Source organism: Panthera uncia, chromosome E1 (genome assembly GCF_023721935.1).
Source record: "Panthera uncia isolate 11264 chromosome E1, Puncia_PCG_1.0, whole genome shotgun sequence".
In the NCBI taxonomy this organism is placed as follows: domain Eukaryota; kingdom Metazoa; phylum Chordata; class Mammalia; order Carnivora; family Felidae; genus Panthera; species Panthera uncia.
The window spans coordinates 60,726,865-60,796,048 of NC_064814.1; the positions used below are offsets into that span (position 1 = coordinate 60,726,865).

A 69,184-nucleotide genomic window follows, 5' to 3' on the forward strand; every position below is an offset into this window, starting at 1 on the left:
CAGGAGTGGGGCTCCTGGGGTTAAGCCAAGGACCTTCCCTGCAGACTTCCCCAGGAGACCAGGATGAGCATTCTTGTCCAAGAATTGACACAAGCAGGGCCTGACCACATAGGAGCCCAAGTGGCAGCTGGCTCACAGCCGTGTCCTCGGGGCATGGGGGCTTCTGGAGCCCTGGCTCTAGCGGGGAGCAGAGCAAGGTTTGGCAAGGGTGTCCTCACCCTGGTGGGGATGTCCTCACCGGGGTGGGCAGGGCCATGCAGAGTTCAGACCTGTGGAAAGCCAGCTGCCTCTTGCCCTTCCCACCCCCATCCCCACTCCCCACCAGAAGCCTGAACATCTGTGGGGCCTTTGGCTCATGTCTGGAGACCAGCTTAGCTCTTCAGACTCCTTTCTACATCTTCTTTTCTCCTAACTCCAAGAACTGTTTTCCTGTCCTAATTCTAAAGGCTTCCGAAGAGCAAGCTTCCTCCCCATCACCTTCACTGCATGCTTCTTAGAAGGGGTCATGGGTCTTACATAACTGAAGGGCTTGACATGAAAGGCTGACTGTCCTTCTGTTCACTCATCAACTTTTCATTGAACGCCCACCGTGCCCCGCTCCAGGCCCCCGGAAGCACGCCGACCTGCCCACGTTCTTTGGTGTCCTAGCAACCAGAAGCTCTCACCTGAGCTCCGGCCAGCACAGAGGCCATTTTCTCTCTGACCGCCATGACCTGCAGCCTCCCTGGGCCTCTGAGGACCTGTCTGCACAGCTCGTGTGTCCCCTGAAAGCCACCACTTGTCCCCATGGACACCCAGAAGCCCAGCCCAGCCTCCCCTCCTTGCAGAATGAGCTTCTCGCTCACATTCTCTGAGCTGGTCAACATCGCCATCCCGCAGTGCGGGGTGGTGAACTTCAAGGCCCTGCACCTCCTGCTCCAGGGCATCCTGGAGCACATCCACCTGGCTGAGCTCAAGAAGGTCCTCTCGGGAGACGAGGACTTTCTCCAAACCCCGCTGGCCGCGTTCATGCCCCGGGAAGCAGACGCCCAGCCCATCCTGCACCCCATGAAGAGGCTCAGCAATGTCTTTGACCACGTGGTGAGCCGCATCGACAAGATGGAGAGCCAGCTGGCCATGCTGCAGGACCTGCCATCCACTTCCCAGCTGCTGGAGGGCAGCCGGGGCAAGGGCAAGCCCGCCCAGGATCTGTGGCACCTGATAAAGCTCCGGAAGATGGTGGAAAGCAATGAAGAAGCCATCGCAAAGGTAAACCACCTGGCCTCCGGAAGCTTCCTGCCCTTCCTGCTCTCCACCCAGGTGCCTTCTCCCTCTCCCTTTGTGCCCCTTGTGATGGGCTCTCCCCCACCAAACAGGGGGGATGGGGCTTTGGAGTCAGGCAGAACCAAAGCTCCAAGCTTGCACCCTTTGTCAAGTGTTGAGGAGAGAAGCCAGACACAGAAGGCCACCTGTGGTCTGAAACAGGCAGATCCATAGAGAAAGGAATCCAACAGGTGGTTGGCAGGGGCTGGAGGAAGGGGGAAAGGGGAAAGATAGCCCAGCGGCTATGGGGTCTCCTTTTCGGGTGATGAAGAGAGTTCAGAAACACAGACCAGATTCTGCCATTCCCTCATCTCCTCACTGTCCCCTTTACCCTTGAGGCTCTGTTTGGCTCCCTGCCCAGGGAGATGACCAGTAGAAGGAGCACTCCCCTGCTCCGGGTGAGCTAGAGGCTTACGTCTGTTAACCCCTTTCATTTTCATAGCACCCACAGGAGACAGGCGCGATGATCACCCCCAGCTTAGGTGAGGCATTGAGGCACTGAGAAGTTTAACCCACTTGGGGCCACACAGTGTTAGCAAATGTCCTCATTTGCCGGCGCAAACCAGAGCTGGGAGGGGTAGGTGAGGGGCATAAGAATGTGGGGGTGCTCAGCATGGTGCTGCTTACCCACTGGACCAGGGGGTGGGGGATGATCATGGTTTCCTCCTCCCAGGATTGCCTCAAGATTGGTACGAGACAAGGTAATGCGTCGGAAGTGCTTAGACAGAACTCGAGGTATTCTGGGCGCCCAGGCAGCAGTCACTAGGAGCGTTATCCAGAGACTTGAACTGAGCAGGGAAACTGGGGTCACCGTGACCTCAGCGAAGTCAGGCACCGGGAGACCTGAGGGACAGGGAGAGGGTGAAGTCTGGCCAAGGTGGGCTGAGAGGCAAGGCAATGTGGACCAATGTTAAATCTCATGCTAAGTAAAGCAGCCAGATGCAAAGACCACATAGTGCATGATTCTGTGTCTCTTTTCTTTCATCTTTTCTTTTCTTCTCTTTTCTTTTCTTTCCTTTTCTTTTCTCTTTTTTCTTTCTTTCTTTCTTTCTTTCTTCCTTTCTTTCCTTTCCTTTCCTTTCCTTTCCTTTCCTTTCCTTTCCTTTCTTATCCAGGTTAGTTAACATATAGTGTAGTGTTGGTTTCAGGAGTAGAATTTAGTGATTCATCACTTACATATGACACCCAGTGCTCATTCCAACAAGTGGCCTCCTTAATGCCCATCACCCATTTAGCCCCTCCCCCTCCCCACCTCCCCTCCAGCAACCCTCAGTTTGTTCTCTGTATTTAAGAGTCTCTTACGGTTTGCCTCCCTGTTACTTTTCCCTTCTCTTCTCCTACGTTCATCTGTTTTGTTTCTCTAAAAAAATTTTTTTTAATGTTTGTTTATTTTTGAGAGAGAGAGAGAGAGAGAGAGAGAGAGAGACAGACAGACAGAATGTGAGGGGGCGGGGCAGAGAGAGAGGTAGACACAGAATCTGAAGCAGGCTCCAGGCTCTGATCTCTCAGCACAGAGCCTGCTGGTGCGGGGCTCAAACTTGGGAATGGCGAGATCATGACCTGAGCTGAAGTTAGATACTTAACCGACTGAGCCACCCAGGTGCCCCCATCTGTTTTGTTTCTTAAATTCCACCTATGAGTGAAACCATGAAACATCCAGAAAAGGCAAGTCCGTTGAGACAGAAAGTAGATTAGTGGTTGCCAGGGGCTGGGAGGTGGTGACTATGGGAAGCGACTGCTGATGGGTATTGGGTTTCTCTTCGGGGTGATGAAAATGTTCTAGAAGTAGGTCATGGTGACAGTTGCCAACCTTGTGAATGTACCAAATGCCCCACTGAATTAATTTTGTTTCGGTATCCTGTGCATTTTACCACACACACACACACACACACACACACACACACACACACACAGCAGAGGTTGGCAGAATCACTTAAAAGAAAAAAGGCGTGATCTAACTATGCCCTGTCTACAGGAGACACATTTTAGATTCCAAGACAAATAGGTTGAAAATAAAAGTTTGGAAAAAGGTACTCCATGCAAGCAGTTATCAGAAGAGCTAGAGTGGTCATACTGCTCCTATCAGACAAGACAGACTTTAAGACGAGAATTGTTGCCAGAGACAAAGAAGGCTGAATGGGTGCCCCAGTGTAGATTACAGAGGCCTCGGAGTCCGGAGAGGTGGACACAGTGTCCAAGCAGCCTGTCCATGGCTTGCCCTAGTGGGTGGAGGTTTCTAGAATGCACAATACCCAGAGTGACCCAGCCAGCACATGAAGGGCGCTGCTGGACAGGCTCCAACATGGCTTCAGAGGACTATTTGTGCATCTAGGATTAGAGAACGTCCCCCTGGCCTGGCCTTGGCTGAGGTTGCTTGGGGTTACCGCAGCGACGGTCCCCACCCTACTCCCTCAAGGGGGTTGCTATGGTAACTGGTTCTAGGATGGTGCAAGCTGCTTACCTAAGTATCTGCACCACCAGCCAGTCAGGCCCGCAGACCAAACACCATGTGGATGTCCAGGTCACGTCCCCTGCCCCTGCCTCCCCCCCCCTTTCTCTGGGGCTGGCCGGATTGGTGTCCTCTGCTGTCCTCTATGAGCGCCTATCAAGGTGCAAAGGCCCAAAGTGTGGAAAGAGAAGCCTGCTGGACCTGGCACCCACCCCGGACAGAGTGAATGATGCCCAGAAAACTAGGGTCGGCACCAAGGAGGCTTCTTGAGAGAAGGTTTGAGGGGCTCTGCAGGCATGGTTAGCGCACGCCAGATTTGGGGCTCGGGCACTGCAGGCTGAGACTGCAGCGGCCGTCACCCTCACAGATAATTCTTCCTCGCGAGGGTCAGCCTGTGCGCTGTGGGATGTTAAGCAGTGTCCTCGGCTTCCACCCTCCAGGTGCCAGAGGTGCCCCCTCGTGGTGACAACCAAAACTGCCTGCAGACTCTGCCAAATGCCCGCTGGGAGCCAACTCGCTCCCCGCCCCGCTCCTCCCGCCCCGCACCTTGAGGACTGCCGAGTTAGGAAAACTGTGCTCCCCTTGCTCGCCCTGCGTATTGTCCCCGCAGCCCCCCCAGGAGGCTCTTACCCGGGGCCTCCTGCGCCTGCTGGAGCGCCAGCCCCACCTGCGGAGCTTTCCCAGAATTGCAGGCTCCAAGGCCCTGCCCGCGTCTCCCCGGCCGCCGGCCCTGAACGTGAGTTTTAGAAAGTGAACGCGGGAATGAGCCAATGAGCCCAGCCAGATTCTAAAAAGCTGAGTCTGGAGGTCCTTGACTGTGTCCTTGAGACCTCGGTTATCACAGTTGTGATGATAACCCCTGGCCATTAGCCTCACAGGAGAGAAGGAGAGACCGCATCAGCTGTTTATTTAGACTATTCTGGGGGCGCATGGCTGCCTCCAGTCAGTAAGTAGCGCAGGCCACTCTGGATCTCTTGGGTCATGACTTCAAGCCCCATGTTGCAGGTGGAGCCTGCTGAAAAACAACAACAACAACAACAAAATACCGTTCTGGCTGACCCTGTTTCCATAAATAAAGTCGAGGTCCCTGTGGGGATTGCTACAACCTGTTATTGCTTTTTCTGATTTCAAAACTCCCTTCCCATTTGACTCGCTGAAAAACTCCTGATGCAGATCCCACAAATTGAAATGATTTTAAATTTATTTATTTATTTATTTATTTATTTTAAAATTTTTTTTTTAACGTTTATTTATTTTTGAGACAGAGAGAGACAGAGCATGAACGGGGGAGGGGTAGAGAGAGAGGGAGACACAGAATCGGAAACAGGCTCCAGGCTCTGAGCCATCAGCCCAGAGCCCGACGTGGGGCTCGAACTCACGGACCGTGAGATCGTGACCTGAGCTGAAGTCAGACGCTTAACCGACTAAGCCACTCAGGCGCCCCTAAATTTATTTATTTTTAAAAATAAAGTTGATTTATTTATTTTGAGAGAGGTAGAGACAGCGCCAGTGGGGGAGAGGCAGAGAGAGAAAGAATCCCAAACAGGCTCCGCACAGCCAGTGCAGAGCCTGATGCAGGGCTCAAACTCACAACACTGTGACATCATGATCTGAGCCAAAACCAAGAGTCAGATGCTTAGCCCATTGAGCCAGCCAGGTGCCCCTAAAATGATTTTAAATTTAAGTTAATGTTTGAAAATTTCATAACAAAGCTGAAAGGTGTGAAAACACTCTGGGGTTTTAGAGAATAGGGTCAAGGTTACTGCAATAACAGTAATGAACTTTCTATGTGGCCAGCACCTCTTCAGGGTGCTGGCAAGTACCTTTGTATTGCTGTTCCCTGGGAAGGAAAGGCAGGGAAGGAAAGGCAGGGAAGGCAGGTGTTAGCCTGCCTTCCCATTTCCCAAAGCTCTGGGGTTTGCCACCTTTTCTGGGTTTGCCCTGGACTACGCGCGTGTGTGTGTGTGTGTGTGTGTGTGTGTGTGTGTGATGGGGGTTGGGGGGGGGATGACTCCTGCTCAGGTAACTTATAACTTAGGCCCCTGGTTGCCTCCAGGGAGACGGGGGAGAGGGAAGCATTCCTGCACTGGTGTAAGATCTAGACTTCAGAGATTTCCCTGAAAAATGTTTTCCATCTACAGCAGATAAAGACTTGTGAAACCCTTCCTATAATACCATTACCACTCCTGACAAAATTAACAACTCCCAAATACCATCCAATAGACTGTATTGAAATTTCCCCCAGTTTTTTCTAAAAAATGCTATTTTTTGCATTTTTATTGAGATATACATATGTTCATGTGCATACCAAAATATTCATCCATTTAGAGTGTATGGTTCATGGAGTGCCTGGCTGGCTCAGTTGGTAGAGCATGTGACTCTTGATCTCGGGGTTGCAAGTTTGAGCCCCAAGTTAGGATCACTTAAAAATAAAAATCTTTAAAAAGTAAAGTGTACAGGGGCGCCTGGGTGGCTTGGTCGGTTAAGCGTCCGACTTCGGCTCAGGTCATGATCTCGCGGTCCGTGAGTTCGAGCCCCGCGTCGGGCTCTGTGCTGACAGCTCAGAGCCTGGAGCCTGTTTCAGATTCTGTGTCTCCCTCTCTCTCTGCCCCTCCCCTGTTCATGCTCTGTCTCTCTCTGTCTCAAAAATAAATAAACGTTAAAAAAAATTAAAAAAAAAAAGTAAAGTGTACAGTTCAGGGATTTTAGTATGCTCAACACTGTGAGTGTTCTGCAACAATTACAATCAATTTTAGGACATTTCCTACAACCTCCCCCCAAAACCCCCTTAACCATTAGCTATCATTCTTCTTCCTGCTCCTTTTTGAGCCCCACTCTTGCACTTACCATGATGTCTTCAAGGTTGATCCATGCTGTCACATGTATCAGTATTTTTTTTTATTGCCGAATGATATTCCACTGAGTGGATAGACCACACTTTTTTCTCAATTGGTGGACATTTGGTTTTTTCCACCTGTAGGTTGTTAGGAGTAGTGGTCACTATGAACAATGGTGTATACATTGTCCTGTGAATATGTTTTCATTTGGGCATATACCTTGTGGTTTTGATTTGCATTTTTCTGGTGACTGTGCTGAGCATCTTTTTCAGGTGTCTAGCGGCCATTTATAACTCCTCCTGGGAGAAATGTCTATTCAGATTACTTGACCAATTTTAATTGGATTGTCTTTTTGTTGAGTTTAAGAGTTCTTTATATATTCTGCATATATGATGCCATGTGTGTGATTTATAAATGTTGTCTATCATTCTGTGAGTTGTCTTCACTTTCTTGACAGTGTCCTTTGCTAGGCAAAGTTTTAAATTTTTCTGGAGTACAATTTATGTATCTCTTTTGTCACACTTTTTGATGGATTGTCGCTTATGCTTTTGGTGGCATATCTAAGAAACCATGGCCTGGCCAAGGTCTTGAAGATTTACTGCTATTGTTTATCTCTTAAATTGAGACATAGGAGCCATTTTCAGTTAATGTTTGTATACAGTGTGAGGTAAGAGTCGTTCATTCTTTTGTATGTGGATATCCATCTGTTCAGTACTGTTTGTTGAAGACAGCTCTTCCCCTATTGATTTGTTTTGGCATTCTTATTGTAAACGTGACTATTTCTGGACTGTCATTTCTCTTCTACTGACCTGTGTATCTTTTCTTATGCCAATACCACACTGTCTTGATTACTATAGCTTTGCAGAAAGTTTTGAAATCAGGAAGTGTGAGTCTTCCAGCTTTGCTTTTTTTTTTTTTTTTTTTTTTTTTTTTTTTTTTTGAGATTGTTTGGCTATTCTGAGTCCCTTGCACTATCATAAGAATTTTAGGATCCAGCTGTCAGTTTCTATGAAAGAGAACAAACTGGCATTTTTATAAGGATTAAGCTTAATCTATAGATCAGTTTGGGAATTAAGCCTTCTAATCCAAGAACATGGGGTGCTATTTATTTATCAGTCAGCTTTATTGTGATAAAATTCACATACCAGGGGCCCCTGGGTGTCTCAGTCAGTTAAGCGTCCCACTCTTGGTTTCAGCTCAGGTCATGATCTCATGGTTCATGAGTCGAGCCCTGCATCGGTCTCTGTGCTGCCAGTGCAGAGGCTGCTTGGGACTCTCTCTGTCTCCCTCTCTCTGCCCCTCCCTCCCTCTCTCTCTCTCTCTCTCTCAAAATAAATAAATAAACTTAAAAAAAATCACATACCATACAGTTCACCCCTTTAAGAGTGTATAATTCAGTGGTTCTAGTCTATTCATAGAATTGTACACCCATCACCACAGTCAATTTTAGAATATTTTCATCCCCCTAAAAGAAACCCTGTACCCTTTGTCACCGCTCTATCCCCTCAGGCTCCGCTGCAAACCACCCCCCCAACCCTAAGCAACCACTAATCTGCTCTCTGTCTTGTAAATTTTTCTATTCTATATGCTTCATATAAACGGAATGATGCAACGTGTTGTCTTTTGTGTTTGGATTGTTTTAGTTAGCGTCTTGTTTCTGAGGTTCATTTTCCTTGGAATCAGTACTAGGTTCCTTTTTATGGCTGAATGATATTCCATATTGTGAATATATCATGTTTTTTGTGTCTGCCAGTTGATTGACATTGGGATTGTTTCTACTTGGAGCTGTTATGAATAATGCTGCTATAAACACTCATCTACAGGTTTCCATTTCTATTAGATATATACCTAGGAGTAGACCTGCTGGGTCATTTGTAACTCTGTGTTCTATCTTATGAGGAACTGCCACACTGTTTCCTAAAGTGGCTGCACCATATCGCATTCCCACCAACAGTATGTGAAGGTTCCAATTTTTGTACATCTTCACCAACACTTACTATTAGCTGACTTTTGATTGTAACCATCCTAGTGGGTATGAAGTGGTATCTCATTGTGGTTTTGATTTGTTTTTCCCTGATGACTGATGATGTTGAACATCTTTTCTCATGTGCTTAGTGGCCATTTGTATATCATCTTTGGAGAAATGCCTATTGAGATTCTTGAATAATATTGGCCTCATAGAATAAGTCTGGAATTCTTTGATTTTTTTGGAAAAGACTATAAAGAAGTGGTATTAATTCTCCTTTAAATGTTTGATAGAAGTGAGTGGTGAATGGTGAAGCCATCTCAGCCTGGGTCTCTTTTTTTTTAAGTTGTTTTTTTTTTGTTTTTGTTTTTGTTTTTGTTTTTTAGAGAGAGAGAGGGCACAGGAGGGGCAGAGAGGAGAGAGAGAGAAAAAATCTCAAGCAGACTTTGCACTGCCAATGCAGAACCTGATGAGGGGCTCGAACTCATAAACTGTGAGATCATGACCTGAGCTGAAACCAAGAGCCGATGCTTAACTGACTGAGCCACCCAGGTGTCTCTCTCTCTCATTTTTTTAAATCAGTGTTTCAAATCTGTTCCCTTGTCTTAGATCTATTCAAATTTTCTCTTCTTTCTTTCTTTCTTTTTTTTTTTTATTGAGAGAGAGAGGGCTCAACTGAGTAAGGGCAGAAAAGAGAGAGGGAGAATCCCACGAGAGGGATGGAGGGAGGGAGGGAGGGAGAGAGAGAGAGAGAGAGAGAGAGAGACAGAAATAGGACTCAACTGAAGCAGGGCTCATGTTCCCTTGAAGTAGGGCTTGAGCTCACCTGATGTGGGACTTGAACTCATGAACCATGAGATCACGACCTGAGCCAAAGTCAACTGAGCCACCCAGGTAACTAACTTGTAGGCCTACAGTTGTTCACAGTAGTCCTTCATAATTCTTTTTATTTCTTTTAAGTTTATTTATTTATTTTGAGAGAGAAAGAGAAAGCATGAGCAAAGGAGGGGTAGAGAGAGAGGAATGCGAGAGAATCCCAAGCAGTGGGATTCTGCACTGTCTGTGCGGAGCCTGACACGGGGCTCAAACTCAAGAACCACGAGACCACGACCTGAGCTGAAATCAAGAGTCAGATGCTTAACTGACTGAGCCACGCAGGTGCCTCTCTTTTTATTTCTGTAGGGTAATGTTCCCTCCTGCATTTCTGATTTCTTCTCCTTTTTTCTTGGTCAGTCTCGCTTAAGATCTGCTAACTTTGTTGATGTTTTCAAAGAACCAGTGTTTAGTTTCATTGATTTCCTCTCTTATTTTTCTATTCTCTATCTCATTAGTTCCCACTTTACTCTTTATTGCTTCGCTTTTTCTACTTGCTTCCGGTTTTTTTGCGTTGCTTTTTTCCAGTGTCTAAAGGCTGGCTTCAGCTGCATCCCATAAGTTCTAGTGTGTTCTGTGTTTATTTTAATTCATCTCAAACTGGATTTTGATTTCCCTGGTGATCTCTTCTTTGACCCATTGCTTATTCAGAAGAGTGTTGTTTGGTTTCCATTTATTCGCAAATTTCTAATACTTTCTTCTATTATTGATGTATTTGAATCCATTGCAGTCAGAGTACACATTTTGCATGATTTCAGTCCTTTAAAAAATGTGTTGACACTTGTGTTATGGACTAGCATATGGTCTCTCCTATAGAATGTTCTGTGTATGCTTGGGAAGAATGTGTATTCTGCCATTGTTGACTGGAGTGCCCTATAGGTGTCTGTTATGTCTAGTTGGTTTATAGTGTTGTGCAAATCTAATTCCTTGCTGATCCTCTTTAGTTTTATTCATTATTGAAAATGGGGTATTGATGGGGCACCTGGGTGGCTCAGTCGGTTAAGCGTCCGACTTCGGCTCAGGTCATGATCTCGCGGTATGTGAGTTCGAGCCCCACATCGGGCTCTGTGTTGACTGCTCAGAGCCTGGAGCCTGTTTCAGATTCTGTGTCTCCCTCTCTCTCTGACCCTCCCCTGTTCATGCTCTATCTATCTCTGTCTCAAAAATAAATAAACGTTAAAAAAAATTAAAAAAAAAGAAAAAAGAAAATGGGGTATTGAAAGCTCAACTATTCTTTTTTTATGTTTATTTATTTATTTTTGAGAGAGAGAGAGAGAGAGAGAGAGAGAGAGAGAGAGGTGGTGAGCAGGGGAGAGGCGGAGAGAGAGAAGGAGAGAGAGAATTCCAAGCAGGCTCCACACTGTCAGCACAGATCCTGATGCAGGCTTGAATTCACAAAGCATGAGATCATGACCTGAGTAGAAATCAAGAGTTGGTACTCAACCAATTGAACTGCCCAAGTGCCCCTATTTTTTTTTTCAAGTTTATTCATTTATTTTGAGAGAGAGAATCCCAAGCAGGCTTCTCTCTGTTAGTGCAGAGCCTAACATGGGGCTCATCCCACTACCATGAGAGGCTGAGCTGATACCAAGAGTCAGCACTTAAGCAACTAAGCCACCCAGATGCCCCTAATGTCTGCCTTTAATTTTTTTTAATGTTTTATTTTGGTTTTTTTGAGAGACAGAGTGCGAACAGGAAAGGGGCAGAGAGAGAGGGAGACACAGAATCCAAAGCAGACTCCAGGCTCTGAGCTGTCAGCACAGAGCCCGATGCAGGGCTTGAACCCACAGATGCAAGATCATGACCTGAACCAAAGTTGAACCCTCAACTGACTGAGCCACCCAGGTGCCCCTAATATCTGCCTTTTAAATGGGAGTTTAATCCATTTACATTTAATGTAATTACTGATAAGAAGGATTTCTGCCATTTTTCTGTTTGTTATTTTTGTTAGCTGAATGCCTAACTATGCACTGGGCCCTTTAAATACATCATCACATTTTTGTTTCATCATCATATTTTTTATATTCATTTTATGATTGAGGATCCTAAAACCTGGAAGGATGCAGTAACAGCCCCACTGAGTGATGGAGCTGAGCTATGATCCCAGCACTCACTGTTCCCATCAGCTCTTGCCTGGAAGTTTCCTCACTGGTCCTCTGGCTTTCTCCCTTACCCTCCGGGAGCCAATCTACACATGCAGCCAGAGGGACCCTTTTAAAATGTAAATCCAATCATAACTCCCTTGCTGATGTCCCACCAAAGGGCATGAGATGCTTCCTAATGAGGGACTCCTGGTTACTGAATACATTGAAATGTAGAGTTGCCTCCTTCCCACCCAGACCACCTGGGAGCTCAGCACTGTTGACTTTGGTGTCATATGCTAGCCTCTGAGTATGTTCCAGCCTGGGCCTTGGTAGAGCCAAGAGGACTTCTTAGACCATGGGCATCACCAAAGAGCTTCTGCACTTTACATACCTTTCCCCCCAGCCACACCCAACTTCACATTTTCCCCTCTTCTTCCCCTTCAGTCCGTGAAGATTCTGCAGGATTTGCTCACTGACATTTATGCACTCAAGGTCTCCACTGAAACTCTCAGAAAGGATATGGACAAACTGAAGGACATACTTGAAAAGGTAGACCCTCTCTAGCATCCTCCATGCTGTCTGGCCATGCTGCTTGGACCTCAGATGGTTGGGGGGGACAAGGTAAATCTAGGGAGCCTGTTCTTTTTTTTTTTTTTTTTTTAATTTTTTTTTCAACGTTTTTTATTTATTTTTGGGACAGAGAGAGACAGAGCATGAACGGGGGAGGGGCAGAGAGAGAGGGAGACACAGAATCGGAAACAGGCTCCAGGCTCCGAGCCATCAGCCCAGAGCCTGACGCGGGGCTCGAACTCACGGACCGCGAGATCGTGACCTGGCTGAAGTCGGACGCTTAACCGACTGCGCCACCCAGGCGCCCCTAGGGAGCCTGTTCTTAATCAAAGAACACAGCCCTGAGAGCAGGAGAAGGGGTTTGACATTGACCAGCCACTTAGCCCATCCCACTAAACTCTTCATGGCTCCCATCTAGCCCGTGCCACTAAACTGTCCGTGGCTCCCACCATGCTCCTCACTCTGCTGTGTTAGGAGACCATTTTTAAGTTACAGAAACCTAGTTCATCCTGGCTTAGGCAAAATAAGAGAATGTAGTGTCTCATTTACTAAAATGTCCAGAGTTGCCTTCAGGTACAGCCAGATCTAGATGCTCATGCCACATCAACATCTGTCACTGATGCTTTCCTCTGGACTGGCTTCATTCTCAGACAGGTACTCCCTAAGTCTTGGTAACTCCAGGCTTATATTCCACAAACTTAGCAGAAAGATTACAGCTTTTCCTATTCTATAAAGCTCTGTCCACGCTGCAAAGTGGAATAAACCTAGCATAGGCATACAGTCTATCTCCCCTTGGAGTCACAAGGACATCAATCCGGGTGCATACTAACTCCTTACCATGATGTGGAAGGACACGGCATCCCTGAAGCATGAGGTCACAGCTGGTGAGTCAGAGCTGGGCTCAGAGGCCAGGTCTCCACTCCTGCAGGCTGGTATTGTGACTGAGGTTTTACAACTTGTCCCCAGACAGCATGGTTTAGTGTATTATTCCCAACTCACAGGTCACTGTACACATTTGATTGTCATGGCACTTGTGAAAACTCAGTCCGAATAGCTCCCATCTGAGAAGAAAGGGCATCACGAAGCACTAAAAAGGTTTCTTTGACAAATCTGTGGAGAAAAATAAATGCCTCCTCAGCCTACCTCTTGGAGATTCTTAATGTACTTTTGCCCATTAAAGGCTCTGAGAAGTTCTGCAGTACAGAAACCCATTGAATCCTTTTAAGCCCAGCATTTTCCAAACTTATTTTCCCAGGGAACCCTCTTCTACCCCTTTCCCACTCCCCGGGAAGCACTTTGCTTTGGGATCTGTTCTTCCTTCTCCAATTCTGTCACCTAGAGCTAAGTCCTTGTCTTTGAGCTGTGGGAGAAGCAGGGCCAGGACCAGAACCTGCAGGCCCACAGACTTGGCTCATTTGACAGATGCACCCAGAAAGAATGGATACTTTCTTGGAGGATCTGAGAGGACAGACCCAGAAGATAAGTGTGCTGCAGAAGAAAGTGGTGAGGGCCTCGGTGCTGTCCTCCCTCCTGAGTCCCCTGACCTCCAGGCCCAGGGGGCTGGGGGGTGGGGGGAGGGGTAAGGAGGAGAACACAATCAGGAAAGGTAAGTATGGACCAAGGAGCCACCTGAGGGCCTCGCCCATCATTCCCAACCCTGTCCCCCAGGTTTCTCTCCAGAGCAAGATCCTCACCATCCCCAAAGCTGAGGACGTGGTGCTCTGGAGCAGCCTCCATGAAGCCATGTTCAGCCCCGTGAGTGAAGGGGGAAACGGAGGGGCAGCAGCTAAGGGTGCAGGAGCGGGCAGGGGGACCGCTGAGCTGGCCTGGAGCAGCCCTGGCCAGCCTCACCCCTGTCCACAGGGAACTTTAACACAAGGAACCAGTTCACTACGGTTTGATGATTCGGAGCTGTTGCAGATTGTGGATCAGCCCCCAAAGACAGATCATCCCCAGACCACGGAGTACCCTGAAGCTGTTCGTCGTGTCCCGGTCTCAGGGGTCACCGAACGCCCCAGGTTACCGGAATCTGCCTGGCATTACGAAATCCTGGAGGAGCTACAGGAGGAGGAATCTGCCCAAGCTGTTCTACTCGCCGGGGCCCAGGGGCCGGGGCAGCCTCAAGTGCCCAAGCCTGGGTCTGAGCCCGAGCCTGAGCCTGGGCCCGAGCCTGGGTCTGCGCCCGAGCCTGAGCCTGGGGCCGAGCCTGGGTCTGCGCCCGAGCCTGAGCCTGGGCCCGAGCCTGGGTCTGCGCCCGAGCCTGGGCCTGGGCCCGAGCCTGGGTCTGCGCCCGAGCCTGGGCCTGGGCCCACGCGGAGGCCACAGTCTAAGCCCACTCCTGCACCAGGGCCTGTGCTGGGGCCTAGTCTGACACCTGGATTCCCACTAGCACCTGGGCCTGCCCTCAGACCTGGGGCCGCCCTTGCCCCTGAGGCTGTCTCTGGGCCTGCACCTGCCCCAGGGTTTCAGCCCACACCACCAGCAGGCTGGCGTCTTCCCAGAGGCTGGTCCAGAGCTAGCAGTTGGCCTTCTGGGGTCTCGGGCTCCTTGCAGCTTGGCCCAGACCCATCAGGCCTCCTGCCTGCACAGTCCCAGGGATTCAGGGCCCCCCCACCAGCCATGGAGTTTGGCTCCGCTTGGCCCTGTCCACTGTGGTCACAGTCCAGCCACGCACAGGTACATCTGCTGCCGGCTGTCTCAGAAAATCAAGAAGAATATTTATCCCACGACATGCCAGCTCCTCAGGCCAGGACCCCCAGGGCTGAGGACCCCAAAGCAGCACCCCCCAAGGCTCCCCCATCTGCCCTTCAGCGGTTGAAGACCACCGCCACCATTGCGGCTGCCGCCGCCGCCTCCTACGCAAAGGCCGCCACGTTGGCAGCCCGGCAAGCTGAGGCCGCCACCAAGGCCATCAAAAACGCCCCGGCCACCAAGTTGGCCACCATAGCAACATCCGTGGCTGCATCTGGGCCCCTAGGGGTCTTCGCAGACATCCTGGGCGCGGGATCTTCCCGTGGGGCCTTGGCCTCTGTGTCCTTGGCTGAGGACACCAAGGCAGAAGACTTGCAGGGGTACAGCGAAGTCTTCTATCCCCCATACTCTGCTGCCAGCATCTCCCCCGGTAGGGCCTTGTCCCAGGCCATGCTGGCTGCCCAGAATGCCGTGACCACCGAGGACAAGAAGGAGGCTGTCAGGTACTCCATGGGCCACATAGCCCAGATGCCCATTAGACACGACTCCCTGAAAGAAGATTTTGTACAGCTGTCGTCCAGCCTTCAGCAGCACTTGACTTATCTAGGTAGGCTCTGCCTGGCTCCGGGGGAGGTGGCAGGGGCTCAGGCCCTCCCAGCGGCCTCCGAGAAGTCCCTCATCGCCTTCATTTAGCTCCCCCAGCAAAATCCGTATTAACCGTTAGCCATTCTTTCCTTCGGCTTCAGCATTAGCCTCTTATTGGTCTATTCTTTTACCATGAATGTACAGTGAGGTCTTATCATAGGGGAGAGGGGTGGTTAGGGTCTAAAGTTGGCCCCGAAGAAGGAGAATCCCACATCACAATTACTCTGGAAAACTTCCTTTCGACAGCCCATGTGATACAGCACTACTGTACGATGTGTTGATAAGTCTGGATCAGCCAGAATGTCCAAGAGCACTGAACAGGCCCCAGATGAAGTGGTCAGTTTGAGATTAGGAGCCACTGCCAGGCAAACAAATGTGTCCTTAAAGACCACAGAAGCTTTGTGGGTGGCAGTGGTACCTGCAGATTTGTGCTCCCATTTTATGCCCATGCTGGACAGAGGCTCACTGAGGGGACTGGAGGGCAGGGTAGCCTCATCTACTGCTTCTCAACCTTGTCCCCTCAGCATCCCCAGGAGACTTGTTAAAGCACAGACTGCTGGGCCCCACCCCTGGGGTTTCTGACTCAGTGGTCTGAGCAGGGCCCAAGAATTTGCATTTCTGACCCATTCCAGCAGCTGATTTTTTTTTAATGTTTATTTGTTTTTGAGCGAGCGAGAGAGAAAGAGAGCACTTGTGTGCACAGCACAAGAAGCAGGGGAGGGGCAGAGAAAGGGAGGGGACTGAGGATCCGAAGTGGGCTCTGCTCTGAGAGCAGAGAGCCCCTTATGGAATTGTGAGATCATGACCCAAGCCCAAGTTGGTTGCTTAACTGACTGAGCCACCCAGGTGCCCCCAGCATCTGATTCTGATGCTGCTGGCTCAGAGGACCCACTGTGAGGCCTGTTGTCCTATCCTATTTGAAGATTTTTTTTAAAGTAATCTCTGGGGTGCCTGGGTGGCTCAGTCGGTTGAGCGTCTGACTTCAGCTCAGGTCATGGTCTCACGGTTTGTGAGTTCGAGCCTTGCGTCGGGCTTTGTACTGATAGCTCAGAGCCTGCTTCTGCTTCTGTGTCTCCCTCTCTCTCTGCCCCAACCCACTTGCAGTCTGTCTCTGTCTCTCTCAAAAATAAATTAAAAATTTTTTTAATTAAAAAAAAAAAAGAAGTAATCTCTATACCCAATGTGGGGCTCGAATTCGTAACCCTGAGATCAAGAGTCTGACTTGATCTGCTGACTGAGCTAGCCAGGAATCCCAGCTCAGGGCCTTTTCTGAGACTGGAATAAACTCCAGAAAGGCCTCCCTAGGCCTGTGCTGTCTAATATAATACCAGGAGGCACTTGTGGCTGTTGGACACTTGAGATGGGGCAAGTTCAAGTGCAGGTGTACTCCAAGGTTGAAGTGCATGTCAGATATTGAAACCTTGATGAAAACAGGAATGTAAAACATCTCAATAATTTTGTATCATATATTCAAATGATACTTTTATATCATATATTGAGTTAAATAAAATATCAAAATTAATTTTATCTGCTCCTTTTAATATTTTTTTAAAATGTATTTAGGGGCACCTGGGTGACTCAGTCAGTTAAGCATCCAACTTCAGCTCAGGTCATAATCTTCAGGTTCATGAGTTTGAGCCCCACGTTGGGCTCTGTGCTGACGATTCAGAGCCTGCTTTGGATTCTGTGTCTCCCTCTCTCTGCCCCTCCCCTGCTCATGCTCTGTCTCTCTCTCAAAAATAAACATTAAAAAAAATTTTTTTTAAATACAGTTTATTTATGTTGAGAAAAAGAGTGTGGACGAGGGACAGAGAGAGGGAGTCAGAGTCCCGAGCAGGCTCTACACTATCAGCACAGAGCCCAATTCAGGGCTCAAACTCCCAAACCATGAGACCATGACCTGAGCCTAAGTCAGACACTTAACTGAGCCACCCAGGTGCCCATTTTAAGATTTTTTTTAAAAGACTGTAGCTACTCAGGGGCGCCTGGGTGGCTCAGTTGGTTAAGCCTCTGACTTCGGCTCAAGTTATGATCTCATGGTTCATGAGTTCAAGCCCCACATCAGGCTTTGCACTGACAGTACAGAGCCTGCTTGGGATTCTCTCCCTCTCTCTCTCTGCCCCTCCCCCGCTTGTTCACGCTCTCTCTCTCCCCCTCCCAATGAATAAATAAACTTAAAAAGAAAAAAAGAAAAGAAAAGAATGACTACTAGAAAAGGTAAATGACCTGGAAGGCCCCAGGCTCACAGTATCTTTCTGGTGGCCAGTGCCACCTCGGACGTCTCCTGGCAGAAGCAAGTGGAGCCCTAGATGAAGGGTCTTTCCCCATCTCTGCCCCTAACAGCCACCCCCTCCTTTGCCCTCAGCTAATCTGGGAGCCTCTTCTAAGCTCGGCACGACAGTGGACGTACTGCAGGAAAAGATTGGGAACCTCCAGAGATCCAGGATGAAGGTCAGTGCCCCGGGGCAGAAAGACACTAGGGGATGGTGGCTTGAGGCAGGCTCACAGCTGAATTGCTGACCCAGGACCAGAATTTGTTGTGTAGCTAAAAGGCGGCCTGGGGGAGTGAGTGGGGCAAAGGAGACAGACCTGGCAGGTGCAGGAGTCCCAGTGGGTCGTGGCTATGTGGTCCCCCACCAACGAGGGTTCTCAGCACTGGCCTGGTACACTCTTCAAGCCCCTTCCCTGCCATGGTGACCTTCGATGCCGAGGGCTTCATGACTGTGTCTCCCCCCTTTTAGGAGGAGGAACTTGAAAGAATTTGGGGCCACCAAATAGAGATAATAAAGGATCACCACCTCGTGCTGGACAGGGCAGTGGAAAAGCTCCAGACTCGCCTGGGTGACTTGAAGGTTTGTTTGGTTTTCTTAAATATTTTATTTTTTATTTTTGAGACAGAGAAAGAGCATGCACACAAGAGCTGGGGAGGGGCAGGGAGAGAGGGGAACTGAGGATCCGAAGCAGGCTCTGCAGTGACAGCAAAGAACCCGATGCAGGGCTGGAACTCATGGACTGTGAGATCATAACCTGAGCCAAAGTCAGATTCTCAACTGACTGAGCCACCCAGGCACCCCAAGTCTGGGGGTTTGGGTGGGCAGGTAGGGGGAGGATTCCATACTAGGACGTTTGGACCCTCCTTTCAAGGGTTCACAGCTACACCCAAGGCAGGGGAACCAGGGACCCTGCACTGGCATTTCATCTTGCATTAATTACACTTCAATTGAAACCAACAAATCTGGGCCGCCCCTCACCTCCACCCCCAAACATATAAGCAAGAGGGCCTGGGCAACATCTGTGTTGTTGACCCCTGGGTCACCCGCCCCCAGAAAGGTGCCTGGAGCACAGCCAACACTCAACATGTGCTGAAGGCATCAGCGAATGAGTGAGGGGATTTCTTGCACCAACTGTTAGGTTCATAACATTTCCCCTAACCCAGCTCAGCACCAGTGGGTCTTCCCAGAATGGCAGGCTTACTGACATGACAATTGTGCATACAGACACCAAGCACCTAGTAGGGGCCCCCTTGGACACCCTCTCCCATGGGCCTGGAGGGTCTGACTCAACTGGCCTGATGACCCTGGCCCCAAGGTCCTCAGGGCCAGTCCCATCTGTGCCTTGTCTCCAAGGTGTCCCCAGGCTTTGGAGGAGGGCCCAAAGTCCCTCCCAGGGGAAGACAGGACCTTCCCCCAGAATGAAAGAGACAAAACCCCAAACAGAACCACCCAATATAATTTCCATGGGGGCTTCTGATCCAAGTCAGGGGGCTATTGGTGGGGTGCACTAGGATGTAGGGGGTGCAAGAAAAAGGCACATCTCCCCCCCCCCGCCCCCATGCAGGTTCCAGGCTAGGACACACACAGGGCAACTTGGTGGGGAAAAGAACTTCTGGAAAGGGAGCCAGTTCCTAGCCCGGGTGAGGGCGGTGGGTATCTGGGGTTGCAGGCTCAGACCTTTGCGAATACCGAGGTCAGGAACGACTTCATCTCCTGCCAACTCTGGACCCTTACTTATCACTGCCCTCCTGCGAGGCTGGGCCGCCACGCCCTGTGGACATATTGATGGAGACCGGAGCCCGTCCGTTCAGCACGTCTGCTGAGTGGCCAGCACCCTGCCCTGCCCTGTGCACAGTGTCTGCCTCCAAGTAGCTGTCACTTGAGGGAAACTCCAGAGGACAAGGCCTGACCAAACAGTACCAAATGGAATAAGGCAGCCTTTGTCCTTCCAGCCCCTGTGCCAACAGGAATTAGTTGCTTATAAAAGTTAACCCTGGAAAGACCCGGAGCAGACTTAGTATACAACACATGCTTCGCTAAATATTTCCTTTTTTTTTTTTTAAGTTGTTATTTATTTATTTGCTTGTTTATTTAGGGAGAGTAAGCACGAATGGGGGAGGTGGCAGAGAGGGGGAGAGAGAATCCCAAGCAGGCTCCACACCACTGGTGCAGAGCCCCATGTGGGGCTTGAACTCCTGAACCAGGAGATCATGGCTTGAGCCGAAGTCGGACGCTTAACCGACTGAGCCACCCGGGCGCCCCAAAATGCCCACGTCTTAAGTCTAAGAGCTCAGTCCATGTCTGCCTGTTCATGCAGCCACACCACCACCACGCAAGCAGGAGGGAGATGTTTCCATCCCCTTGCTGTGCATCTCTCCGAGAGTTTTCCACTGAGAACCAAGCGAGAACATAAGTAGGGGCAGAACTCTTTCTCACGGGCTTTGTAGAAAACGTGACTTGCCTTTTGCAAGTGGATGAGTGTCTTTTATAAGCCAGAGGCTGCATTCCAGAACCACTCCTGGAAGAGACCATCATATTCTGAGTTGTGGCTCGGTGCAGGAGGAGACCGAAAAGACGGCCAGTGAGTATACCACTTACTGGGTGTATTCGTTTTCTGTGGCTGCTGTAACAAATGATCGCAAACTGGGTAGCTTGAAACGCTAGGTACGTATTCTGTCACAGCCCTGGAGGCCAAAAGCCAGAATGCAAGGTGTTGGCAGGGCCTTGCTCAGACTGAGGATCCTTGCCTCGACCAGTTTCTGGTGGCTCCAGGGGTTCCTTGTCTTGTAGCCACATCACTCCAGTCTCTGCCTCTGTCGTCACATGGCCTGTTCCCTCTATGTGTCTGTCTTCACGTCACGTCTTTATAAGGACACCAGTCAATGGATTTAGGGCCTGCCCTGATCCAGTATCATCTCATCTTTTTTTTTTTTTTAATGTTTTATTATTTTATCTTTGAGAGAGAAAGAGAGACAGAGTGTGAGCACGGGAGGGGCCGAGAGGGAGGGAGACACAGAATCTGAAGCAGGCTCCAAGTTCGGAGCTGTCAGCACAGAGCCTGATGGGGGCTTGAACTCACAAGCAGTGAGATCACGACCTGAGCTGAAGTCGGACGCTCAACCACCGGAGCCACCCAGGCGCCCCAGGTATCACCTCATCTTAACCAATTACATCTGCAAAGACCCTATTTCCAAACAAGGCCACGTTCACGGATTCTGGGCAGGCACGAATTTTGGGGAGGACATTAATCAACTCAGTACACAGGTGATCCTAGCAGAAGTTAGAAGGTCCCAGCTAATCACTCCTCTTTATTTCCAGATTTTAATTAGAAAGAGCCAAGTGGAGATCTAAATATTAACATCAGGCCTGATGACTCCAAAAGGTCAGGGATCCCTGCTGATGTGGGGTTAGAGGAAGCAATGACTTGAGGCCAAAACAGGACCTTCCTTCCACACCTGCATTTCCCATTCTAGACTTTGGGACCCATCTTTGGGGAAGGTGGACATGGTGGAACTTGGCATTTATTAGAATTAGGTTCAGGGCACCCCGATGGCTCAGTTGGTTAAGGATCCAACTTTGGCTCAGGTCAAGATCTCACAGTTCATGAGTTTGAGCTCCATGTCAGGCTCTGAGCCGTCAGCACAGCCGTCTGTGCTGACGGCTCAGAGCCTGGAGCCTGCTTTGATTCTGTGTCTCCTCTCTCTGCCCCTCCCCCACTGTGCTCTGTCTCTTTCTCTCAAAAATAAATAAATGTAAAAAAAAATTTTTTTTAGATTGTCCATGCTCAAATTAAAAACCTCGAAATGCACAAGGTGGACAAAAGTGTGATGGAGCAGGAGCTGAAAGAGGTGAGTGATCAGAGACTCCTCTCCCCTCCCGCCCCTGCATCCTGAGCCCAGCTCTCCCACACAGGGCATCGGGGTCATCTAGACAAGACGAGACCAGGCAGAGAGCCTCCCAGGTTCCTTTCACCTGTATCGTATAGAAGGGCTGGGGAAGCTTCCCCAAAGTTGTCCCATCAACTCCTATTTTCAGTGACTCAGGGTGAATGACAGTTTGTTACTTGCGCTTAAAAATCAGGCAGCAGCTTCTCCATCACGGGAAGACCTTGGCTTACACCTGATAGCTGTGTCTGAGCCAATTAGACCCCGAGGTTGAATTTCAGCCAAGGCCAGGCGTTCAGGGTCCCAAACTCGAAAACACGGACCGGAGTGGTCTGATCCCGCCCCCCTCCAGCTTCCTCCTTCTGCCACCTCAGCATCGCCGCTGCTCTGAGTCCCCTCTGTCCCCAGAAAGCCGACAGGAGCACCCTGGCAGGCAAGGCGAGCCGAGCTGACCTGGAGACGGTGGCCATGGAGCTGAACGAGATGATTCAGAGCATGCTCTTCAGGGTCGTGACCCACGAGAATGACTGGAAGAAGACTGAGGAAAAGCTGAGCAAGGACCTGAGCACCAAGGTGAGTACCCCCCAGCAGTCGTCTCCTGCTGTGTAACAAGTGACCCTGAAATGTGACAGCTTGAAACGACAAACGCTCTACAGTTGCCGAGGCTCGGGAATTGGGGAGCGGCTTAATTGAGTGAGTCGGGGTCTCCCGTGAGGCTGCAGTCAAGATGCCGTTGGCGAGACACCTCACTCCCTCACCACACGGACTTCTCACAGAGTGGCAGCCAACGTCCCCAGGGCAGGTGGCCCAGGAGAGCGCAATGGAAGCTCCGTCAGCTTCTATGACTTAGCCACGGCGCATCATCTCTGTAGTAGCCTCGTTCCACGGGCCAGCCCGTGGGTGGGATGGGGCGGGGTGTCTGCTGATAATTTATTTATCCATGCATCCTTTACTGACCACCTGTGATAAATGTTGCTAACGAGTCACATGCCTTGATTTGTACCATCCAGTAGAGAGACAGGCACAGTCAGACCAACAGTTATACTTCTGTGTGGTTCCTGCAGCAGGGGCTGCTGGTATGGCCAGGAGAGCGTGGGCTCGGAATCAGGCAGCCCCTCTGAGCAGCAGTGTGCCCCGAGTGCTACGACCTCGCTGAGCCTCAGATTTCTCATCTACAAAACAAGGATATGTTCATTCATCAGCTATGCGCTGGGCACGTATGACGCTCGTCACTGGGGATATAACAACAATCAAAACAGATATGGGATGTGTTTCTCATGGAGATGCCCTTGTCTTTCTTTTTTTTCCAAATGTTTATTTATTTTTGAGAGAGAGCGCGAGCAGGGCAGTGGCAGAAAGAGAGAGAGAGAGAGAGACAGAGAGACAGACAGACAGACAGACATAGAATCCGAAGCAGGCTCCGGGTTCCAGGCTGACAGCACAGAGCCTGACACAGGGCTCGAACTCACGGACCGTGAGATCATGACCAGAGCCAAAGTCGGACGCTTAACCAACTGAGCCACCCAGGCGCCCCTGGAAACACATTTGTCTTAAAAATCACACAAATCAACGCAGAATTGCAGCCGGAGGAACTATAGTCATCTACAGAACAACTGACCTATTTTTCTTCAGTAATTCAATGATAGGGTGGGAAAAAAAGTGGAGACAGAGAGACTGTTCTAGATGAAAAGTGTCTCCAGAGACAAAACAACCCAGTGCAGTCCATGAGGAGTCCTGGCTTGTGTCCTGGTTCAGTTGAGCCAAGTCTACAAAAGGGCTGGCAATGAGAACAGTCAGGAATTACTGTTCATGCGTTGGGTATCACGTAGGAAAATGTCCTCACAAGTACGACAGTATTCATGAATGAGGTGTCATGGTCTTTGTAAGTTTTCAAAAGATAGCCCATCAAAAGAATAAGGCAGATGTAGCAATCTGTTAAGAATGATGGACTCCGGATGGTGGGTGTATGGGGGTTAATGATTCTGGTCTTTTCACTTTTCTGGGTGTTTCGATTTCTTCCTAATAGAAAGCTTTATAAATTTTTGTTTTAAGTGCTTTTTCTTTTCTTCCTGTATTTTTAATTGTGACAGAACTCACACAACCTAAAATTAACCATTTGAAATGACTAAATCCGTGGCATTCAGTACATTTATAGTGTTGTGCAAACACCTCCCCTATTTAAGATATTTCCATCCCCCACAAAGAAGCCTGTGCCCATTTATACAGACACTTTCCAGCCCGCCCTGCCCCCAGTCCCTGCCAACCCCTGGGCTACTTTCCGTCTCTGTGGCTTTGCCTATTCTGGACATTTCATGTAAGTGGAATCATACATCCTGTGACCTTTTGTGACTGGCTTCTTGACCTTAGCATCATGGTTTCAAGGTTCATTTATGGATCAGACCCCCCCATTCTTTATCATGGTTGAACAATATTCCATCAGCCGGATAGAGCACATTCTGTTTATTCATTCATCTGTTGATGGACACTCGGGTTGTCTCTACCTTTGACTATTATGAATAATGCTTCTGTGAACATACACGTACAAGTTTTTAAATCTTTTTTCAGAAAGTTTATTTATTTTGAGACAGAGAGAATGTGTGAGCATGTGAGCAGGGAAGGGGCAGAGAGAGAGAGAAAGGATCCCAAGTGGTTTCACACTGTCAACGCAGAGCCTGACGTGGAGCTAGAACTCAAACTGTGAGATCATGACCTGAGCTGAAGTCAAGGGTCGGACGCTCTACCGACTGAGCCAGCCAGTCAGCTGCCCCTGGAACGAACACCTTAAAAATTCAAAAGTCCCCCCGTGGAAAGCAGTCTGGCAATTTCTCAGAAAGTTAGATATAGAGTCCTATACAACCCAGCACTTCCAACCCCTGTAGCCAACAGAAATGAAAACAGGTCCACGCAAAAGCTCATACAGAAATGTTCAAAGAAGCATTACTCATAATAGCGGGTGAATGGATAAACAAATTGTGGTCTCTCTGTACAGTGGGTACAATGAGATATTATTCAGCCATAAAAAGAAATGAAGCCCTGATTCATGGTATAACCCATGAACCTTGACAACATGGTGCTGAGTGAAAGCCAAACACCAAAGGCAACAGAGGATGTGACTCCATTTATGTGAAGTATCCTAAACAGGCAAATCCACAGCCATGAATGGGATCAGTGGTTGCCTACACCTGAGGGTTTGGGGGGAAACGAGGGGCCATCGCTAATGGGTACAGGGTTTCTTTGGGGAGTAATTGGGATGTTCCAGAACTGGTTGCACTCATGGTCCGTTGTAAGTATACTTCATACTCAGTGAATATGTGTCGCATGTGTGAATCTCAGGCCTGGGGACCGCTGGGAGAAATGTGTCTTGGGCCTGAGGGCCTCAGTTGAGCAGTAGTGTTGATTTTATCTTTTGGAGGCAGTAACTGGCAGTATTTCTTTGCCTTGGCTACTGGGGAGCTCACTTTGCGGCTCCATTCCGGCAACAGTGTGCGTTAGGGGTATGAACCGTAACCTAAGCTTGATCGTGTCCCCTTTGACCCCCTCGCTTTTGCTGTTTAATCTTGTTACCCAACATTGGGTAACTTTGCTGCAGATCCTTTTCTTGAGCAAGGTGGGGTGTGAATTAGTTAACTAAACCCTCTTTTCTTCCCTTTGGCTGTGTGCAGCTGGCCCACAGTGATTTGGATGACCTAAAGAAAGACGTGGATGAGGTCTGGAAAATAGTCAGGAAGCTGCTGATTGAAGGCCTCCGATTTGACCCTGACAGTGCTGCTGGCTTTAGGAAGTGAGCCCCTCCTGGGTGGGGGTGCACCTCCCAGAGGCTGGGGACAATACCCTCTCTCCAGAGAGGAAATGAGATGGGTATCCCAGCAGATTCTGGAAGGAAGGATTCCAGACCTGTGGACCCAGGGAGAAGGAGTGGGCCTTCCCAGCTTGGGGGTTGAGGGTGGGATGGGGCTGAGGGCACCCCCGAGGGGGGCATCTCTGGTCTTGGCTGGCAGAGGGGCTCCAGGAATGTATCTGCTCCAAAGCCCTTTTGCTGTGAATGAGGAAACTGAAGCTCACGGACGGTAGGGGCCATGCAGGGCCTCACAGGGAGCCTGGGTGGATCTGGGACTGGAGCCTGTCACCATTTCCCCCACCCCATCTAGACAGAGTCCTAGGCAGAGGAAATCAATGTTGGGGGGGCAGTCTCCTGTCCTAAGATGACCCCTCATCCTTCCAAATATCCCCTGTGAAGGGCAGCTTTCCAGAAGGACCCTGGTTTTAAAGACCTCCATTATGTTTGGGCCAGACACATAAGCTGCACACACTTTGTCCCCCACTGCTGCAGGTGGCCACAGGTGGGGATCCGCAGGGGCCAGCAGGGCAGACTTGAGCTGGGCCAGGCCAGCGGGAGTGGGGTGTGGAGGGAAGTCCTGACCCTGCGGTACAGACAGGCCTTCCCCACGGGGCAGCAGCTGATGGCCGGCTGTCTTCCAGGAAACTGTTTGAGCGGGTGAAATGCATCTCCTGCGACCGGCCCGTGGAGATGATGACTGGCCCGTGAGTACCGCCACCAGGGGGCGTCTGTGCCCAACCCCTCTCTTCTGGATTCTCCAGAATCGCCCAGCCCTACCTGCCCTGGGGGGGTTGTAGGTACATGATTTAGATGTTCATCCGGCCCTATACACCATTCCGTACACATCATGTCCTTTGCTCCCTGTCCTGGGCAGGAGCACTGGCATCCCCTCCTTTGCCAGCCCTGCCTGGTGTCCCGTGTGTGCCAGGGTCAAGGTCAGCTCCAAAAGCAAAAGGATGGAAGGAAAGTGGGGAAAAGCTGAACTTTGTGGGACTTCGTTGCATGTATTTTTAGAGTCTAAAACTTTTGTTTATTGAGGTGAGATTCACATAACATAAACCATCTTCAAGTGAACAATTCGGGGGGCGTCTGGATGACTCAGTTGGCTAAGCATCCAACTTTGGCTCAGGTCATGATCTCATGGTTTGTGGGATCAAGCCCCGTGTTGGGCTGACACTGTGGAGCCTGCTTGGAATTCTCTCTCTCCCTCTCTGTTTCTCTCTGCTCCTCCCCCATTCCCATTCTCTCTCTATTTAAATAAATAAACATTTCTTTAAAAAGATACCTTAGGGGGGCGCCTGGGTGGCTCAGTTGGTTGGGTGGCCGACTTTGGCTCAGGTCATGATCTCTCAGTCCGTGAGTTCGAGCCCCACATCGGGCTCTGTGCTGACAGCTCAGAGCCTGGAGCCTGTTTCAGATTCTGTGTCTCCCTCTCTCTCTGACCCTCCCCCGTTTATGCTCTGTCTCTCTCTGTCTCAAAAATAAATAAACGCAAAAAATAAATAAATAAATAAAAATTAAAAAAAATAAAAAGATACCTTAGGGGCACCTGGGTGGCTCAGTTGGTTAGGCATCCGACTTCAGCTCGGGTCATGATCTCACAGTCCGTGAGTTTGAGCCCCGCGTTGGGCTCTGTGCTGACAGCTCAGAACCTGGAGCCTGCTTCGGTTTCTGTGTCCCTCTCTCTCTGCCCCTCCCCCACTCGCCTCTGTCTCTCTCTCTCAATCTCTCAAAAATAAAACATTAAAAAAAATTTTTTTAAGATTTTTTTTAAAGATACCTTATAAAATATAAGATGTTATTGTGGCTTAAATAATATGGTAAAGTATATGAATGTTTTTGGTGCAACCTGGTGAATTTGTATGTGTGTATACACCTTTATAACCACCTCTCAGATCAAAGTGTAGAACAGTTCCCGCTGCCCAGAAAGCTGATATTTTACTTTGTTTTCATTTTTGTTGTTGTTTAGGTAAAATACACATAGCGCAAATCAATCATTTTAGATAAAACAGGCCAGTGGCATTTAGTGTATTGACAATATTGTGTAACCGCCACTCCGGCTGGCAACAGAGCACTTCCACCAACTTCTCTGTTTCAAGGATTTACCTATTCTGGTTTTTAGTTTTATAATCAGAACAGTTGTTCTTTATGACATCTCAAAGATCACTGGGGCTCTTCAGAGCCCTTGTGCAGTGGCCCCATGCTGCAGATGTCTCTAGAAAGTAGGCTGGATTTGAGGTGCCTGGGTGGCTCAGGGTGGTAAAGCATCCGGTTCTTGGTCTCAGCTCAGGTCACGATCTCACAGTTTGTAGGTTCAAGCCCTGCGTCAGGCTCTGCGTTGACATCATGGAGCCTGTGTGAGATCCTCTGTCTCCCTCACTCTCTGCCCCTCCCCTGTTTATACATGCTCACACCCTCTCGCTCTCTCTCTCTCTCTCTCTCAAAATCAATAAATAAACTTGACGGCTGGGTTTAAGGGAGGGCTTCCTGAAGGAGGGAGCCCGGGGCCATCTGCTGGCCACTTGCACCTCCCACTTAACTCTTGTCCCCAACAGGCAACTCATCACCATCCGCAAAGCCCATCTCCTCTCGCGGCTGCGCCCCGCCAGTGCCAACAGCTATGAGTACCTGCAGCGGCAACGGATGAGGTGAGCGGGCTGGGGGTCTGTCCCATAGAGGGGGTCCTCAGGGGCCCGGGAGCCCTGCAGACACGTCAGCTCCAGTCCTGGGATCCAAAGGCGGTCCCAGGGCATTGTCAGCCATCTGCAAGGGAGCCGTTTTGGGACAGCCGTGGCTGGGGCAGCAGATGGCCTGGGAGAGAATCGCAGAGAGGGATGGGCTTATTTACTGGGCATCTATTACGGGCCGAGACGACTGGGGAAGGGTTCTCATTTAAGTCTCATGACTCTTATGAGCTAGGATTGAGGTGCCTGCTTCCAGTTGGAGGAAATAAGCGAGGACCGTGGCCTCAGGCTTGGTGTGGCCAGGCGGGCACTGCACTGAGCGCTTGGGCATACCTGACCTCAGTGAATCCTCAAGCCTTCCCTTTGAGGTGTATTCTGTCATCACCCCACTTCATAGTTGAAGAAACTGAGGCTCAGATAACTTAGCCACCTGCCCAGGTGGGGAATTGATGGCTGAACAACTATCACAGCCACGTGAAGGGGAGGGCCATGGGGGGGGGGTCTGTGCCTGACACCCCCCCCACCTTCCCGTGCCTGATTCCTTCTTGAGATCAAAGGTTCAAAGCCTTCCATTGGCAGGCCAGACTGGGGTTCCAGGGGTAGGTGGGATCTGGGGGAGCACAGGACTCGATTTTTCCCGTCTGCCCCAACTGTGCCTGTCCATATCCACTCGCCAGCCCATAGTGGCCCCTCAAACTCAAGCTGGAAGAAATTCCAATCTTGTCTTGCTATTGGTCAGGCCCTTGGGCCCACCCTGCTGCTCCTCTGGGGCAGAGGGGTCTCCCAGCAGCTGCTGTCCTACCTGTCCTACCCCAGGGAACAGCAGCAGCTACAGCAGCTTCAGGATCTTGAAGACCAGGACAGGAGTCTGGATGCGCTGGGACCCCAGCAGGACTGGGGCGACGGCCCCGGCAATGATGCTAACCTCAAGTTCAAGTCCTATGACTTGTCAACATTCTACCCCTACGGGGACCCTGAGGTGTTGGACTATGACACAGTGAGTGCGGCAGAAGCCCTGGCCATGGGTGACCCCCCGGGGGAGGCCGTGCTCTGCCTGGCCTCTGTGTGTCCTGGAGAGGCAGGCAAGGACTCTCCCTGATCTGGGGCCCGGGCCATCTAACAGGCCGAGGTGGACATTCTGGGAGTGGACGGGATCCTGTACAAGGGCCGAATGATCAACCAGGATGGGGCACGGCCTTCGACGGGCGTGGAGAAGGAGCTGGCAGGTGAGGGGTATCAGGCCTTCCGGGGAGCCCCCACCCTCAATGTCCTGGCTTTGCTGGGCAGCATGAGGAGGTGCAGGTGGGGCTCAGAGCTGGCCCCATCCCTGACTTGGGGATCTTCAAGTGGCAGGAGGCCTTCACACAGCTACTTGAAAAAACGGAGCCCTGCTATATGCCAGGTGCTGCACCAGTCACCGGAGAGGCAGTGGGGAGCAAAGAAAGATGGGCTGCTCGGGGTCTCCACATGAGTGGGAGAAACAGAATGTAAGCAAATAACCTGAAGGGGAAGATCCATTGTTAGCAATAGCAATGAATAGCTGACCAGAGGGGAGCGCCCTGGTGACAAAGGATGCTGGCCTAGGGAGGGGTGCCAGATGGCCTCCCCAAGAAGGATGCTGGGCTGGGGATGGGAGGGTTGTGAGGAGAATGCCAGTCCAAGGAGAGGCATCTGATGAGGGAATAGGGTAAGCTGGATGAAGGGGTCTGGTGGGAAGAAAGTGGTCCAGGTGGGGGGGAATAGCAGGTGCAAAGGCCCGCGGTGGGGAGAAGCCAGGCACGATTGGGAGTCAGGAAGGTGAGTCTCCCTGCGGTATGGAGACTGGGAAGGGGTTGGGCATGATGAAGAGATATGCATAGACACTGGAGGCCTGTGTCCTAATGTCCCAGGTAGGTGAGGATTGGGTTAGGTGGGGACACATGGATCAGTCACTCTGATTGCTGCAGCATCAAAGCCCCTGCTCCAGCTGGCTCCTACCTGGGGCTCCAGGCCTCAGCTCCAGCCATGGGCCGGCAGTGCTAGAAGGGGTACCTCCTCTGCACCACTCTTCAGGGTTTTCTCCTTCCGGAAGAGCCATACACTTCTCCATTGCAGAGGAACCCTGGAGTCCCAAAGTGGCTGGAGGGTTAAATTCTGCCCATGGTATTCTTCCTCACCCTGCTTTGTCCCCATTGACTTGAGGACTAAATACCAGGTATGCAAGAAAAGGAAATGGGACTGTTTTATTGGGAATGCTGGGCAAAGAAGATCCCGCGTTAGTGTCCTGGGACACATGCAACAAATGGCCACAAACTGGGGGGCTTAAGACAAAAGAAGTTCTCAGAGTTCAGGAGCCTGGATGTCCAAAATCAAGGTGTCACAGTGCTGTGTTCACAACCAGGGCTCCGGGGGAGGCTTCTACCTGCGTCTTCCAGCTCCTAGTGGCTCCATACATAACTTGGCTCATGGCCGTGTCCCTCCAGCGTCTGCCTCCGTCTTCTTGTGGCCTAATCCCTGTGTTTTCTCCTTTTCTCCTGGAAGGACATTTGTCATCGGGTTTAGGGCCCACCTTAACCTGGGATGAGCTCATGTCGAGATCCTTAATTACATCTGAAAAGACCCTTTCTCCGAATAACGTTATATTCCTAGGTTCTGGGGAGCGTATCTCTTTGGGGACCACCATTCAACACACTACATACAGGTCCCTGCGCTGGCCCAGGAGGTCAGGACACCATCTGAGCCCTGCATTCCCCCGGCATGGGTCCGGCTCCCCCTGGACAAGCCTCAACCTCCCAGCAGTGGCTGCTGTTGGGAGGGGACTCAGGCTAAGCTTCAGGGGTCACCGGGCAGGGTAATAACCACGGTGGCTAATATTTAATGAGCCCCGAGTTCTTGCCAGGCCTGCACCGTCTCCTTTCAGCTGGCAAAAACCCAGTGAGGCATTGCACCAACGAGAAGGTGAGGGCCGCTTGCCGGAAGGTGGGGGAGCCCTTATCTCCACTCAGGCACTAGACAGGGCCCCTCTCCACCTACCTCCCCTGGGCTGTCACCCAGAGGGCAGGGCTTCCCTCCCCATGGCTCAGTCATTCTTGAGACCCACGCAGCAAAGTAGGACTGAATCAAAGGACACCTCAACTGCTTTGTTCTGCTTGGGGACAACAAAGTCTAACTACTTTTAGAAGCTGGTTCGAAACCCGCCTGTGGCCAGATCTTTTGACCAGATTGCTCTTATCACTCATTTATTTACTCAAAAGAACATTCTAATCCAAAACGGACTCAGTATCTAAACCTAAATGAGCCAGTGTGAGCCCTGCCCCTCCCCTGTATGCCCCTCCAGCCTGGCCCCAGATGCATTAGTCTGTTCATATCACTGTCCAGTGTGCCCTGCCATTTACTCAGCTCTTTGCCAGCTGGGGGCCACTGAAGGGCATCTGGCCAGCCTGTGCCCTCCAGGTGCTTGCACTGAGTCAGGAGCTCAGGCCGGGGCAGAGGAACACCCATTCAGTCCCCAGTGAGCCGTGTCCCCATAGGAGGGTGGTGGACGTGCCGAGGCTAGTGGTTCTCAGGCTTGACTTTTGAAGAAGTGCCCTGGAAGGAAGGCTAAGTTCAGGCAGGACTCAGGACATAGGAGGAGGCAGGCAGGGGGGCGTCACCAGCCTCAGCCCTCCTCACCAGCTTTGGGTGAACTGCCTAAAACACGCACAGTGACTGGGCCCCTCCCCAGCTCAGAACCTGTTGGTAGGAGTTTCCTATGGATGCTGTAACAAATTACCCCAACCGAGTGGCTTAAAACAACCCACATTTATTTTATCTTAGTTCAGGAGATCAGCAATCTGAAATGAGTATCACAGGGCTAAAATCAAGGGATCAGCAGGTCTAGTTCCTTCTGAGGCTCTAGGGGAGACCATTTCCTTACCGTTTTCACCCCATTTCTTGTAGCCCCTTCCTCCAGCTCAAGATGTGTCTCTCCGTCCTTACCTCCCCTTCTCTGACTCTGACCCTCCAGCCTTCCTCTTTAGAACCTCGTGATTCCATTGGGTCACCTGGATCATTCAGAATACTCTCTGTCTTGAGATCCTTAACTCGATCACATCTGCCAAGTCCCCCTCTGCCAAGTCAGGTGACACAGTCACAGGTTTTGGGGATTGGAACAGGGACATCTCAGGGGCATTGCCCCCAGAGTCAGGCTCCTTGGCTGATCTGTGGTGGGGGGTGGGGGGTGGGGGGGGCTTGTCCCTTGTATGCCCCTCCCTTCAGCATCTCAGAACTGTTTGCTTTTCTCTCAGTGAGCCCAGCTGTCTCCCACCTCTGCCCAGGCTGTGCATCTGCCTCCAAGCCCTGGAGAATCTGTCTCATCTGCCAGAGCTCAGGGTCCCCTCCTGTTGAGAGCCTCACGGCTCCTCAGCTTCTGGCTTATGCAGAGGTAGAAAAGCTATAGAGGAGGGCCCAGAAGGAGCAGGTGTTGGGGTCAGATGGCGAGTTTGAATTCTGACCTACAGAATCCAGGGCATCAGTAAGACCTCAGGAAGAGTGCTGGGTCAGAACCCTGTTTCCAAGCCTCGCTGGGTCTCGATTTCAAACCTGGGCCCTGGGCCCACATCCCTCACCTTGGAGGGAAGCAATGTGACAGTCTCACTGGTTGGCTGGTTGGCTGGTCCCGCCTGAGACCTGTGGACGGATCCAGGTGCCACCGGGTGATCAGAACGGGGGCCTGGGAGCCCCCCTTGATTGGGCATTTGCTTTTACGCAGAACCCACAAAACACACTGGAGTTAGTTCTTAGTACAGGTTCAAGGAACAGTAGATACAGACCTTAAGACATAGTTAGGAATGCAAGAGGTTTGGGGGTGGGGTGGTTAACAAAGAGGAGGGAGGAAAGGGAGGAGGCAAGCAGAGACCCCCAGTGGCCAGGCCCTGTGCTCCGTCTTTGGCTTGAGGTGCTAACAGCCCCTGAGGTGCTAACAGCTGGAGGCTCTTGGCTCCCTGTACCCCTGCAGCTGAACAGTGAGTTTTTTTTTTCTTCCTTCCTTCCTTCCTTCCTTCCTTCCTTCCTTCCTTCTTTCTCTCTCTCTCTCTCTCTTCCTTCCTTCTTTCATATAATTTATTGTCAAGCTGGCTAACATACAGTGTGTATAGCATGCTCTTGGTTTCCAGAGTAGATTCCCATGATTCATCGCTTTACGTACAATACCCAGTGCTCATCCCAAGTGCCCTCCTCAATGCCCATCACCCATTTTCCCCTTTCTCCTTCCACCCCCTCCCATCAACTCTCAGTTTGTTCTCTGTATTTAAGAGTCTCTTATGAGTTTGCCTCCCTCCCTGTTTGAAACTATTTTTCCCCTTCCCTTCCCCCATGGTTTTCTGGTAAGTTTCTCAGGTTCCACATATGAGTAAAAACGTATCGTATCTGTCTTTCTCTGACTGACTTATTTCACTCAGCATAAGACCCTCCAGTTCCATCCACATTGCTGCAAATGGAAGGATTTCATTCTTTCCCATTGCCAAGTAGTATTCCATTGTATAGAAAAACCACATCTTCTTTACCCATTCATCAGTTGATGGACATTTGGGCTCTTTCCATGGTTTGGCTGTTGTTGAAAGCCTGCTATAAAGTGAGTCCTTTCTTTCTTTTCTTTTCTTTTCTTTTTTCTTTTTCTTTTTTTTTTTTTACCTGGGTTATTTCTTATTTGTTTATTTATTTTAATAAGAAATTTATTGTCAAATTGTTTTCATACAACACCCAGTGCTCATCCCAACAGGTGCCCTCCTCAATGCCCATCACCCACTTTCCCCTCCCTCCCACCCCCCCCATCAGCCCTCAGTTTATTCTCAGTTTTTAAGAGTCTCTTATGGTTTGGCTCCCTCCCTCTCTTTTTTTTTTTCCTTCCCCTCCCCCATGGTCTTCTGTTAAGTTTCTCAGGATCCACATAAGAGTGAAAACATATGGTATAAAGTGAATTCTTTCTTAAAAGGGAGGTCCACAGAGCACATCCTGCTGCCACATGGCCCTGGTCATTCATTTGGTCATTCCTGAGCCCTTCTTCGTGTCAGGCATATTTTAGATACCACTGGGGAGACCCAATGTGGTCAAAATAAAGTTACTGCCCCCTTAGAGTTCTTACCCTATGAAGGACCATAGGATATAAATAGATAAAAAGTTCACTGAGTAAGATGAAACACGGAAGTTGGGGAGAGAATGGCCAGGGAGGAGTCCCTGGTGAGCTAACAAAGCAGGAATTGTCAGGACAGCCAGGAAGGACACAGGTGTCCAGGCAGAAGGAACAATCTGGTGTCCATCGTGGGAAGGAGCTTGGTGCCTGTAACTCGTCCTGAGAGCCAGGCCGGGGCCCTCCCTCACCCGCATCCTCACCCTGAGGGTCCCTCTTCTTGTGCAGCCTTTGGTCTGGGTGGCCAGTCATGGGGATTCTTGGCTGGATAGGGAGAAGGAGATGTGTTGGGTTCAAAAGTGAAGGACGGAGCCAGATCCTAGAGGCCAAATGTTGTACAATCCCTGGTCTGTGAAAGGTCCAGAACAGGAATATCACAGAGACAAGAAGAGGATTCGTGCCTGCCAGCGGTTGGGGGAGGGAGGAAGGGAAATGAATATTTCATGGGCACAGGGTTTCCTTCTGGTGGGATGAAATGTTCTGGAACTAGCTATAGGTGGTTGTCGCACACCATTGTGAATGAGCGTTAAAGTCACTGAATTGTTGGCTTAAATGGTTAATTTTGTGGGGCGCCTGGCTGGCTCAGTCAGTGGAGCATGTGACTCTTGATCTCAGGGCTGTGATTTTGAGCTCCACATTGGGCACAGAGGTTACTTACTGTGTGTTGTGTGAATTTCATCTCAAAAAAAAAAAAAATTCACACACACAAGGTGAGGGATGAGAGGGTGGGGGTGGGGGCGTGATGGCCGTGGTCTGGCCCCAGGGAGAACATCTACGCCTTGAGAAACTCTGGGTGGGAGGAGGGATCTTCCACGAAAGAGAGGCTGAGGGGCAGGTGTGTGCAGAAGGCGGGCAGGTCTGGGAAACGGTGAAAGGGCCTTTGCAGGACAAGTGGGGAGTCTGGGGTCAGGCGGAACTCTGCAAGAGTCCTCACCCATTCCTCTGTCTTCTCCTTTCTTTTCCTCTAAGCTGTGAAGGTTCCGCATCCCCCAACTCGAAGCCTGTATGATCGTGAACGCCCGAGTGCCTTGTTTGGTGCCATCTACCCCCCTGAGTACCTGCCCTCTGAACACCCTGGCCCAGCTGGGGTCCTGACAGGGTCTCTGGGGGCTCACCCGTCCCAGCCTGGGGCGCTCCTGACCCACCTCATCCGTCTCTCACCTGCTCTGTGTATGCCAGGGTCCAAGAAGTCCCCTCAGGTGTCCCATCCCCCTGCCAAGCACCCAGCTCCCTGGCCATGGCTTCAAGCCATCTGGGCTCCTGGTTTACCCTTCAGCGGGGCTTCCTGGCCAAGCACCATCCAGGCGGCCGAGACCAGGTGTCTGTCCCCTAGCTGCAGGGATGGGATGAGGGGCCCATTCACCATCCTGGGCCTCTCTGCCTGGGGCCCCACGAGCTGGGCTGGGGGGATTCCTCTGATTGCCATCACCACGTACCAGGCACCTGTGGATGCTTTACAGCCTGTGCAGCGCTCTCTCCCTTCTCATCCACGCCGTCCTCGGCCCAGTTGGGTGGGTGTGCACTACTCTCCCAGCTCACAGTGCGGAGCTGAGGCACCGCAACCCTGACCCTGGATTCCACGTTCATGTGCACTCGAGCATCCGACTGTGGCGTCATTTATCTGGAGTCACCCCCGGGGGAACTTGAGGGTGTGTCTGGGACGGGGTGAGCCATGGGAAAGCACTTCCAGTCTTGTCTACTTAATGGGTATGACCCATCAGGCCAGCCGACCCCCTCCCCCCCCACCCCCCCCACTCCCCCACCGCCTGCCCGTGATTGTTGCTGGGACACAGCATCGTCTCTCCTGCCTCTCTCAGGCCTGCACCCCCGCAAGGGTGTGTGCTCAGCCACCTCGGGCTCCCAGCCTCCGATGCCAGCTCGGCCTCCATCGCTGCCGCCCCTGCCCCTGCTGCCGCCACTGACGCCATCCCAGGGGGACCCCCAGCAGGTCCCGCGGCCTGCCCGGCACACACGGCCTCTGCGCCTCGAGTCCCGAGCCGGCACGCAGCCTGCCAGCCCGTGAGCCCTGCGTCCCTCACCCCTCCCTTCATCCCTCCTCTCCCCCTGCTGGCAGAGACTGGGCCCTGAGCTCAGCCTGAGGAGGGTGCAGGGGACCTGGACATGGGTGAAAGGCCTCCATAAGGGACTGATTTTGACTCAGTGGCTGTTTTTGTTTGTGTTTTTTTTTTTTTTTAAGTTTATTTATTTGAGAGAGAGACAGAGAGTGAGCGAGGAAGCGGGGCAGAGAGAGAGTATCCCAAGCAGGCTCCACGGTCAGCTCAGAGCCTGACGCAGGGCTTGATCTCATGACCGCGAGATCATGACCTGAGCTGAAATCAAGACTCGGACGCCCCTTAACTCTATACATACGCACACAACACAATCCTTCTTTCTTATCCTGCACTTCGTGGAGAACACAGCTCTCTAGATTGAATTTTCCACTGAGCCAACATAATTCCTTGACCAGTCTTCAATACAACAGCTAACATGCTTTTAAAAACAATCACTTTCCTTTTTTATTTTGCTGAAATGATTCTATCAGAATCAGTTCCTAGTACAGCTACTGCCGACGTACGTTTTCTTTGGGGGCCGTTATTTCTGACAAGACTGCTTTTCTCATGGGAGCCAAATATGACTGTGTGCCTCCTTTTGTATTTCATGCTGATCCTTCCCACCAGTCATTATAGTCATGGATTGGATATTTTTAAAACCTGATTGTTGATGTTTACGTTTTGGCCAGTCCTCGAGGAATTGGGAGCAGAGGCCCCTGGAACGCCCTGGACTGCCCTTTCCCCAGGGCCAGAATCCCGCTCGCCTGTTTGACGTCCTTCTGTTTCTTCCGGGGGGTGACTGCCCATACTCTTGGTGGAGCGAGGAGCAGACTGGGAGGTCATGATGACCTGATCTGGCAATTTAGCGGGCAGCCCGGGACCACAGAGGGCGCATACCTGCCTTCCAGCATTGTACACGCCCGGCTTGCTTGCCCTCCTTGCCTCTCCCCTTCTCTTCCTCTCCCTGTCCACTCCATGGCTCTGGCTAGTTGTGCCCACTATGCTTTTCATACTTCTGACACGTCTTCCACATTACACAATCTCTCCCTGTATGGTTTTGGGGCATGACTCCCCCACCCCACCCCACCATGCACTGGAGGCCCTGGGGAGGGTGGCTGAGTGGGCAAGGGAGTGGGGGGAGGGAGCTGCCCAAGGGTCTGCTCTGGGGGAGCCAGGGTGCTGGCATGGAGTGGGAGCCCTGGACCTGGAGGCCATCAGAGTCTGGGAATGCTGCCTGCCTGCCCCCTTCCTGATGGTCTCCCGGCCGTGTCCCCAGCTCCTCACCTGTGACCACTCCCAGCCCCTGACTTCTCTTTTCTTTCTCCAAGGACTGTGTCTAAATGAGGCCAAGCTTTTCCTGACCCAGGTGACTTACCTGTCCCAGACACCTTGAGGGGCACCGGCTGGTGCAGTCCTGGACCCTGCACCCATCCCCGTATCACAGATGAGTATTTTTGGCACGTTCTCCCCATAATAAAATCTTTCACTTTTTTGACCGTGGATGAGGGTGACTGGCCTGGCACCCCCTGCAGAGAGCGGCCTTGTCTGCCCCACGTGGGTGGGTGGACCTGCTGGTTCCTACTCAGGCCCCCACCCCAAGGTCAACCTCCCAGAGCCGCTGGCCAGAACCACCCTGGCTGAGTCCCAGCAGACAATCAACAGCAAAGCTTCTTGCCTCTGCCACATTTCCCACCACGGCAAAGTGTCCTGAGCCTGCCCTAGCCCTGTGTTCTGGGAAGATCGGAGGTCTGGGGCAGGGGTAGTGATGTGATTGGCCCAGGTTTGCTCAGGGAGGCCTCAGCTCTCCAGTGCCCGGCCAGGAGCTGTCCTCTTTGGGTGTTGCTCACGGGTATGAGGTCCCCAACTTCCATCACCTCCCACGTCAGGAAAGAGAGGTGCAGCCCGGACTCAGGCAAAGCGTCCCATGCCAGGCTTGTCCCCTGCAGCCCTGACCCTCAGGCACCCACACAGGCAGGATTCTCAGACCCTCCTCTCCATCCCCGCTGGCCCCCGCAAAGCTGTCTTCCCAGCCATTTCTCAGATTTACAGAGGGAATCGTGCCTGAGTTGGTTCCTGTAGCTCAGGCATTGAGGAGTGAGGCCCAGGGAGGTCACGGTGTAACCATTTGCCCCCCGACAGGCTCCTCGGTGTTTTGGAAGGTGGGGATGCCCAACAGCAGCCAGCCGGGAGCGATGCCAGAGGATGACAGTCCTGTCCCCCATAGGGGTTGTGGGGGAACAAGCCAGCTTTTGGTCTGGTCCCAGATGGGAGCTGCAGGCAGAATCCTCGCCCCTCCCCTCTTCCAACCCCAGAGGGTGGGGCCTGCAGGGAACTGGGAGGGAGGTGCTCAGGAGGTAGCCACCCCAGGCCAGCAGGGAAAGGTGCCTGGGGAGCAGACAGAACCAAGATGGGGTCAGCAGAGTGGGAATCTCAGGAGGTCCTGGGTTTAGCCTCCTTCTCTGCCAGGGGGACATGGTTCCTGGCCTGGGATCCAGCGGCTGTGCCAGGCCAGTCACCCTCAGGACCCAGGACCAGGAGGAAGGGAACCGACCATGCCAGTCATGCGGGCTGGCCTGGTGTGGGGCTGCAAAATGAGCTGGGCAGGAGGGGGAGAGAGAGGCCTCTTGCCAAGCAGAGGGTCCTGCTTTGAGGGGCTGCTGGAAAGGAGATGCTGACTGATGACCACCCTACACCCCCAACACGGCCCACAGCCCACCGCTGCAGGTGAAAGGGTCACTGAACGTTTCTACCTTCCAAAGACGACCAACTCCGTAACTCTAAGGTATAAACAACCAACGGGAGCCGGTTCCCAAGGCAAGTCGCCAACAGTGGAGAGCTGAGGTGCTGGAAGGGCAGGCCTTCTGTGCAGGGACCTCCTCCACTAAAATCAGCGCACACTGGTGTCCCTGGCTTGACCCCCGACTCGCTGCGGTTCTGGGGGCTGTAGGCAGAGAACCACCAAACCAACACACAACCGCCAGAGAAAGGCTTCTTTTCGCAGTCCCCCTCATCTTGCTCGTGGCTTCCCCAGGATCCACGGAAAACGACCCCACCAACACGTGCAGCTCTTATCCCCCAGAAGAGGAGAAACGGCCCCCGAGAGCAGAGCAGATCGCTGCCATCGGGTTCCCAGCACCTCGTGCTGTGCCCCCGACACGCCCTTGGCCAGCCTGGGAGTGGGTCTGAGAGGACCCAGCGCCCCCCTCCCCTAAAGGAGCTGAGTTCTCCTAAGGCTCCTATGAAACACATATCGCCCAAACATAAGCTGTGGCTAAGCAACCAGAGACCTTCCCAAAGGCAGGAATTGCAAAGAACCTCGCATCAAGAGATCTCCTTTTGTCCGGCACAGGCGGCCTCCCCAACACTGGCCCCAGGAAGTAACCAGCCTCAAAGCACTCATCTGTCCTCAGAGGAGTCCTGACGTAAAAGCCCCTCAGAGACCTCCAGGGCTGTGGCAGCCCTGCCCACTGCCGGGCTCGGGGGCCAGCCTTGGGGACAGCATGCTTTCCTGCGGCCGGCCACAACATGTTCTTAGAGAACCCCGGGAAGACCCCGGGAGCATCCCTTTCATCCGAGAGAATCCGAAGAACAAGCCCCTTTTTTCAGCTGTCTCAAGGAGGAGCCCTGCCTGCCCGCAGAAAGCGTTTTAGCGTGTCCATCTACCAGGTGCCCCCCTCCGTCCCCATGGAGCAGGGCTTTTACTTCTGAAGCTCTTCCTGGTGAAAAACAAGATCCCCTCCAGATCCCGATTTGGAGACAGGAACTGGACACACGTCTGTGGCCAGTGGAGGGGGCTGACTGATGACAGGCAGGCTGGCTGGGTCCCCCCTCTGATGGTCAGCTTCAGCCCGTTGTGACCTCACGGGAACCCGGGCCAGCTGTTTATTTCCAAGATCGGCCAGAAGTGAGACTTTTTGTGCAGACTCCAGTGATTGTTAAATGTCGGCAGGCCATCCTGAGAGAGATGGAGCATCGTTTGAGCCAAGCTGCACATGTCAGGGGACTATGGGTTTGCAAAGCCCCAAATTAGCATGCCCAGGTGCTTTAACGGCATTCTGGAAAGATGCACCCACTGCTCATCACCTGGGGAGGCTAGACCATCCCACTTGCTGCCACGTCCACTCTTCAGGAATGAGATACTCGGAGCTCAAATTGTCCTTTCAAGCAACTTCAAGGATGCAGACAGGGTTTTTTAGAGCAGAACTTTGGAAACAGTCATTTGAGCTCAAGTCTGGCAGGCAGGTAGGGGGTGACCATGCCCAGAAGATGCTGGGCTTTTAGGTGACAAGGCCAGGTCCAAGGAGGTGCCAAGGTGGACAGGCAAGGATGGCTGTGTCTGTTCCCTTCCACTCATGCACCCAGTACCTTTGCTTTTCAGCCAACTTACACTTTGAACATGTTAATAGACGGTTACGGACTCGTTCGACTTTGCTTCTGAGCTTCCAGGCTTGGGAAAGTTGAAGAAGGTTCCAGGTTCTCTGTTCCCACCTCTGGCTCCCCTTTGAGTTTGGCCCACTTTTACAGCCTTTCCCTTGCCCAGGGGGATGTTCAGACCAGGGGATCCTGGCACACCTGGCGGGGCCTCTACATTGCTGGAAAGTACTAGAGCCCCCGGCCCTAGCTCCAACCCTGCTCTCTGCCCCCTCCTGCCCAGGTACCCACCTTGGCTGAGGCACTTAGGGAGAATCAAATTCCTGGGCTCTCCTCCAGAACAGTTGTCTCAAGCACCCAGGAGACCTTCACGCCCCACAAACTTGGGGGTCACAAGGCTGGTGGCTCCCAGTTGCTGTGAGGGGGGGCGCGCTGAGGCTCCGCATCCCAATCACCTGGGAGCTGTTTTAGTAACAGCTGTGACGCTCTGTTAAGTTCACCCTTTCAACATGTACGATTAAGTAATTTTTATTCCCAAGCCGATCAACCAATAGCCTGGGGAACGTTTAAAATTATACCGTCGAGCCTTCCCCCCCGAGACTCTGATGCCGTGGGGTCTGGGAGTCTATGGTTTGTCTTTTTACGGAGCTCCCAGGAGGCTCTACTGTGCAGCCAACCATGGGAACCACAGGTCTAGGAGACATTCTGCCATGTCTACAGACGTTTTTGGTTGTCACAACTGGGAGATGCTGCTGGCGTCTAGCGGGTAGGGGCCGAAATGCTGGTCAATATCCCACAGGGCACAAGACACCCCCAGCAGACGGTGAGCCAGCCCCAAATGTCCACAGTGCCCAGGTTGGAAAGCCAGGGCCTACAGGAACTTCCAGTCCTTTCTGGCCCGAGGTGACCACCTGCGACCTCCAGACACAACCCATGGTAGTCCCCCAGGAACAGAAAAACGCACCTCACCTCCAACAGATCAGCACTGAGTAGAGATGTCGTGGAGGAACATTTCTCAACGTGGAGCTCGAGGTCCTGCACCTCTAACAAGCTCCCAGGTGGTGCTGCTGGTCTGGGGACCAGACTGTGTAGCCGCCCAGGGTAGAGCCTCCCGTGTCTCCAGGAATGCAAATTCTAGATGGAGCCCTGGCTCTCTGGTGCCTCTGACACAGTCATCATTCCCTGGGGCAGCCCAGGTGCACTCACCCCTCCGCAGCAGGTAACCCATAAACACGTACTTGTCTCTGCATTTCTCCCACCACTTGAGGGGGGTGTGGCAGTTATCTGAGAATTTTCCCTCATCAAAAAGAACGGAGCAGCAGCAGCGGTAGCGAAGATTCAGGAGGGCCCAAGATGTCCTCACTCTTATCCATCCCGCCCCTCCCTACCCTCCCCACACGCACCCCAGAAACAGCTGTGCCCCCGCCTCTGGACTTCAAGAGGAAGGCCCTTAGATGGGTGGGTTTCAAGATGAGGACACAACTCCAAGACCTAAGCAACAGCTTGGGCGGGGGCCCAGTGGTCAGTCTTCAGTGACGCCCAGAGGGTACAGTCAACCAGGAGCCTGTCCAGGGTCCAGCAGGGTGGAGACAAAGCTGGGGAGGCCAGGGAGCAGCAGTGGCAACACCGGCACAGGAGCATCCTCATCCCTGGGCGCAAGGGCAGGACTGCGGTGAGGAGTGCAGAGACATCAAACAGGAGACCTTCTGCAACAGAAGACACTCTCCAACCCAGTCATCATCCGCAGAAGGGGGCACCTGAGGGGCTGGGCGCCAGGTGGGCCATCCTAGGTTAGGGAGTGAGATCTGCCTCTACTGAGGATTGGGCAGAGACCGTGGCCTCCCTCCTTCCCCAAAGCCCAGTCCCTCACAAGGGGTGCAAGCCTGAGGCTGCCCCGGGAACCGTATCCCCCAGCGTGGGCAGCTGTGGGGGGAGGGGGAGGGGACAGAGTGGGGCATCCCTGGCTTCTCCCTTGGGGTGAGAGCAGGTGTCTGTCCCAGCCCAGCTCAGGAGCAGCCCGGGATCCCATCTGCTCTCCCTGATTTGCCGGTCTCCTTAGTGACAAAAGATCTGAGTTGCAGGTTGGACTCTGCCCTGGGCTTGTCCTGTTCCTGTCACGAGCCCCCACTGGCTCTGCGCAGAAGCCTGCTATCTGACCACGGGCGCTGTGGTCTGGGGCTCCCCAGGGGAGGGCCCTGCCCTACCAGGCATGTTTGCTGGAGGTTGGGCTTGGAGAGTCCAGCCTGCAGCCTGCAGCCAGCCATTGGGGCCCTAAAGACACACAAAAAAAGGTCCTTATGTGAAACCCAAGAAGACTGGAAGGAGTTGTTAGCCCTGGAGGTCAGGATCAGTCCAGCCGGACAGGGGAAGGATGGGCAGGAGGGCTGGGATTCTGGGAACACTGGCCAGAAATGAACTTCCTGGGAAGAACCTTGGACGGGCAGGAAGATTCCAGAGCCACGTTATGGTTGAAAAGACAGCAAGAGACAGCAGCAGTGTGGAGCCAGGCAGGACTTGGGGGGGTGGGGGTGGGGGTGGGGTCTGGGCTCTGCCAGTGCCCTGCCTCTCCACATGGAGCCAGCTGGCAGCAAAGCTTAGGATACGAGGCAAGACCACAAAGCCTGGTGGTAGTTTGAACTCTTTTCTTCTCTTTTGTTAAAAGGGGGAAGGGAAAGGGTGTGAGGTACCCCCGGGCTCTGGGGGAGGCATGCAGGCAGCCCCAGCAGGCAAGCGCTGGGGAATGGGTGGGAAGAGTCCTGGAGTTTCCCACAATTCTTTTCTCTGCAGGGAACAGCAAGGCTGGCTGACAAGGGGGTGGGAGAGAGGGGCGGGGCCCTGGGGAGAGGGGTGGCGGGCAAGGGGTTTGGGGGCTCACTCTAACATGCAAAGTCCAGCTGCCCCGTAAACTAGGTTGCGTCTTGAGGAGCGACATACATATAAATACATACACAGCTACACACACACATGCGGAGAAGGCTCTGCATTCCCGAGGGTGGGGATCTAGGCCTGCTGGCCCCCAAGGAGCTCCAAGGCAGGAGCCAGCCAAGTCTCCGCTGCTGTGGCGATTCTCCGCAGCCCCCTGGGGTGGGGCAGGGCGAGCGAGTCCTCTGGGGAAGGCTGCTTGTTCTCTGAAGTTCCGTCCACCAGCACCAAGACGACTCTGAACCACATCCATGCAAGCTGGGTGCCGCGGGCCTGCGCCTCCGTGTTCGTGCGCGGGCGGCCTGTGTGCTGGCACCAGGGTCCGGTCTCTCCCCTCCAGGGCTCCGGGGAACGGGGGTGCAGACAGAGGAGGGTGAAGGGGGCCCGCGGAGACATCCTCTCCCCCGCCCCACAGGGTCCTGGCCTCCGGGAGGGGGGAGGGGCCTCCCTTATCTCTCCGCCTCCATGGCGGGGTGGGCCCTCGGTTCTGAGGCGGCCTGTTGGGGGGCCAAGGGCGGCCAGTCTGACGCTGGGGAAGGGGGTGCCGGAGTCCACAGGGGCGGCTGCTGTGGCTGGTGGTGCTGTGGCCCCCCTGGGGGCGAGGCCGCGGTCGGCCAGCTGGGTGCCGCGAAGCTGCCGGTGGCGGCGTGGGGGAAGTGCGGCGGGGGGGACGTGGCCGTGGCGGCCATTGGGCTGCCACTGCCGCCACCGTGGAAACTCTCGGAAGCCTTGAGACGGGAGAACATGGTGAGGGCATCGGGGAAGTTGGGGGGCGTGGCAGGGGTGTTGGCAGGAGTGCACATCTGTGGGGGGAAGAACAGAGTGGGGGGTGAGCACCCCTTTCCGGGAGCCCCCGGCCTCCCACTGCCTCCTAGGAGCAGACACACACCCAGCCACCGTTGGGAGCTTCTGTGCCTCTTCCCTGGATGCATCTGGCTCTGTAGGACAGTCCCCTAGCTGGGGGCTCCAGACCCACGGGCCATGTCCCCGGAGGACCCTCTAGTGCGAGCCAGCGGCCTCTCCACTGCAGAGAGCCACGGCGGCTTCCTTCCCCTGCCCTATACCAGGAGCGCCCCCTAGCACCCCGGGGACTGCAGGGACACTTACCATCTGGTGGTGGTGGTGGCTATAGGGGATGTTGGTCTCCTGGAAAAAGGCGCTGAGGGCCGTCTGTGGGAAGAAAGGGCCCAAGCTTAATTACCCTCTGGCCCCCCACCCCCACCCCCTCCGTGGACCTGCGCCGCCCTCGTTCCCAGGATCTCTGGGGCTTGGAGTGGCCCTGAGCCTGGCTACCAAGGGAGAGAAGTGAGTGTAAGCAGTGTGTCTGTCACAACTCAACGCCTGCCACCTCCTAAGGAGGCGCCACAGGCTCCCAGGCAGGTCTGGCAGGCGGTGAAGACCCTCACACTGCCTGCCTCCCTCCAGCTTGCACTGTGACCTCGGGAGGGGAGCAGGCAGCACCCCTTCCTGGTGTCACAGGGAAAGGCCTTTAGCAGAGATCAGCTGTTGATTTGGGAGATTGGAGCCAGACAGTCACCAACTCCATGGGTGGCGGCTCCCTAATCTGAACCTCAATCTCCTCATCTAGGAGCCAGGGGACAGCAAAAGTTCCCAGATGTTAAGTCTGTGACCCACCTGTCTCTCTCCTTGGCTGGCCACAGGAGCCTGCCATGACCTGGGCCTCAGTTTTTCCAACTGCACCACAAGGAGACCGGACCAGGTGGCTTCCACATTCCCGTCCCTTGCCGCAGTAACCTCTTAAGACCCAAGTGCCAGCTGAGAGAGCCAGAATTAAGTAGGATGGCCTGGGTTTTGCACTCGCTGGCCCCCTCACCCAAGCCTCCCTCAGAGTGTTCTTAAGGTGTCAGAGCAGGGGGATGGCAGACATGCGGTCGGGCACCTGGGGTGGTGCGAAAGGGAGCGGGAGAGGGGGCAGAGTGTCAGACAAAGGCCCGGGGAGAGGGGGCTCCAGGAGCCCTGAGGGAGGTGCTGCATTTGGTCTGTCCTGGCTGGGGCCCTGCAGGAGGGGCACTGAGGAGAATAAGGGAACCAGCTGCTCTTGCGAAAGTGCTGGGAGAGGGAGTGTGTGAAGGGTCTGCCGGGCCCTGCCCAGGCCCAGGCCCAGCCCCAGCTGCCCTCCATCACCAGCCCCCCCCCCCCCCCCAGGCTCACCACCCTCCCCAGCCCAGCCCGGACCCAATCCCTTCCCCCGCCTCCAACACAGCCAGAAACCCAAGCTGGCTCCCAGGGCTTGCCCTGGGGTTTTGTTATTTTTTTACATTCAAATGAATTTTTCTGGGAATTTCCTGCTGTAGATGCCCTACCCCAGTGTCCCCAGACAGGGTGTGGGAACAGGCTGGGGTGGGTGCTGGTCTCTAAGCGCCTCCTCAGGACTCCTTCCCACCCAGGAGCCCCAGGGGACACACCCCAACTATTCCTTCCCAACAGCAAATCCAAAGGCCATTTGAGTGAGGATTCCAGCACCGCTGCTGCCTTAAAGCACCACCACTTAAACACACAGGTCTCCTCCCCCAGCAGCCTCCTGTCCTCATTAACACCTGAATCACAGAGATGTGACCCAAAAACACTGTGAGCCTGCGGGGGAGGGTACAGAAAGAGTAGCCCCAGGGAGCCCCTCACTCGCTCTCACGCAAGGACCTAAGGTTTGGGGGTTCACAACCCATTTCACTTTAAGTAAACCTCCCTAGTATCCATATCCCCCCACTTGACAGATGTGAAACGGAAACTCCACGAGCCCGAAGCATATGGCTCCTACCTCAGGAGGCCACCAAATCTGCAGGCAGCTCCGGCCCCTCTTGGGGACAAGGTCTCCCCCAGGCATTTCAATCCTCAAAGCAACACTTTTAATTCGTGTGGTGGAGCGACACCAACCCGTGCTGAGTGACAGCCCAGCTGGTGCCAGGCTCCCTGTGCTGGGCTGAGAGTCCAGACAGGCCAGGCCCTTCCACCAGACACCTGCCCGCCCAGCCCCAAGCAGGGAGGGAGCCATGTGTGCAGATGTGGGACTCAAGCAAACTGCCGTGAATGTGGTTTTGCAAGTTTTGCCACATCTAGCCCTTGAGACAAACAGGCTGTTTAGGGAGCTTCCTGCAGGGTGGGGCTGCAGGCCCTGGGGGCGGTGGGCACAAGGGAGTGGCCACTGGCTCCTTAGAGATCAACTCCCACGCTGGAGGTAGGGAGGAAACTGAGGCCAGAGGAGGAAAGGGAATTGCCCAGAAAGAGCAACCTCCCACATTGTGTGAAGACCACACAGGGTCGGCGGTCCCTGCTGAGAGCGCTGGTAGAAAGGTGTGAGCAAAGATTCCCCTGGCTGGATAGGCCACTGCTTCCCCAGGCTGTCCAAACCTTTGGGCTAGAATTCTGATCCCCTATCCCATTCTTAAGAAGCTGAGTCCTAGAGTCCTCAGTGTATGCCCTGCAGGCCCGAACACCTTTCCTCGGGTGGCTCCCCATCAGGAAACCAGGCTCCCGGCAGGCAGGGCACAGACACCGTCTGAGCTGTGACCTTACACCTGTGAGGGGTGGAGCTCAAGGACTCTGGCCTCTTCCCTAGATACCACCCTGGGTTATTTCTGGGGCAGTTGAGCTAGGCAAAGCCAGGTGGCCTCTTGGCAGCACAAGCTGTGGGCACTAGTGTTCTGTGGGTCAGGGAGGCCTGGTGGGTGGGGTCCTGACTGGGGCAGCCCCACCTCCTACCCAGCTGACCGAAAAGCCACCGGACCGTGTAAACCACGCCGTGCACCGTGCAGGTACATTCATCTGCCAGCACAGAGGAGGCCACCCGAACACGCCTCTAGGGCGGGGTGCACAGATGTACACTCGTAGCTGTAGTGTGGGGCTCCCAGCACAGCACCCGTACACTCGTGTGTGTACACGCGTGAGCACCAACTCCAAAACGGCGACGTGTGTATACACGGAGCACACAGCCCGCACCCGCGCGCCGGGTGGACTGCGTGTTTACACACACGCCGACATGCCCACACGTAGCGTGGCGCGTGCGTAAATACAAATGCACATGTACGTGGACACACGCGCCGCCGAGCTAACCACTGGGCACGCAGACCCTCAAACCCACTCGTGCGGGGCGGCTGTGCCCACGGGCCCCAGAGCTCCCCGTCCCACCAGGCGGCTCCCGAGGTGGGGGCGGCGCGCGCCCAACTCGGCCCCAGCCCGGGGCGTCCTCCTTCCGGCCGCCCGCCGACTGTCCGTCCGGGCCGCGGCGACGCCCCGCCCTGGCCGTTACCCGAACAAAAGAGGGGGAACCCCGCATCCCGACCGCCGGGGGACTCGGGGGGGGGGGCGGGCATCTCGGGCCCCGGTGCGGGCGGGCCGCCCCTCCCGCCCACCCCGCGCGGGCGGCGTTTCCGGGGACCGCGTAGACGCGGCCGCACCGCCCGGCCGGACCCGCACGCCGCGTGTGCGCGCTGCGGCCCGGTCAACGGGGCGCGCGGACGCCAGGACACTGGGCCGAGTGCGCGGCCCCGGCCCGGGCGGAGCGCGCACCAGCACGTGTCCACACCGACCCAAACACGCGTGGCTGGCGGGACGGACCCCCGGCCCCCGGTCCCGGCCCGGCCGCGCACCTCGAACTGCCAGTGGGCCGCCTGCAGCAGCTGCTTCGCCTGGTCGGCCGCGCAGCCCGCCGTCAGCACGAACTGGTTGATCATGACCTGGTGCTTGAGCTCGTCCATGTTCACGGACATGGCGCCGCCGCCGCGCTGCCCGCTGCCTCCCGCCGCCGCTCTCCTCCGCCTCACGCGTCCACCATTAGCGAGCCGGCTCCGGCTAATACAAATATTTACTGTGCGGCTGTGACTCACCGAGCCTCGCCTGGCTCGGGGCCGCGGGGGCATGCTGGGAGATGTAGTCCCGCGCCGCCTGGCCGGCCGGGGGGCGCGAAGAGGTGTGTCTGGACTCTGTCCCTGCTGTGTGCGGAAGCGGGCGGCCGTGTCTGCGGGCCGTCACGCTCTCGGGGGTCCAGCAGGCGGGGCCCGCTGGCGTCTTTGCCCGGTATGCCTGGCATCCCTCTGTTGAGTGGGCGCACACTTGGGGGTGGGGGTCCCCTAGGAATTTTGGCACAAATCGGCAGCTCTAGGACACACAGACCCGAAAGCCTGTCACACAATAGGCGCCAAAAAATACTCCTTCCTTGGATGAATGAATCTGCCCTTTAGGGCTCTGCAGAAAGTCACCGCCTCCAGGAAGCCTTCCAGTCCCCCCCCCCCCCAACACCCAGAGCAACAAGTTCACGTCGCCCACTCCTGATGCGGGTCCCTCCCCGGTTTGGCGCTTAGCCACACACACACACACACACACACTACGTCTGGGGATGGGATGGCGCGGACAAAACACGAGGTGGACAGACCCTGGTGCCTCCGGGTTCCCTCCCCGCGGGGCTCCCACTTTCCCACGCAAAATCTCGTGCGCTCTGCCGGAAATCTCGGCTTTGAAAAGCGGGCGCAAGGACCCGGCGGAGCCAGTTCCGGGGCGGCCCCGAACTCCTATTCCCAGAATGCCCCGGTTTATTTGCATCGTTTTGTCCCGAATGACGTCAAGTGAGTGAGGCCGCGCCTTGGCCAATGGGCGGCCTCAGAGTGTTAGGACCTGGCCATATAAGGTAAACAAAGCTGGCCGCCCAATGAAGCTGCAGCGGGGGCGGGCGCTGGGCCGGGGCCGGCGGGGGCGCGTCACGTGGCGGGCGGGGGCGGGACTGGAGCGAGCGGGAGAAGGGGGGAGTTGCGGGCAGTGTTTACAGTTCCGCACGCGCCGCTTCCGGGTGACGTCTAGGGTCGGGCGTGTGGGACCAGGGCGTGCTCGCAAAGGGATCCCGGGCGGGGAGGCGAGGAGGAGTTTGGCGCGGTCAACCCCCGCTCTGACTGACCTTGGCCCGGTTCCGAGAGCTCCCTGGGCTCCAATTTCATCCGTTGGGCAACCGATGTTTGGGCCCTTACTCTGCCCTGCCCTGAGCCAGCCGGGGTTACAGCGGAGAGCAAACCCGAGAAGGGCCTCCTGGTGGCGAGGGTGGGTTGGGGCCGTGTGTCAAAAATCCCAAAGAACGGATGTACAATTGTGGAAACGTAGAAGTATGAAAAGTGCCTTCTGGAAGCTGATACAGGCCCTGGGGGGTTAGGGTTAAAAGTCATTGAGAGGTTTTACTAGATCTGATCAATTGTCCACTTTAGGCTCAGTGTGGCGTCCAGATGGTGGCCGAAGGGTCCAGTCTGGATCAGGAAATGTTTTGGATGCGTCTGGTTCTAAGGGAGCACCCCACCCTCCCTACCCAGCGCTTCACTGTTAGAATTGCACCGGATGGAGGGAGCTATCCCACACCGGAGGGGTGGGGGGAACCCCTTCCTGGGTCCTTTCATCTTTCCAGAGGTTCTGTCTTTAGCTGGTGGGAGGAGGATAATGGGAGCCCGGTGGACAGGGCCTGAAGGGATCCAGGGTTGTGGGAGCCTGGGGAGTGCTGGGGCACCAGGATAGCTCCAGGGAGACCTGCACAATGAGAGTGCTAAGCGGCCTCCAAGGGCTAGGTTCCCTGGCCTAGCCTACAGGCAGGGGGTGGACTCTCAGTGTCCTCTGCCAGGTGAGCACCTCAGCCTGGTAGAGGTATCCTGTCCTCATGGGAAATCAGATTTTGGTGTCTCTTCTGCCACATGGGGATCACTCAGGCTCTGCCATTTTTTGCAAACCCTGATAGTGCCAGGAGATTCCTGGTCTTGTTAAGAATGGCCCCTCACCTTAACAAAGCATCATAAGCATGAATTAACGTGGGTAAAGCGCTCAGCACAAGGTAGTGGGCTTTGGATGTGGTTTCTGCTATCACTATTCCACTGAGACAGAGCGTGATGGACGGTGAGATGGTTCTGGAGCCAGATAGATCTGGTTGTCAGTCTTGACTCCACTGCTTAGTGACTGATGTTGGATACAAGTAGTGTAGCCCTGAGCTTCATTTCATTTGTGGAACCCAAGGTAGGAGTGTGGAGCTCTCCCAGGACTGCTGAAGGTAGATTAATATCTGTGAAGTGCTCAGCACTATTTCTGGTACTCACCTCTTTGCCTCCATCTGGACCACTCTAGGGAGCCCAAGCCTCATTTTACAGATGAGGAAACTTTTAAGGCTGGAATCCAAACCTCCTTACACTCTTGCCTGTGTTCAGAGCCAGTGGAGAACAGGCACCCATTAGCCCATGAGGGTGTATGTCTGGGAAGTGAGAACGGGCAGTGTCCTGGCAGGGCCTGCTAGGGCATTTTCTTGTTCAAGGAAACGGGAAGTACCTTCACCTTTCCCCCTACCCTTATCCAGCAACACTCAGTTACCTGCCCAGGCTTGTCCAGCTCAGAAGGAGCTGTTCTGGCTGGGGTGGGGCAGATGAGGCTAGCAGGAGCAAAGGTCACTCTTTTGGTCCCCATGGCCCCGCTAGCTTGCTAGTTTTCCCAAGGGCAGCAGGGGAGGAAAAAACAACCTTGTTTTCAGCCAGGATCAGCCTGGCTAAAGAATGGACTTTGGATTTCTTAGCAGGCGCCTGACAGCTGGGACCAGTAGATGGGGGCAGGGGAATAAAAGGTATTTCTAGCCGTACCATCTTACCTGAAGTTCAGGGAATTGGAGGCTCTGCCAGAGCCTCCCCAGCATGCCCTGGCCTCCTCCTTCCCACCTCCATTTTTAATTTTTTTAAGATTTAATGTTTAAGCAATCTCCACACCCAATGTGGGGTTTGAACCTACAACCCTGTGATCAAGAGTCATATGCTCTGCTGACTGAGCCAGCTGCTTCTATTCTTTCAAACACTCCACAGATCACTGGGTGCCTGACTCTGGGAGCACAGGAATGAATAGGCGAGGATCCTGCCCCCTCAGAAGGCTCAGAAAGCTAGACTCAAGGGACTCACCCCAGGTGCCCATCAACGGTGCCCAGTGTCTTTCAAAAGACCCAATGCTATCGCTTTTAGGTCATTTGGCTAAAATTAAGTGTGAAAGACCCAATGCTGGTTGACTGAGGGGACTTGAGATCTGGCCACTGACTCACTCTTGACCTCTGTTCTTATACTCTACCCCCCACCTTGATTTTAGCTACGCTGGCCTTTGAGCTCCTGGATCATACTCAGCTCCTTATAGCTCCGGGCCTTTGCACCTGGTGTTTTCTCTGCTTGGAACCTGGATTGGCTTACTTCCTCAGAATTGCCCCCCCACCTTTGCTCTTATTTGTATTTCAAGTCCTGGCTTAAACGTCACCTCTTCAGAGAAGCCTTCCCTGACGCCCCTATCAATAAGTAGGTGTCTCATTATTTTTTTAACTTTATTTATTTTGAGAGAGAGCGCACACATGAGCAAGTGGGGGAGGGGTAGAGAGAGAGGGAGGGAGAGAATGAGAATCCCAGGCAGGTTCCGCATGATCAGTGCAGAACCTGATGCAGGGCTCGAACTCACAAACTCATGAGATCATGACGTGAGCCGAAGTCAGATGCTTAACCAAATGAGCCACCCAGGCGCCCCTGTCTTATCATTTATTTGCACCTCTATTCTCCTATAGCACCCACCACATTTTGTTCACCTTTTTAATGTCTTTCTACACTAGCCTGTGTGGTCCACATCTAGCATTCTCGCATTTGATCCCTGTTGCCTGGCTCATAGTCTGGCTCATTGCCCATCACATAGTACCTGAGTAATAAATATTTGTTGAATAAATAAATGAATCAGCACAGATGTTGACAAGAGAACTAATAACAAATCAAAAAAGGCCTGTCTCCCAGCGGGGCATGGATAAGCACAGAACAAGTCCAAAGCTCTATTAAGAGGGATGTTTAATCAAACATCCAGCCCATGGAAATGGCCCAGGATGTATAGGAAGGACATGCTCCTAGGATTGTTTTTCAATGAGAACGTCAGGATCTATGCTATCCCCCAAACAGGAAGGCCAGTAAATTGAATTCAGTTTTGGTATATGTGTGTGTGTATACACACAAGCGTTATGTGATTTAACAGAAGGAAAGGGGAAGAAAGATCACAAAGAGTGGAGGGGTCTTCAGGCCCATCCGGTGGCAAGAGCCATGAAACATAGTACATCTGAATGTTCCTGCCTCTGGAGTAGGAGGGGAGTGTGGCAGTAAAAGGAGTGGCTTTGTTCAAGTTCCAGCTTTATTACCATGTATCTACAATGAAGCCTGGGTTGGGTACCTCACGTCTCCCAGCTTCACTCTCCTCTTCTGTGAATTGGGAATTAAAAGCTGCATCAGAGGGGCACCTGGGCGGCTCAGTCGGTTAAGTGTCCAATATGGGCTCAGGTCATGATCTCATGGTTTGTGAATTCGAGCCCCAGTGTTGGGCTCTGTGTTGACAGCTCAGAGCCTGGAGCCTGCTTCAGATTCTGTGGCTTCCTCTGTCTCTGCCCCTCCCCCACTCATCTTCTCCCTCTCTCTCTCTTAACAATAAACACTTAAAAAATAAAATAAAATAAAAGCTACATCAGAAAATTCAATGACTCTGTATAAAGTCCTCAACGTGATGCCTGGCACACAGTAGGTGCTCGGTAAATGGGGATCTTGATTGTGAAGCACAGATATAATCCGGCTCTTCCAAGATCTGGAACTCTACTCATAATCACATAAGTCTTTCACCTCTTCTATTAACTTTGGCTTCCCAGGTTCCCTGACAATAGAAGGTTGTATTCTGGATTCTAGCCACCAGAAATGTGTAGGACTCACTTTAACGGGGAATGTGGTGCATTTACTATTTGAGACCCTTCAGCAGCTACTGCTCTCCCAGCTTTCTTTCAACGTTTTTTTTTTTTTATTTTTATTTTATTTTATTTTTGGGACAGAGAGAGACAGAGCATGAACGGGGGAGGGGCAGAGAGAGAGGGAGACACAGAATCGGAAACAGGCTCCAGGCTCCGAGCCATCAGCCCAGAGCCTGACGCGGGGCTCGAACTCACGGACCGCGAGATCGTGACCTGGCTGAAGTCGGACGCTTAACCGACTGCGCCACCCAGGCGCCCCTCTCCCAGCTTTCTTGATACAGCAGACTTGACTTAGAAAGTCACTTTCTTCTTGAAACCCGTTTCTCAACTGAAAAGTAGGCCAAACAGACCTCCACTTGGCCTTACAGAATTTTATGTGACTCAAAAGCCAGGAAAGTACATTGCAATCGGCAAGCCTTGAATCCTGACCGGTTTTTTAAACTTGCCTTCCACACCTCATATGCAGCCGTCTCTTCTCTATATGTAAAATGAGAAGAGGTCTACTGCCTCGGTGTGGGGCTGTAAAATTATGTTTTCAGGGTGACTGTTCTGGACGTGGAGCCAAAGAGAAGCTTTGAGTTTTGGAAAGGGGCTGAAGGAAGCCCTTGGCTTCGCCAGGGAGCCCCACTCCTGACGGCCTTGGGTTCCACCCCAGCTATTGCCGGGCGGCAGGTAGAGGTATGCCCTCTTCTGGCCGGGGCCGGAGATAAACCCTGGGAAGTGGGGAGAACCATGGTGGCTCAGGGAGATATTTCAGACAGGGGGTAAATGGAAGGCGCTGGATTCCTATGAGGATCTGTATATGAACAGATGATTAGGGGGCTAAAGAGTTACGATGCTAGTACCGTGCTTGGAATGTAGAGGGAAGGTCAGTTTGCGGTGATGAATCCTCCCCTCTGGATTCAGGTCCATTTGGTTTGTTCCTGAACGCTGGTCAACAACTTCACGACGCCGTGGCGAAGGGCATCCTGGGACATGTAGTTCTTAGGCAGGGTGCCCGTGCCGCAGCCCGTCGCCCTGGGCGGCGAAGGGAAGTGAAGGGACTCCATTTCCCGAAGTGCCTCATACCCGGGGGGCGGAGGGCCGCCGTGGCGTCGGGCCTAGGGGAGCTGAGGGTTGGGGCTCGGAGGCCGAGGCGCCCGCGGCCGTGGGCTAGTGTCCGTGTGGCCTGGTCCGGGGCATGTCCGCTTGAGGACGCCGCCGCCGCCCGCGTCCCGGCCCTGGCCGGCCCGGCCCGGCTCGCCGTGCACCATGGGCTCCATCCTGAGCCGCCGCATCGCGGGCGTGGAGGACATCGACATCCAGGCGAACTCGGCCTATCGCTACCCCCCGAAGTCCGGTGAGCGGCCGCTCGGCTCCGGGAGCGGAGGGCGAGACCTGGGCCGGAACCCGGGTGGGCAGGGCGCGCCCGCGCGAGGCTCTCCGCAGAGGGTGCGGTGGGGGCTCTGCCCGGCCCGCTGCCCTCCCTGCTCCTCCCGGCCCGGGGCTCCGCGCGACCTCCACTCGGGCCGTGGGTGGAGCCCCGGGCTGCCTGCCCCGTCCCGGCTGGGTGACCTTGGGTCAGTCACTTCGCCTCTGGGCGCCTCACTTTTCTCGTCTGCACACAGGGGAGACTCACCGGAAAGCCTTAGGGCTGGGATGAGGTTCGGGGCGCGATGCTGGTGAGGGGTTAGCACGGTGCTCGGCGCTTAGCTTGCGCTTACAAAGTGGTCATTGTCAAAGGGATTGACATCACACCATCGTCAGTTTGGGCTTTCTTTGGTGGCTTGGTGTGAAGACTGGGCCAGTAGTTCTGAACACTGCCCATGCCATCTGGACAGAGGCTTAGCTCTCCTGTGTGTACGTGAATGGGGGGTGGCAGGAGAGGGGCTGGGCCCAAGGAGATTTGATGGGGTAAGGCTTGGAGCCCTTGCTGGAGAACAGGAGACTGGTTGGAGGAGACCTGTCTGGTTCTCTGGTCTCCTTTTCCGTGGCAGGGAGACTTGAGCCTGCAGCAAGGAAGTGACTTTCCCAAGGTCTTAGACCTGGGTGGAAGCACATCTAGGCGCAGGACCACAAATCTGACCCCTGTGGACTTGTTTACACTCTGTTTTGCTGCCTCTAAAGAGTGTGGACTGACCCAGGACTTTAGCTTGGGTTCTTTCCTCTCCATCTCCTCGTGGGGTCATTTGCCTTGGAAAGAAGAAAAAGAACAGAGAATTTGGACCTCAGGGGGTCTTTCGGTTGGATCACCTGATCCTGGCTTCTGAAGAATCTGATCTGCTATCGGGGTCTTGTAGGCCTCACAGTTGGCCTTCACGCACCCACCAGGCCAGGTTTCCTTTGAGTGTAGCCGCGGACCACCCACTCCCACTGGTAGGGAAGCTTGTTAAGCATGCATTTCCCAGGCCCTGCCTCAGACCTGCTGGGGCCTAGCAACCTGCGTTTAAACTCATTTGTCAAATGAGTCTGATGTCCACTCACATTTAAGAACTGCTCTGTGCTGATTTTGGAAGCCCCAAAAGGGGGAGTGTCTGGGAGAATAGAGGGGTGGAGACTAGCACAGCGTTTTGGGGCAGTCAGAAGGGGGTGAGGCCGAAGTGGGCAGAAGCCACTGTTGCCTGCTTGTGTCCCAAGTATAAGCGCAGGGCAGCCCAGCCTGGTGTGGGGATCCCTGAAGGCCTGCGGGCTGACATCCCCACGTCTCATGAAGCAGTTGTTTGAATTCATTCTCTTTCATCTCCGATGTTCTTCCAGCCTGTCTTTGGCTGAGTGATTGGAGGCAAGTTGCGTAGCCCCCTGGGTCACAGTTTCCTCATCTGTAAAATGGGTTGAGCCCTGTACAGTGTTTAGAACAGTGACTGGCGCTGAAAGTCCTCCTAAAATGTTAATTGCTCTAAAGGTTTAAAAAGGAAATTAGGTGGACATTTCAGACCCTAATAGCAGTTAGCAGTAGCATGGCAGAGATATCAGAGTTTAATGTGGCATTTCCTATGTTAATCCAGGACGAGGGCACATACTTGATGTTCCTTCATTTGGGTGTTTGGACGAAACCACAAGTACAAGGCCTTTATAACACAACTTTCAGATTCTGTGTGGTAGACCTGGCTAATCATTCAGGACACTCTTTGTCACCAAGCCTGGACTTGGTTTCAGAAGCCATTAATGAACATGCCAGTCAGCCACAAATAATCGATTAGGGTGGCACGCAGGTGAATGTCATGGGCTACCTTAGAGCACCGTAGCAGTGCTTGCCTGGACCTGTCCAGTCCAAAACCTGTCCCCTGGGCTTCCTTGTCCCTCAGGCCACCTTGCTCAGGGAGGGTCAGTCTGAGGCAGAAATGACCTTAGCAGGACCTTAGTATGTTTCTCCAAGGGTGGACAAGGTCCCCAGGGGTATTTCAGATGATTTTTAGGGGTTGGCCCTGTGGACCATTCAATCGCTTTATGAGAAAGTTATCTTCTCAGGTCTCTGTTAATTTCATCGATAATATTGAGGAGAGAAAAATTGGATGCTAATATATTTTTTTAAATTTTTAACGTTTATTTATTTTTGAGACAGAGAGACAGAGCATGAACAGGGGAGGGTCAGAGAGAGGGAGACACAGAATCTGAAGCAGGCTCCAGGCTCTGAGCTGTCAGCACAGAGCCCGACGCGGGGCTCGAACTCACGGACCGCGAGATCATGACCTGAGCTGAAGTCGGACGCTTAACCGACTGAGCCACCCAGGCGCCCCTGGATGCTAATATTTTTTAACATATCTGTAGCACTGATCCCTCCCAGCTTTATTGAGACTTAATTGACATATAACATTATGTAAGTGTAAGGTGTGCAGTCTAATGATTTCATAAATGTACATGTCAGGAAATAAGGTGAGTTAGCATCCTCATCACTTTTTTGTTTTTTTTTGTGGTGGGAACTTTTAACATCTGTCCAATTTTCTTTTGTTTGTGGAACTTTCAGCATGTACTGCAACAGTACCTAGCTGAAATTTAATTACATTTGCTTTGTTTTCGTTGTATTTATTTATTCATTTTACTTTTTAAGCAACTTTATCGAGTTGTATGTCATATGACTCATCCATTGTAAATGTATGATTTGTTGACTTCCAGTAAATTTATACAACTGTGCAAATCAGTTTTAGACATTTCCATCACCTTCCAGAGTTTCATTGTGCCTGTTTGCAGTCCATCTCGGTTTCCACCTGATCTGGCTTCTGTCTTTAAAATATGCCCTCTCTGGACACTTCATATAAAAGGAATCATCCAGGGGCACTTGGTGGCTCAGTTGGTTAAAGGTCTGACTCTTGGTTTCGGCTCAAGTCACTATCTCATGGCTTTGTGAGTTCGAGCCCCGTGTTGGGCTCTGTGCTGACAGTGCGGAGCATTCTTGGAATTCTCTCTCTCCCCCCTCTCCCTCGCTCTCCCTCTCTCTTTGTCCCTCCCCTCCTCATGCCTGCTTGGGATTCTTTCTCTGCCTCTCTCTCCCCCTCTCTCTCTGTCCCTTCCCTGCTCATGTGCACATGTGTGCACTCTCTTTCAAAGATAAAAAAGAAAAGGAATCATACAACTTGTAGTTTCTTTTTTTTTAATTAAAAAATTTTTATTTCAATGTTTATTTATTTTTGAGAGACAGAGAGAGACAGAGTGTGAGTAGGGAAGGGCAGAGAGACAGAGAGACACAGAATTCAAAGCAGGCTCCAGGCTCCGAGCTGTCAGCACAGAGCCTGACGCGGGGCTCGAACCCACACAGGGTGAGATCATGACCTGAGCTGAAGTCAGATGCCCAACTGACTGAGCCACCCAGGTGCCCCTTAAGTTTTTTTTTTTAACATTTTATTTATTCTTGAGAGAGAGACACAGAGCACGAGCAGGGGAGGGGCAGAGTGAGAGAGGGACACAGAATCGGAAGCAGGCTCTAGACTCTGAGCTGTCAGCACAGAGCCCGATGCGGGGCTCGAACTCACAAGCTTGTGAGATCATGACCTGAGCCGAAGTTGGACCCTTCACCAACTGAGCCACCCAGGTGCCCCACAACATGTAGTTTGGTGTGTGGCTTTTTGCACTTAAAACAACGTCTTCGGAGTTCTACCACGTGGTAACAGGTGTCTGTACCTTTGTGTACAGATATAGTACATGTTGTTTATTTACCAGTTAACATTTGGGTTGTTTCCGGTTTTTGGCTATTATGAATAACGCTGCTATGAACACTGAACATTTGTGTGGCCCTTTTTAATTGTCTATAGTATACACGTTGGAGTGGAATTGCTGGGTCATATGGTGATTCTGTGTTTAACCTTCTGATGAAGTGCCAGACTGTTTTCCACAGCAGCTGCTTCATTTTATATTCCCGCCAGCGGTGTGTGAAGGTTCCAATTCTCCACATCCTTGCTAACACTTATTATTATCTACCTTTTTTTTTTTTTTAAACTGGGCTCTTTGCCCAACAGGTAGGTTCTCTGCCCATCTTGGAGCTGAGCTTGAACTCCGGACCCTGAGATCAAGAGTCACATGCTCTACAGACTGAGCCAGCCAGGCACCCTGTTGGCCTACCTTTTTAATTGTAGCCATCCTTGTGGGCATGAAGCGGTATCCCATTGTGGTTTTGATTTGCATTTCCCCGATGACTGAAGACGTGGAGCATCTTTTCATGTGCTTATTAGCCATTTGTATACTGTGTGTGTGTGTGTGTGTGTGTGTGTGAGAGAGAGAGAGAGAGAGAGAGAGAGAGGCGCACATGGCAGAAGTCTGTTTCTGTCTTTTGTTCATTTTTTAAATTATTATTTTATTATTTTTAAAAATTTTTAATGTGTATTTATTTTTGAGAGAGAGAGACAGTGTTCGTGAGCAGGGGGAGGGGCAGAGAGAGAGGGAGAAGGAGGCACAGAATCAGAAGCAGGCTTCAGGCTCTGAGCTGTGAGCACAGAACCCAACGCGGGGAACAAACCCACGAACCATGAGATCATGACCTGAGCCAGAGTCCCAACACTCAACCGACTGAGTCACCCAGGCGCCCCTGTTCATTTTTTTTAAAAAAGTGGATTGTTAATCTTACTGAGTAGTAGTTCCATTATTCTGGATACAGTAATACAGTTCGTTTATCAGGTCTGTGATTTAAAGTTTATTTATTTATTTTGAGAGGGAAGGAGTGAGAGAGAGCACATGCGCGAGTAGGAGAGGGATAGAGAGGGAGAAAGAAAATCCCATGCAGGCTCCGAACTGTCAGCAAAGAGTTGGAACTCACAAACCATGGGATCATGACCCAAGCTGAAACCAAGAAGTCAGATGCTTAACCAACTTAACCCAGGTGCCCCAATTTATCGATTTTTTTTTAATGGTTAATATTTTTGGAGTTATAGCTGGGAGATCTTTACCTTGTTCAAGGTTACAAAGATTTTCTGTTTTTTCCATACAAGTTTTAGAAAAGTTTCAGCTCATGCATTTAGGTCTATGATCCATTTTGAGTTAATGTTTTCTTGTGTGTATGGTCTCAGGTAAAACTCCGAGGTCTTTTCTTTGCATGTGGGGATTCAGTTATTTAATTATCATTTGTTGAGAAGACTGTCCTTTTTCCATCAGGCCACCTTTGCACTTTTACAAAAAGTCAGCTCCGTAACTGTGAGGGTTTGTGTCTGGCCTCCCTTGCCGTGACCACACAGCCGGCCGGTCTCCAGTTGCGGGTCAGAGCAGGACTTAGGACACCACGGCGAGCTCCTAAAGAGAAGGTGCGGACATGCGGAAGCGAGCGCAGGCTGCAGCCACAGAGGACGTGGCCGTGGGCAGCTGCTGCCGCGGTCTGTCCTCCCGCTGTTCTCATTACTGTTAATTGTGTGTCTCAGAGCGCTGCTGGCTGCCCTGCCCTGGTGTCTGAGGGAGGTCGTGCTGGGACCAGGTCACCCATGAGAAGGGTCAGAAGGAGGGACGATCAGACATGTGACCTACCGGCCCAGGCAGGGGAGGCGGGGGGAGATATGCCCGAGATGTAAACCTTTTGTTTGTGCGTGTGCTCTCACAGTGTTTTCACCTCCTTTATCTTGCCGGAGCCTTGCCATGTCCTGTGACCCTAGACTTTTGTCCTCTAGTGGAGGAACTGGAAATCAGCCCTGGCCTTCGTCACCCAGCATCTGAGTCTCGTGTACAGTAGGCGTTTGACAGATGCTCGTGCAACAGGCCTTGAAGGAAACGAACCTCACCTCCTCAGTGTACGGACTGCTCACAGCGGGCTTCCTCATATCCCGTGGGGTGTCTGCCGGGGATCTGAGGACTCCTGGGTCTGCTGCCAGGTGGTGGAGGGGCCCAGGGCATGTGCAAGACCTTTGCTGTGAGCCTAGGTCTTGTTGGCAGTGTAAAAACATCCCGAACACTCGTGTCAGGGTCTCCCATTTCCAGGGTGGGGCCTTGCTGACTGATTTATTTGGCACCTGAAGAAACGAACTGAGGCCGAAGTTTGAGATGAAGGCGGACATTCTCTATCATTAGGGGCATTCTGGGTCCCTGGGCCATCATGTCCCAAGGGAGTGAGCTTGTGTTCTGAGCCCCGTGTGTCTGTGACAGTAGGATAGTGGATGGGGAGAAGGAGGCTCTGCCTGTCCAGGGCCAGGTTCACCTTCTTGCTCAGAGACTTTGCACCATCGTCACCAGCGTCGTGTGGTTCAGCTGGATTCATATTCAGCTTCCCCGTGTCACCTGTGCTGTGCTCATAAGAGAACTAGTTCTGTGTTTCTGCTCATGTGAACTTGGTTTGGGTTTTATCGTTGTAAGAGCTGCATAAACAGGCTGTATTTTCTGAGCTTCCGCTGTTATGTTTTAGGTAAAAACAGTAAAAAACTAACAGCAACAGGAAACAATTTGAACGGGCCATGGTGGGTGGGCATCTGAGCACCCGTTTCCCTGCAGCAGCGACCCTGGGTTACTGGGGTTCAGGAGCCGGCCACTGGGGCCCAGGAGCTGAGGTGTGGTGGGTCCCCCGGTGAGAGTGCCGCCTGCCCTCAGGGTTCTGAGAGGCTTGGAGCTCTGTGTTTGTTTCTGAGGTCCCTGCATCGTGTATTCAGTTCAGGGCATGCGTCAGGGCACAATGACTCTGGGGACTTGTCATAGTTTCTCTGGGAATTGTTAACACACCGTCACTTTTTGTTGACTTGAAAATAACAAGACCGTCAGCTCCTGCTAACCTCGTTGCCAGCCTCGCTGCCCTGGGCTTTGTTGGACTCTCACGTCCGTGAGCCGGCTCCACATGTTTGTGCAGCCTGGCACGCGGGGAAGAAAACCCAGGCCTGTGCTGGTCTGGCCGCTCGGCCACTGGGCTTTTTGATCCTATGCCAGGGCAGTGGCTGCTGCCATTCCAGTGAGCCGTGGCACTGAGGGCCCGGTAGCCCAAGATAAAAGGGGTGTGGGTTTGTACTGGTGTGTGAGCGCATACGTGTGTTTTCTTCCTCACGGTTGGGGCGGCCTGTATTGTGTTTATAACACACCCATCCGCAAACACGGAAAGTCACGGAAGATCAGTTTAGCACATGAGATCGAGCCTGTGTGGTGGGAGGAGCACTGGATTCAGAGTCCTGAGGCCTGAGTCTGTCCTCAACCTGTGGCCTTGAGCCAGGCGCTTGCTCTCTGGCCCCATTTCCCTGACTCACTGGGGTTAACCTCTGGTTCCCCAGGCCTCTTCCAGTTCTGGCTCCGAGAGTCCACGTGAGCTGGCAGGGTGGGACCGTACCCTGCCCTGCTGAACTTTTGTTTTTCAGCGGGCCCAGAAGTTTCCTGGAGGCCGGCCTCCACTTCCTGGATGGCCCCCGTGGACAGTGACCCCTGCCGCCTGCCTCGCTTCCCAAGCCTAGTGCTGTCCGGACCGGTCGTTCTCATGGGGTCGTGTTCCATTTGGCATTTCCTGTGTGCGTTTCTGTGTGGTTGTGTACAGTCACTCACCCTCAGGATTCCGTGTCGCTCCATAAAATGGTGTCCCATAAAAGGGCAGATGGTGTCACATGCACCACCATGTGGCGCCTGATTCGGCCTCAGTAAATAACAGGGGAATTGTTCAGTTCCGCTCACTGCCCCTGCGTCTGCCCAGCTCCTCAGAGATGGGAGAAGCAGGCTCAGCCCCTGCCTGGGCCTTAGGGGGTGGCCGCCCCTCCAGGATGGGAGTGGGAAGGAGGAAGAATGAGGCCCACACCCTCTGCTGTTTGCAGAAAAGCTGATGGCATGGAACCGCGTGGGAGAGGGGCCCTCGCTGCCTAACACGAGATCAGTTGGTTTGCTTAGTCATGGAGCCAGGTGAGGAGGCGCGAGCCTCGAGGAATGACTGATGGAATGTCTCCCCACCTCTGTGTCTAAAAGAAGTCCTGGAGCCACTTTCCCTGCCCTTTCATCCTGCCTGATCCTGAGTCGTGCCCTCTCGCTTGGTCCTGGGTGCCCGACCCCCCCAGGTGGGCAGACCGCTGTGCTGGCTCCCTCCAGGCGGCCCTGGCATCCACCGTTGTGATGACTGCAGCCTTCTGTTATCCACACCTGACCCACAGGACATCCCTGAGTGACCAGACTCCCTGGGGGCCTTTCGGGGTTGTGTTCGGTTGTGCACTGTTTAAAAAATGTGTGCGTATATCCATAATACACAGATCTTCCTCAACTTGTGATGGGGTTGTGTCCCCATCGAAAATGCATTGAATACATCGAACCTGCCGAACCTAGCCTCATCTCCCTTAAATGCGCTCAGAGCATTTTCGTGAGCCTACGGGTGGGCAAAATCACCAACACGAAGCTGGTTTGGTGATAGTGTTTGACATCTCATGTTTGTTGAATACCATACTTACAGCGAAAACCAAAATGGTTCTCTGGGCTCAGAATGGTCGCAAGCACGAGTGCTTACCTTGTGACCGCATGGCTGTCTGGACCTGGGGCTCCTGCCCTGCCCATCTTCCCCAGGGGAGGCTCCTACCTCAGACGGTTATCTGGGGAAAAGATCCACATTCACAATTTGAAATGTGGGTTCTGATGAATGCATATTGCTTTTGCACCATTGTAAAGTCTAAAACTCAGAAGACAAACCATTAAGTGCAGGACTGTCTACATGTGTTTGTTTAACATCGAAGTAAATAACAACTTAAAAAAAGTGAAGAGTAACACGCATTTAGAAAACGTGTAAATCATAAGTTTGATGAATGATGACAAAGTGAACATGTTGAAGAAATGGAACAGTCGCAGCCCCCAAACCCCCTTGGTGCCCCCTCCCAATCTTTGCCTCCCTCCTCCCTGGGAGGCTCCCTTCCGAGTCCACCAGAGGTGATTTTGCCTGTTTTGAATGTGACAGCTGGAACTGGCCACTCTTTGCTCCTCTGCAGTGAGGAGGCCCTCATACCGTTCATGGGGACACTAGTCAGCTTGGCCTCCTCTGTGTTAGAGTCCAGTGTCTGTGGATGCCACCACATCTTCATCCATGGGGAGGGGCGTTGGGGGAATTTCCAGTTTGAGCCCTTATGAAAAGCGCTGCTGTGCACACTTCTGTGACTGCATTGGTGCCCGTGATCAGATTTCTTTGGGTCCATTTTTTCCCTAATTGTGGTAAAGTACACATAACAGTGCCCATCTTTTTTTTTTTTTTTTTTAACGTTTATTTATTTTTGAGACAGAGACAGAGCATGAACGGGGGAGGGTCAGAGAGAGAGGGAGACATACAGAATCCGAAACAGGCTCCAGGCTCCGAGGAGTCAGCACAGAGCCCGACGCGGGGCTCGAACCCACATACCGCGAGATCGTGACCTGAGCCGAAGTCGGACACTTAACCGACTGAGCCACCCAGGCGCCCCAACAGTGCCCATCTTAATAACCGTTTGAAGTGCGCAGTTCAGTGACATCCCTGTTGTGCAGCTGCCCACTGCCCTCTCCCTGTGCAGCTCTTTCCCTCTCGCACAGCTGAACTCTGTGCCCTTTACACACAGACTCGCCGGTCCCCGGCACCCACCACCCTACTTTTTGTGTCTGCGAGTTTTCAGTCCCCTGAGGACCTGTCTCTTGGGGGCCATGGTCCCAGCTGGCGGTGGGTGCCGAGCGGTTGGTTGTGTGTGCTGGGCTTGCAGCAGGTTTTGAGGTGTTGTGGGGCCGCTGCACCAACCTGCACCCTCATCAGCAGAGCAGAGTTGTGATTGTCGTGCGTTCTCTCCTGGGGAGAGTCGGGTGTGTGTGTTTGGTTTTCTTCGTAACTTTAGCCATGGTTGTCTCATTGTAGTTTTTTTGTTTTTTGTTTTTGTTTTTTTTTTTTAATTAGAGAACGTTAGCGGGGCGGGAAAGGGCAGAGGGAGAGAGAGAATATCAAACAGGCTCTACGCTCAGCATGGAGCCAGACGTGGTGCTCAATCCCATGACATTGGGATCAAGGCCATGAGTCTGTATCAAGAGGCGCCCCACTCATTGTAGTTTTTATTTACTTTCCCTGATGACCAGGGAGGTTGGGCACCTTTACATATGTAAATTACCATCCATTTCTCTTCCTCTTTTTGTGAGGTGTGGAAATCATTTGCATATTTTTCATATTGGATTGTCTCCCTTCTCACTGATTTGCATGAGTTCTTTCCTAAGTGCTTTGTGTTACGTTTTTAATTCTTGAAAATTGTCTGTCACTATGGCATTGATGCAGACTAGCTTAGGCAAGAACGGAATGTGTTGGAAGCCTGGTGGGGGTGGGTCTCTGGAACTTGAGGTTGGGACCCAAGATGTGGAAGCCACCAGAACACAAAAGCCCCGTGTCCCCTCTGGACTCAGTGTCATTCTGCTGTGCCTTGCCCGTACCTGATTGCCATCCCTCAGGGGTCCTCAAGGACCAAGTCCTCCGGTGTCTGATCCACTTCCACAGGAGAGAGAACCGTGTGTTGGTCCAGCACCACCGGGTGTCCATCTTGGCCAACGAGCATTGTCGAGGGGACCGGAGCTGGGCCGCTGCTGGGGCCCACCCCTATTGGTAGAGGCTGTTTCCAGAAGAGAGAAGGACCCCTCCTCTTACAAAAGGTGGCTACAAGCACTTAGTCTGGAACTCAGTGAAACGGTCTTTGCTTAAAGTTGTTCTCAGGTCATCTTTCTTTCCTCTGTGATGTTGGGGACTGAGAGATTTTTGTTTAAAAAAAATTTTTTTTTAACATTTATTTATTTTTGAGACAGAGAGAGAGAGAGAGAGAGAGAGCATGAACAGGGGAGGGTCAGAGGAAGTGAGAGACATAGAATCTGAAACAGGCTCCAGGCTCTGAGCTGTCAGCACAGAGCCCGACACGGGGCTCGAACCCACAGACCGCGAGATCATGGCCTGAGTCGAAGTCGGACGCTTACCGACTGAGCCACCCAGGTGCCCTGAGATTTTTGTTTAATATGGTCCGGCTGTGGTAAGGCTTTCATGCTTGGGAGGGGGGTGGGAGGGGCTGGGAATCGAATGTTTCTCAGATGCCTTTTCACATGTGCAAGGCTCCTTTGCATTATTGGCTCCTTTTATCCTGAGGACATCCTGAGCTGTCCTCATCAGTCTGCTCCCAGTGTTTTTTACTGAGGCCTGGGTGTTACTGATGGGGACACAGGCCAGGCCATACTAGGTCACCTAGGCTGCATGTGGCCAGCAGAGAAGCGCTCTTGTCTGTACGTGCATGACTTTGGCTCAGGGGGAATCGGCAGGGTGTTTCACGAGCCTGAAGATGCTTTCCTGAGATCACTCGGGGACTGTGATGTTCTCATCTCACATTGGTCAGGCCCAGCTGGGGCCTAGTGACAGCGGATTCGGGAAGCTGGTAACCGGGAACATCTGTCCCGTTAGGGAATGAGAGGAGTTTATGGCCTGTGGAATCAGTGAATTGTTCCCAGCCCTTGCCTACGCCTGCTCAGCGCCACCCCCCCCCCCCCCCCGCCCCGCCTCTCCGAGCCCCACTGGAGTAGGGGAGACTGGGGCAGCATGAGACGCACGCCCTGTGTCCTGGGGCCCAGCACCAGCTGTGTTTCTTAGCAGTGGGTTGTGCAGGGTGTCTAACGTCCTGCTTTACCCGGGGGGTAGACAGGGGACATTGTGATGTGTTTTCTCTGTTCCTGCCACAGAGCTTCTAAAAAACTCTTGGAATTTGGTATTGATACTCATAACAAGCCCCTTTCAACCACACCCGAGTTTATGTTGATGAGATTCGGGGAAGCACCTAAGGATGGGGCCTGGCTGCGTTTGGAGCCAACTTTGTGGTTAGAGGCTGGACATCGAGAGGGTCGCCAGCAGCCAGTGATTGAATCAGCCGAGCCCACGTAAGACGAAGCCTCCACGAAGACCCTGAAGGGCCGGGTTCAGGGGGCTTCTGGGTTGGTGAGCACAGCGAGAGGCTGGGAGGGTGGAGCACTCAGAGGGGGCGTGGAAGCCCCGCGCCTTTCCCACCATCCTTGCGCTGGACATCTCTTCCATGTGGCTGTTCCCGAGGCGTGTCCTTTTATATTTAGCTGGTGACCTAGTAGTCTGGTAAGTGAGCTGTTTTCCTGAGTTTTGTGAGCAGCTCGAGCAAATTAGTTGGGGGGTCGTGGGAATGTCCAGCTTATAGCCGGTTGACAGGTGACCACCCGGACTGGGGATTGGCATCTGAAGGGAGGGGGCAGTGGTGTGGGGCTGAGCCCTTCATCTGTGGGATCTGATGCTGTCTCCAGGTGGATGGTGTCAGGATAGAGCTGAATTTGTAGGTCATCAGTCGGTGTCCACCGAAGACTGGAGAATTGGATGGCGGTGTGGGAAGAGCACACAGTGGGCTGGAGTAGTTGAGTGTGCAGCATGCAGCTCTGGGGTCCACACAGGTCTTCAGTGAGGACGCCACCTCTGGCTGGTGCTGTGGCTTGAGCGGGTCGTGTGACCGCTCTGTGCCTCCTATTTCCTCTGCTGTCAAATCGTAGTAACTGTGTCATCCACCTTCCTCCGTTCATTCAACTGGTTTTTACCAGGCTCCTGTATGCAAGCCAGGGTGGTGGTCACTGGGATACAGGACAGTGAAGATGCATGTGATCCCTGGTCGTGGGCAGAGGAGGACAGAGTGTGAACCAACCAACAAATAAAGAAGAACAGTGATGATCCTACTGTGAAGACTGTTGGGGCAGGAGGATTTGCTATGGAGCGGGCTTGCAGGGAGTTCGTAAGAGGCCTTCCTGCTGAGTGGCAGGGTGGGAGCAGCCTATTGGGTCACAGGGAATGGAGAAAGTGCCTGAATCCCAGAGGATGGGCCAGGAAGGTGGTGCAAGGTGAGGTAGGCAGCACAGAGGGCAGAGCAGAATCACTGGTTCGTGGCCCTGTAGGTTGAGGCATGGGGATGTTGGCTGCTCGGGATAGCATCACTGTCTCTGGTCTGGAACGTCTGGAGTGCAAGGAGGGAGCCTGTGGTACCTAGAACCGAGTTTGCGTGTCCTGCGTTACCTAGAACCACACAGAGACTTGAGGCCAGGAGGTGCGGGTGTGTTGGAAGGGTGGGGAAGGAAGGTGGGCCGCTGCTGAGAATCGCAGGAGGTGGGGGCCCCCGGCCTGAGTCCCCACGAGGAGCCAGGGTGCGGGCAGGGGCTCTGAAGGAGTCCAGGCTCCCAGGTGTAGCCTCTAGGGGGCTCCCTTCACCAAAGCCCACAGGTGTTGCTTCTTCCTGAGACCGCCAGCTTGCTAGAGCATGGCACTAGTCATTTCATTCTCCACATCATTCCATTCTCATCCTCAATGAAGAACTCTGGCCCTAGAGTCCCCAAGGTCCCTTGGGACATCCCAGGCTCCCTCCAGCAGTGCAGAGGCCCCTCGGGGACGACTGGAACAGATGCCTAGGAGGAGGAGCCCTCGCTGCTTCACCTGGTGAGGGCTTTTCGGTGAGGTCTTGGGTGACACCAAGAGTTGATGAAGCCCTGGCGGTGATGGTGGTGGCTGTCCCCAGGTGATCCCGGGTGGCTGGAGCCCGCCGGGCTTCTTTCTGTTGTGGGGATCCCATAGGTTGGTGGGTTTGCTGCACATGCTTCTCAGGGGTCCAGACTTGGGACCTTAGACCCAGTGGGTATGTCCAAGTCTGTCTGCACTGCTGTGTCTACACCACAGTCTGGGTGACTTATAAACAACAGACACTTATTTCTCACAGTTCCGGAGGCTGGGAAGTCCAAGATCAAGGTGCAAGCACGTTCGGTGTCTGGTGAAAGCCTCTTCCTGGTTCCTAGACAGCTGTCTACTCGCTGTGCTCACACGGCTGGGTTAGGGGATTCTGGAGGGCCTCTTGTAACGGTACTAATCCCATGCCTCACAGCACCTCCTCATGACCTAGTCACTTCCCCAAAGCCCCAGCTCCCAATACCATCACATTGGGGGTCAGATTTCAACATGTGAATTCGAAGGGGGTGGGAAGTAAACATTCGATCTGTAGCAGGGTCCCAAACTCTGGTCTCTTGATGAAACTTGGGTTTTGTGAACGTGTAGCTAAGAAGGGTTAGAGTGGAACGGGTGTTTTGGGGAGAATGTTAGGATCCCACTTTTACTCACTCCACTCCTCACCCTGCCTGCTGGGGGGCCCTGACAGTTTTGGTGTGGAATGTTCCCGGCTTTGACCTTTACTCTGATCCCAGGGACAGTTTGAGTGTCCTGGTGCCTCGCTACTTAGCAGGGTTATTCATTTAAATGATTTAGAGTGTTGCCTTTTTGGGGTTGTAAATGGTGATCCTGGTACACCATGTGTATATACCACCAGTCATTTGAGAGTGACCAGACAAAACAGCCCCAGGAACCCTCCTGGCTCGCTCTGTGGCCTGTGAGGAAGGGACAGCACCTTCCCACCTGCACCGGCCATCACTGAAACAGCCTCTAACGGGAGCCTCGTGGTTTTGATTTTCCTCATCTGTAAAAGATGATGAACACA

The 69,184-nt window shown here is 52.9% G+C and overlaps 3 protein-coding genes across 6 annotated transcripts in view; 2 read left to right on the forward strand and 1 right to left on the reverse strand.

The window, feature by feature from the left end:
* Positions 1–491: 491 nt before the first annotated feature.
* CE1H16orf96 (chromosome E1 C16orf96 homolog) lies at positions 492–37,787 on the forward strand. The gene is made up of 17 exons (XM_049637443.1): positions 492–1,248; positions 11,956–12,060; positions 13,504–13,584; positions 13,750–13,836; positions 13,945–15,379; positions 17,783–17,868; positions 18,159–18,269; positions 21,464–21,538; positions 21,983–22,147; positions 25,237–25,355; positions 26,054–26,116; positions 27,968–28,060; positions 28,913–29,093; positions 29,220–29,322; positions 35,211–35,291; positions 36,059–36,260; positions 37,621–37,787. The coding sequence occupies exons 1-17, from the start codon at positions 787–789 to the stop codon at positions 37,634–37,636; spliced, it is 3,465 nt and encodes a 1,154-aa protein (XP_049493400.1). The 5' UTR covers positions 492–786; the 3' UTR covers positions 37,637–37,787.
* Positions 37,788–43,569: 5,782 nt separating this feature from the next.
* UBALD1 (UBA like domain containing 1) lies at positions 43,570–49,027 on the reverse strand. The gene is made up of 3 exons (XM_049637441.1): positions 48,190–49,027; positions 44,693–44,755; positions 43,570–44,388 (listed from the first exon to the last, which is right to left on the reverse strand). The coding sequence occupies exons 1-3, from the start codon at positions 48,457–48,459 to the stop codon at positions 44,035–44,037; spliced, it is 687 nt and encodes a 228-aa protein (XP_049493398.1). The 5' UTR covers positions 48,460–49,027; the 3' UTR covers positions 43,570–44,034.
* Positions 49,028–54,415: 5,388 nt separating this feature from the next.
* Positions 54,416–69,184, forward strand: part of MGRN1 (mahogunin ring finger 1) — a 54,500-nt gene continuing 39,731 nt past the window's right edge. For 3 of the 4 annotated variants that reach the window (XM_049637450.1, XM_049637452.1, XM_049637453.1), the window contains exon 1: positions 54,416–54,684. In XM_049637450.1, coding sequence (XP_049493407.1) covers positions 54,597–54,684 — 88 coding nt within the window. In that variant the 5' untranslated portion in view covers positions 54,416–54,596. The remainder of the gene's footprint in view (positions 54,685–69,184) is intronic. The other variant, XM_049637449.1, reaches the window with a different exon arrangement.

What these genes read in the sequence shown, in the direction of transcription:
- CE1H16orf96 (XM_049637443.1), top strand. Translation starts at nt 787, where the DNA reads ATGGACACCCAGAAGCCCAGCCCAGCCTCCCCTCCTTGCAGAATGAGC. An exon ending in GTGTGCTGCAGAAGAAAGTG is followed by an intron (nt 13,585 to 13,749) that starts GTGAGGGCCTCG and finishes CCTGTCCCCCAG; the next exon opens with GTTTCTCTCCAGAGCAAGAT. An exon ending in ATGAAGCCATGTTCAGCCCC is followed by an intron (nt 13,837 to 13,944) that starts GTGAGTGAAGGG and finishes CCCTGTCCACAG; the next exon opens with GGAACTTTAACACAAGGAAC.
- UBALD1 (XM_049637441.1), bottom strand. Translation starts at nt 48,459, where the DNA reads ATGCCCCCGCGGCCCCGAGCCAGGCGAGGCTCGGTGAGTCACAGCCGC. An exon ending in CGGCCCACTGGCAGTTCGAG is followed by an intron (nt 44,756 to 48,189) that starts GTGCGCGGCCGG and finishes TTCTTCCCACAG; the next exon opens with ACGGCCCTCAGCGCCTTTTT. An exon ending in GCCACCACCACCACCAGATG is followed by an intron (nt 44,389 to 44,692) that starts GTAAGTGTCCCT and finishes TTCCCCCCACAG; the next exon opens with ATGTGCACTCCTGCCAACAC.